Below are 72,089 nucleotides of genomic sequence, written 5' to 3'. Positions count from 1 at the left end.
GTCATGAGAATCCGCCTGAAGCCCAAAGCCAAATGTAACTCCTGGTATGATTCGGATCTCGTCACCCTAAAACGCAAGTGCAGGGTGGCAGAGAGGAAATGGCGTGCTTCTTGTTCATCCTCTGACAAACTGGCCTGCCGCCTGCTCCAAAGGCAATACCGTCTCTCCGTTCTCACCAAGAAGAGAGCCCTTATCCAAGCCCGCATCTCTGCGGCATCTAACAATTCGGCCGAACTCTTTAAAATGTGCAAGGAGCTTTCCACCCCTGCTGCAGTCTCTACCTCTCCTGTCCCCTCCCAGACCCTCTGTACTGCACTGGCCTCTCACTTCATCTCTAAAACTCAGGACATCCTGTCCTCACTCTCCTCCTATCACCTCCCTCCCTGGCTTCCCTGCTCTTCCTCCGGCCCTTCTGCAGCCACCCCTCCTCCCTCTTTCTCTGCCTTTCCCCTTTTCTCTGCTGACGAAGTTTCCAGACAAGTCCGATCTATGAAAGTCTCGTCTAAACAGGTTCACCCCTGTTCCTCCAAAACTATCAAGGACCACATCGACTCCCTGGCTCCTGCCCTGGCTGACTTTTGCAACCTCTCCTTCGCCTCTGGAGTCTTCCCATCCCCCCTCAAGCACTCCCTTGTGCACCCTCTTCTTAAGAAACCCTCTGCCGACCCCTCCTGCCCGGCTAACTATCGCCCAATCTCCATCACTCCCTTCCTGGGCAAGCTCCTGGAGAAACTGGCCATCTCCCAGCTTAACCTCCATGCTGAAGCTGTTGGTAGTCTTCATGACCACCAATCCGGCTTCAGAGCGGCCAGAAGCACGGAAACTGCTCTCCTGAACATCCGTGATGACCTGCTCTTGAACCTCGACTCCAACACTCCGTGTGTTCTCATTCTGCTCGATCTCTCTTCTGCCTTTGACACTGTCAACCATGCCATCCTGCACAACCGTCTCCGCGATAACCTGGGTATCACTGGTCAGGCTCTGGCGTGGCTGACCTCTTTCCTTTCCAATCGACCCTCCCAGGTCCAACTTGGGTCCTTCCTCTCTGACATCTTTTTCTCCACCTGTGGTGTTCCCCAGGGATCTAATCTCTCTCCCTGGCTTTTCAACCAGTATCTGGCACTTCTTGCCCACCGCATCGCCGCCCTCTGCCCCAACTTTCAGTGCTATGTGGACGATACCCAGCTCATTTTCAGGCTACCCTCGGCCTCCTCTTCTCCTGCCCTCATCTCTGACTGTCTGTCTGCTATCCCGGAATGGTGTGCTGCCAACGACCTCCGCCTTAATGCTAGTAAGACTGAGATTCTACTCATCGGCACACCCACTCCCTCCTTCCCTGCAGCTCTCTGGCCAGCCTCTCTTGGGCCTCTTCCTGCTCCTACCTGCAAGGCAAAAAACCTCGGGGTCACCTTTGACTCCACACTCTCCTTCTCTCCTCATATATCTGACGTCTCTAAGAAGTCACACTACCAGCTGCACCTCCTTAGAGGTATTCTTCCCTTCCTCTCCTACCCCCAGAAGCTCACTGTCTCCCGAGCCCTGGTTCTCTCGAAGCTGGAATACTGTAACAGTCTCTATCTTAATCTGCCTGCCTCCACTCTCCGCCCTCTGCAACTCATCCAGAACAGAACTGCGAGACTTGTCCTTGGCCTCAAGCCCAGGGACCGTATCTCTCCAGGACTGAAATCTCTACACTGGCTCCCAGTGGCTGCGAGGATTAAGTTCAAAACCCTCTGCATTGTCCACAAGGCCTTCTGGGGCCTGGGGCCTAAATACCTGCAACTCTCTCTTCTTAAATATCTTCCTTCCCGAGCCCTTCGCTCATCCGTCTCCAACTCCCTCAGGGTCAGCCGCTTCTCGAAGCAACGAGCTGGGGGTAGATCTCTCTCCGCGGCAGGAGCCTCCCTCTGGAACAGCCTTCCTGCCTCCCTGAAACTTGAGGAGAACCATCTCTGGTTCCGGGAGCACCTCAAAACCTTCCTCTTTGCTTCTGCTTTCTCTCTCCCTCTCCCCAGCTAAATTCTTCACTTAATTCTGCACTGAATCTGAAACTTGGCCACTCTCACCGACCTCGGTCCTGGGCCCAGCCACTCTCCACTTGCACTGCCTCCCTGGCAACCCCTGCACTGCGGGACTGTCTCTGTATCCCTACAGCCCCCCCCTTCCCAGCACTTGTCTGCACTTACCTTGCACTTGCCACCAGCTGGCCCTATTTATTTATTTATCTATTTATTTCTATTCTACTTACCTTGTACTGCACTTTTCCCTTCCCCCTACCCCTGCACTTGCGCGGTCTGAATGACACCTGGCCTAGTAGGATCGTTGTCTGTCCTCCCCCCGTTCCCCCCTCCCAGCCTCGTCGCGCCTTGAAACACTTGTGTATAGGCGCGTTACAAATGCCATATCATATCATATCATATCATAAAGCAGGCCCTGACTTGCTCCGAAACGAAACTCAAGACTCTAGAACAAGAGCATGCCTCCGCGCCAGCTCCAGCAACCCTAGCGAAAATCAGGACAGAACTAGAACTCTTTGAATCCCACGCCCTGAGCGAGGTGCGGTACCTTGCTCGCCCCGTGGCCGCCCGAAGGTATGGGGAGGGAGACAGACCTGGTAGAACCCTGGCCAAACTAATACGCGTAGAGGGGGTAGATCCCGGATAGATAGCATTCTAGATGAACAAGGCCTACGACACTGGTCTGATCAAGCCATCATTGACACCTTTGCTAGCTTTTATGCCAGCCTGTACGGCCCCCAGCTGGAACACAATGCCCATGACCTGGATGACCTGTTAGAACGCATCCCTTTGACTCTTATCTCCCAGAACACTAGGGAACAACTCAATGCCCCGTTCACCCTAGAGGAGATAGTCCAGGTGATTTCCGACCTTCCGAAGAACAAAGCCCCGGGCCCCGATGGGCTCACATCTGAGTTCTACATCCTAGCTCCCGTATTGTACGAGGTTTGGACCGAATCGCTCCGGTTAGCCACCCTCCCCCCCTCCCTACGGGAAGCCCTAATCACTGTCCTCCCCAAACCAGGGAAACCTCCAGATGAATGTGGCTCCTACAGGCCCTTATCACTCATCAACACGGACACGAAAATATTTGCTAAAATAATTGCGAACAGGTTCCTTCCATTTATGCCCCACTTGGTCCATGCAGACCAAAGTGGATTTGTCCCTGGACGCTCTACGGCACTTAATATCCGCTGATTGTTCAATGTAATGTCCAGAATCGACCCGAAGGCGGACGCAGTGGCGGTCACGTTAGACGCCCAAAAGGCATTTGACATGGTTTCATGGCAATACTTATGGGCTGTGTTGGGGAAAATGGGAGTGGGACCAAACATGATCTCCTATATAAAACTGCTGTACACAGGTCCGATGGCCAGAGTACTAGTCAACTCCATCGCCTCCTCTCCCTTTGAGTTACACAGGGGTACCCGCCAGGGATGTCCGTTCTCCCCCATCCTCTTTGCGCTAGCCATTGAACCCATGGCAGACCACGTCAGGGATCGTCACACCTACCTGCAGGAAACACCAGAGATCATCTCCCTGTACGCCGACGATGTACTCCTTTATGTCAGGAACCCTTCCACACACTTGGACCCGATCATTCGAGACATAACTAAAATAGGCACATACTCTGGCTTTACCATCAACTACTCTAAATCTGAAATATTCCCCCTGACTGTGGCAACCCAACAACCATCATGCGAATACCCCCTACGCTGGTCCGGGGTGGCATTAAGTACTTGGGGGTAGAGGTGTTTCTTTCAAAAGCCTCTTTACTGGCCGACAACTACGAGATAACGGTGCGGCTCATTGAATCCAAGATACTTAGATGGCGCAACCTCCCTCTGTCCCTGGCGGGCAGACTGTCCCTAGTAAAGATGATCGCGGTCCCCAAGCTTCTCTACATTTTTGCCAATGTACCACTGTGGCCCGGGAAGCAATATTTCAAAAAGCTCCACTTGGCGTGTGCCCAATTCCTCTGGCATTCCGGAGCCGTCCGTAAGAAGTGGCAACACATGACCCCTCCCTACGATAAAGGGGGCTTTGCGGCCTCAGATCGGACCCTGTATTGGATAGCGGCACAGGCTCAAAGTTCTACTACAATTGAGAATTATTGTTGTGATTGGAATGCCAAATACTCCCTTCCCTTTCTCTGAAGAGTAGATCACCCTTCCTTTAAGCTTCCCTCCTGTCACTGTAGGCTAGCGGAGCAGTAGAGAGGGCTGTCTGAGATTTGGCAATCCTTTGGGTGGAAAAGCACAAAACGACAATGACTAACAAAGTCACTTTGCCCAGCTCTGTAAATCTATTTGTAAAGCCCTCACAGGACAAACATAGTATTATCCTCTTCCTTTGAAAATCCTGACGTGTTGGTTTTGCCAATGCTTGTTTTTAATGTGATAGCTGACAAGCGTCGTTCTCTAGCTGACAGTAGGCCTCATTATGAGTTTGGCGATAATTCCAATGAAATTACTGCCAAACTCGTTCACCATTTCCTCCACTCGGTTTCAGAGATTTACTGTGGTGTTATAAGTGGGAAACAGCGGGGGTAATCCCCATTTTTGGTGTCCACAGAACTCCAAGGGAATTTGTGGGGATTGACTGTGAGTGGTAATTTGTTTTAGAGTAAATCCGATGATATTTGGAGGTAAAGTGGAAGATTCACCTTCAGCTTTTTGGTCAGAGTTGGTCTCCTGTTTACTGACACTGTTGCAAACTTGAAATCACATTTGTAAACCAACAACATTACATAGAAATACCGAGACGCATGCAAATGACCACAGTGATGCAAGCAGGTTGTTGCTCCACTTCCCACTGCCATCAACATTGGGCCCTGAGTCTTGCATCGGTTAAACAGCCGTACAAGTGAACTTTCAGTTTGAGGAACAAACCGTACTTGGAGGTATTTTAGGGGGACTACACTACTTTTCAAACCTGGATCTGATGTCAGGTTATACTTACAGGGTGAAACTTAACCAACCAATTTCATGTTTAGGAATTAAAAGATCATTAGGCACATGTTGATGAGGCAGTCTTTCTCTCGGGGCATTACAAATGCTCAGGCATCACATTAACAGGATATTTGCAACATAATGTACCAGCAATCTAAGCAAAACAGCTGCAGCAAATAGTTAAACCGGCATTTGCTATTTAGGTGAGAAAATAAAAAGAAGTATTGCAATGCCAATTGTTTGGGCTTTTTTTGTAGGCATGAGGAAGACACTTGCCAGTCACTACTGTAGTAGTATTAACTGGCAATTGATGGTAGCAGGTGCACAATTGTGCGAGTACCTGTGCATCTAATAGCAGTGCCTGGTAAATGCCTAATACTTATACACAAGCCAACACTTTTGGCTTTGCCAATACTCCTTTTTTGTAATTGTCATTGTTTATTTGTAAAGAGTTTATACGCAAGTGAAGTGCTTCAAAACGCTTCCATGCGGGAAGGGAACAAGGGAATACATTTGTCATTCTTAGGCCTTAAAGATTCCAAATGATCTAACAACAATAACTAGCATAATAGGCCAGTGGCATTTATACTAGTGGCATTTCTACTAGTGTAAGTGAGTGACAAAAGAGTGGGGACAGAGATGGTGGGGTCGGTGTGGGGGGGGACATACAGAACAATGAACTACCGTACTAGGCCTTGCGACATTTCAGATTTTTTTTAACAGGACTTCAGTGAAGGACACGCATAGTGCTTATACATCGAGTGGCTGAAGGCAGACCTGTTTAAGACATTGTTATAACACCAGTAGTGGGTTGCAAGCTCCAATTAAGTCATTCACTCTCAGAAGACTGCTTTGAAAAAGCACTGGCAAGCACTTAGAGTGCAATATTTGATGGTCGGGCTTGATTAAAGTGAGTCAAAGAGTTCCCATGAGCCAGTGTTTTGGGCTGGGTGGGGCAGGAACCGGGTGGCAATGGCCATTGGGATTAGCATGGCCACGGGCAGTAAATGGGTGGGCAAATAACCAAACAGCACCTACCAACTGCGTGTCCCTCCTAATATGCTATTTCTCCTTAGCTGCACTCTAATGCAATAGTTTCAGGGGATAGGTGTAGCAAGATAACTAGTAGTGCAACAAAGAAAGGATTTTGATAGACCAGATACGTCACATGTGCTTTAGTAGGCCTCTTCTCGTCTGCTCTCTGCAGGTGCTGCCAGGTCTCTGCAAGTCATCATGGCTGGTCAGTTACAGGGTGCATGGCTAACATTTGGGATTTTACAATGTTGAAAGCTTCTCTATCTGATACAGTTGCTAACGTCAGAGCAGACACACATCATATAATCTAAAGGTGTGGATTAAAGCTACAATTTAAAAGTCAATGACATATTTTATTTTTGTATAAAACTACAAATTGAATTAGATTTTTTGAAAGATCTCAAAGTATGATATGATATGGCATTTGTAACGCGCCTATACACAAGTGTTTCAAGGCGCGAAAAATATGATCCCATGCCGAAACCCGGGACCTTTAGATCTTCAGTCTAACGCTCTCCCAACTGAGCTATTTCGGCTGCTGGTTAAAGTACAGTAAGTAGTTGATTCATTGATTCATTGATTTGTTTATTTATAGAGCGCTTTATACCAAGGCGCTGTACAATGGAACAACTCGTACAGTGAACAACAATAAACAATAAACAATGTGAGCAAAATTACATGATGAATCATTCGACAGCAAAAACAGTGCAAAAAGCAATTAACTGTGGAGAAGGGGAAGTGGAGAGGAAGTAGGATTGGTTTGGGGGAACAGAGAAGGATAGAACAAGTGAAGAATAGGAAGGTGGGAGAATGAGAAGGGAGTGGGGATTAAGGAGTTAGAAGAGGGAGAGGGGGGGATGAGAGAATAATCAGATCTTCAAGGAGGAGAGTGGAGGAGAAGGGATTTAAGGGACGTGCGAAATGAGGGAAGGGTATTGGAAGAGCGGATTGAGAGAGGGAGTGCGTTCCAGTGAAGAGCAGCGAGGAGTTGGAAGGAGCGGAACCTGGAAGAAGAACAAATGGAAGGAGGTACAGTGAGGAGGAAACGGTCAGCAGAACGAAGAGAGCGTGAGGGGGAGTAAAAGGAGAGAAGGGAGGAGAGATAAGGAGGAGCTAGACCATGTAAGGATTTAAAAACAAGGCAGAGAAAACAGAATTTTAACTGAAAGTGGAAAGGTAGCCAACGAAGATGAGAGAGCGAGGAGGAGATGGAATCACTAGAGGTAAGGAGACAAAGAGTACGAACAGCAGAGTGGTAAATGGATTTAAGGGGGGTAAGCTGGGATGCAGAAAGTCCAAAGAATAAAGGGGAGCAGTAGAATAGCCGGGAAAAGATGAGAGAGGAGATAAGGAGTTTGGTCGCATGGAATGTGAGGGAAGGATGGATTTTGCAAATGTTGTATAGATGGTAGCGGCAGGAGCGAGAGGTAAGTGAAATGTGTTGTGAGAAGGAGAGAGCGGAGTCAAATATAACGCCTAGATTACAAGCATGGGAGGAGATAGGGAGGTTGGAGGGGGGAAAGTGGATGAATGGGGGAGGAGAGGGAGGAGGAAGTGAGTTAGAAGGGAAGAAAAGGACTTCTGTCTTATCGGTGTTAAGAGAGAGGAAGCGTGAGGACATCCAGTTCTTGATAGCTGTGAGACAGGAGGAGAGTTTGAGATGGAGGTCAGGTGTGAAGGAGGAGAAAGAGAGAAAGAGTTGAGTATCATCAGCATAAAAGTGATGGGAGACGTCAAAGGAAGAGATAACAGGGGCGATGAGTGAGGTATAAAGAGAGAAGAGGAAAGGACCAAGTACAGAGCCTTGTGGAACACTGTATGTTAGAGGGAAGGAAGAAGAGGTCTGACCTCCCCATGACACGGTAAAGGAACGAGAAGAAAGGTAGGGAGATAGCCAATTCAGAACAGGGCCCTTGAAACCAAAGGAGGAGAGAGTGTGTAGGAGGAGTGGGTGATCAACAGTGTCAAAGGCGGCAGAGAGGTCAAGGAGAATAAGGATGGATGATTGCTTGGCATGCCGAGCAGAGAGGAGAGAGTTGAGGATGGAAGTGAGAGCTGTTTCAGTGGAATGTTTAGGTCGGAAGCCAGATTGAAAGTGAGGAAGGAGAGAGGAGGAGGAGACAAAAGAAGAGAGTTGAGAATAAGCGAGATGCTCAAGGAGTTTAGAAAGGAAAGGTAGAAGGGAGATAGGTCTGGAGGTAAGGAGTGGGTCAGCCAAGGGTTTTTTTAGGATAGAAATAATCGTTGCATGTTTGAAGGCTGAGGGCAATGTAGAAGAGGAGAGGCAGGAGTTAAAGAAAGTGGTAAGGTATGGGATAAGAAGAGGGTAGATTTTTGGGGATGAGAACAGAGGGGAGAGGGTCAGAGGGAGCGGATGTGGTGTGAGCTTTGGACAGGAGGGAGGAGACATCCGACGTAGAGACGGGTGAGAAAACAGACAAATCGGAAGAGGGAGGAGAGGGGGGAGGAGAAGAGAGGGGGTTAGAGAGGGAGTTAATTTTTTGGCGAAGTGAGATGATTTTGGAGGAGAAGAAGTTCGCAAAATCAGAGGGAGAGAGCGTGGAATTGGATGAAGGATCAGGAGTAGGAGGAGTGAAAAGACGGGTAAGAGTTTGAAAGATTTGCAGAGGATGAGATGCTTGAGACTGGAGGAGGTTAGAGTAGTAAGAGGACTTAGTGGTTGCAAGACAGGAGTTGTAAAGAGCGTGATAAGAAAAGTAAGAGGTTCGATTAGAAAGCGAGGGAGTTTTGAGCCAGAGTCTCTCTAACCGCCTAAGGAGGCGTCGCATAGAGCGGAGATGGGGGGTAAACCATGGTTGAGAAGGCTTGCGTGTAGGGCGAAAGAGAGAAAGGGGGTAAAGTTGGTCAAGGGTAGTGGAGATAGAGGATGAGAGGGAAGAGAGAGCATCATCGGCAGACATTAATGCAAAGTCTTGGTGAGATGGAAGAGAAGAAGAGCAGGTGTCAAAGAAGAGGGGAGCGTCGAAGTCTCGGAGGTCACGACGCGAGTATATAGGGGGAGAAGGATTAGTGGTAGTAGGTGTAGATAGAGGAGAAAGGGAGAAAGAGAGTAGAGCATGATCAGAGAGATAGATAGGGAGAGAGGAGACAGGGGAGGAGGAGTGGGAGGAGGAGAAGATGAGATCAATAGTAGAGCCAGAGGAGTGAGTAGAGGGCGAAGGGAGGAGGGAGAGGAGGTAGGAGTCAAGAATGGAGAGGAAAGGAGAAGATTGTGGGGGAGAAGGCAGATGGATGTTAAAGTCACCAAGTACCACTAAAGGAGAGGTAGGTGGAGAAATAAGTGAGAGGAGGTGATCTAGATCATCCAGGAAAGAGGAGAGAGGACCAGGGGGTCGATAGATGATCAGGAAGGAAATAGAGTAGGGAGAAGAGAAGGACTTGTAGAGGAATTCAAAAGTAGACAAAGAGGGGAGAGTTGGAGAAGAAGAGGAGGAAGTGAATTTCGGGTGGAATAAGAGACCTACGCCGCCACCTCGTCCGGAGGCACGAGGGGTATGGATGAAAGAGGAAGACGAGGTTGTTAAGGAAGCAGGGACAGAGGTGTTTTGAGGTGGAATCCATGTCTCAGTTAGACAGAGGAAATGAAGATTGAGGCGGAAGAAAAGATCAAGGGTAGCAGCGGTCTTGTTACAGATGTATCTGGCGTTCCAGAGAGCAGTGTTTATGAGGGCAGATTGGTTGGCAGTGGGGGGGTAAAGAAGGTTAGGGCGATGAAAAAAGGAAGGAGGATGAGTAGAAGAATGTGGGGGAAAATAGTGAAGAGGACTAGGCATGAGGAGGAGCGAGTAGAGCAGGAGGGAGAGGAGGAGATGGAATGGGGGGTGAGGGGGGAGAGAGTGGGGTAAGAAGGAGAAAAGGGGGATCGCATACAAGGGCTTAGGTGCAGATGGGTAGGTAGGGGCAGAATAGTAGTAATGGGAATGTAGAGGGTGAAGATCAGAAAGGGTGAGGATAGGAGGAGTCAAGTTGAAAGCCCAACTGGAGTCAAAATGAGTCGGAGGTTCAGGAACTCAATACTGTGGAAAGAAGGGACCAGAGGTGCTAGAGACAGGATGATATAGGAGGGGTCAAGTGGTGCTTGATATAAGACAGAGTAGGAGTCTAGAGTTAGATCTGCACCGCCGAAGGTGGTGACAGGGTAGAACTGAGAAGGTGTGGGAGGAAACAATGGAGAGGGGGGAGAAGAAGCATATAACTCAAGGTCAGATTAGGGCAAGCCAGGAACTGAGGGAGGAGAGTTGGAGCACAGGCAGTGGAGTGACAATTAAACAAGTGCAACTAGTATGGTAAAGCGACTCCCGATGGCAGAAATATCGATCAGCCGGAACCAAATAGTGCAGACAGAGTTCCGAGGTTGAGTGAAGCACAGGGACCCAGGAAGCAGTGAGGCAAATCCGTCAGGGTAGTTCGTTGGAGGTGGGGACTCAAGCCCTGTGGGAAGAAGAGGGGGCACAGAGAGCTGAGTGGAAGCAGCTGAGTGGAGGGAGCTGCAGGATTCAAGTAAAGTGAGTCCATCAGGAATGCACCCCAGACCGTATGAAGTGATGGGAGAGTTCAGAGAAAAATGTAGAGACAGCCGTGTGGGGGAGGCCCTAGGCCGCTGCGGTTTAGGACAAGGTTATGGAGAGCTGTGAGGCGGCTGCAGCGTGGAGGGGGCCTCAGGAATCAATGAAAGAAGGAGTGGACTCCGAAGACCACAGGGTGCTCAACAGTCGGATGAATCCAAAGGGGGACCGGAGCTAGCTCAGTAGATAGTGATAGTCTGATCTGTTGTTGTGCTCTATTTAATGTCAGTAGGTTCCGGCGATAAGGGTTCTGGCACCTGACCTGTGCGGGATCCGTTGGTGTCGATCGCAGCAAGGAGGAAGAGGCGACCGCTGTTCAGGGTGACTGGAAGGCAGGGGGGCTCAGCAGGTCGGCTACCGCAGCAGGTAGCGGCAGGGAGGAAGAGGCCACCGCTGCTCTGGACCACCAGAAGGCGGGAGGACTGAGAAGGTCGGCCGGCCAAGCAGAGATCAGAAGGAGGAAAAGGCGACCGCCGCCCTGGATGATTGAAAGGCGGGTGGTTCTAGCATCTGGTCCACGCGGGATCCGCTGGCGTTGACCGCAGCAAAGAAGGCAATCAATGAGGGCTCCGGCAGCCGATCTGTGCGGGATTCGCTGGTATCGGCCGCAGTAAGGAGGGGGAGGCGACCGCTGCCCAGGGTGACAGGAAGGCAGGAGGGCTCCGTAGGTCAGCTAACACAGCAGGCAGAGGCAGGGAGAAAGAGGCCACCGCCGCTCCGGGCCACCGGAAGGCGAGAGGACTGTACAGGTCGGCTGGCCCAGCAGAGAAAAGCGTCCGCCGTCGCTCGAACCACTGGAAGGCGCCGCCCAGGATGACTAAAATGCAGGAGGCTCCCGCAGGTTGGCTGGAACTGCGGAAGGAAGCGTCCGCTGTCGTTTGAACCACTGGAATGCGGGAGGATCCCGCAGGCCGGCAGGCTCGGCAAAAAATAGAATGATGGAGGTGGCAAGCGCCGCCCCAGATGACTGGAAGGTGGAGGGCCTCGCAGGCCGACCCGGTGACGAAGCGGGAGTAGGTTGCTCAGCGGCTTGCTCCCGGAGCCTCACAAGGTAGGTCAGATTTAGGTGACCGTCGTCCTGAGTGTCTGCGCGGAGGAGTATTGCTCCAAGGCTCTACATGAGTCCGATCATGTCAGCTGCCGCCATGGATGTCTGAAGGCGGGAAGGACTCTCCGGGTCCGTCCGAGGACAGAGCGGGAGGAAGGCCGCTCCGAGGATCGATCCTGAAGCCGTACCAGGCGGATCCGATTTTCGTCAAAAAAGCAGACAGTGGAGCCTGAGCAGGTAAGTAATAGAAACGGAAGACGAGTTTGGCAGAAATTGCAGTTTAAACTGCCTTAATTTGCAAATGATTCAGCCTGATATAAGGAGACGCAGACTCAGGCAGCCATGCTCATGCGCCCCCTGGTGTTCTATAACACCAGGGGGCGCATTCTATAGTTAAGTACAAGTAAGACTCTACTTGAAACCCATGTATAAACCTACTTTTAATTGAAGGCAAACATGCTCCATGAGCAATTCTTTTGCCAATAAAAGCTGTCCCTTCTGAAAGGTAACACTCACCTGTGCACTTCTGTGGGATCGACATTTTGCACTCAGCCAGATGACTGAGTACTGGCTCGGGATGGGAGGAATGCTAAGGAGCAAAGTGTGTGTCTTAGAAGCAAAACAACACAGACCGCTTACAGGCTGGTCCCCAGTATTAAACGTGTTATAAAAAAGAAATATTACGACTCAAGTACACTTTTCAGTGGCCACAAAGAAAATCTATCCATGCATGACGTGTCTGAGCACTACATTAAGAATTACAATCTAGACAGTGGGAACCCTGGCTGGCTCCTGAGCTGAGGGTGAAGTGCCCACGCGAGTCACAAGAGCAGATCACATTTGTCTATAATTCACTTCAGTAAATTGTTTTCTTTGGACAAGAAAAACAGGCCTGAAATGTGGGAATCTTACATTCTTGCACAGTTTACTTGTAACTCTAAAACCCTCATTTTTATTAGGTTGCAAAATCATGAAAAGTCATTGAAACGTTGTTTCCTTTGGTTTTGCCACATCCATACAATTTTGGTTCGCATTCACAACGGTGGGAAATCCGCTCTGTGAGTTTCCCTACTGCGCCACAACATATGCTAATCTGAGCAGAGAGGCAGGCATCCACACAGACCCTGCATGTTTTGGAACGGGTGCTAGCATCTTGCAGACTACATAGCTATCCACTATAGTCGAGCCACCATGTTTTTTATTGCAACTGCCATTATGGATCTGTGTCGAATACACGCAGAGTGGACGTTTAGACGGATAATCTGGCAGATAGGTCCAGCACTGTGGAGGCGGTAGCAGCAGGGTTTTGGAAGGTGCACAGGGGCAGCCTGGCTAGGCGTGGGAAGTGCTAGGCTAATGTAAAGGAACAGGCAAGTGAGTAGAGCAGGAGGGTAAAAAAGGAAAACAGGGTAGGTAAATAAGAACAGCAGGAGGAAAAGGCAGACTGCAATGGTGAACAAAAAGGGATAGGAAACATGTACCGGACAAACAATGTTGAATCCCCGTAGGAATGTACACAGGTCGGACTTGAAACTGCCCACACAAATAAGGGAAGCTCAATGCCTCTGTGCAGGGTACTCTCACCGATACTGCATGCCCGTGGACGGGGGGAAGCACGAGTGGCTTCTATGTCTGCACCCTAAGGCACAAACAAGGAGTGTGGGTACACTAGACAGACCTATACGGTCCTTCCCAAACATATAGTTGATTCCTTTGTGCAGGAACAGCAATTGCCCACTGTTACATGAAATACACTACAGGTAAGATGAGATAAAGGAAGGGGCTGAGATTGCCTCTTAAAAAAAGCACGTGAGCCAATCAATATCTGTACAAAGGAATGCACAGAGGCACATGTGAGGACATTGTAGACCACTTACCAGGCACTATCAGCCCAAAAAGGAAACAATAATTCAGAACAGGAAACCGGAACTAGGAATGCAGAAATCTGTAGCAGGGCCCTGGAGCAAGGTAACTCTAGCATGGGACTGGAACAAGGCAATGGAAGAACAGGATGGGAACAAGGCAACTCTAGCACATGACTGGAACAAGGTATCTCTTGCATGGGACTGGAACAAGGTAACTCTAGAAAAGGACTGACAGAAGGTACTGGAAGAAGGCTATACAACCGGACTGGAAATACATAAGCTTTACAAAGCAGGAGCATGAACATCTGGACTAGAACTAAATGGAAAGGTACAAACAGAAGGGGGAAACACAGATACAGGGTAATGTTTGAGTCTATAAAGACCTGAGAGAGCAGGATAAGGCTGCTGCAGGGATCAGAGAAGAAGGCTGAACAGTGGAGCAGAGGCTGGACGTTGCAGGGACACCTCACATTAAGCAGTGGCAGGGACTGGGAGCCACACGAAATCGGCAGAAGCCACATGGGTGAAATACCCAGCACAAAGGAAATGGGAAAATACACCCACAACAGGCAGAAGGGGAGTGAGTCTGCATACTATTTTCCAGCACAAACAAAAGGAGCATCTCAGTGTACTAAACATTGTGGGTATTCCAGGGGTAATTCCATAGGAGAATTCAAAGTCTTTAAAATTGCCTTGTTAGATGTTGGGATTTACTTTTCATAATACCATCAATCCAGTGACCCACTAAATGTGAACATCTTTAGCTAAGTGTCTATTTACTTGGGGGAGTTCCTGTTGGACTGGATACTGCTTGCATGAAGCCTGGAACTGAAAGACCTTCTGCTTTATCGTGGGAGTGTGAGGCTCACAGGCTGGGGGAAGGCCTGAAAGCAGTGCCTGGTATCATTGAAGTTCAAGCCCCTCATGTTGAGATGGAATAATTCTCCATCTCGAGCTTGAGATAGAGAGTAACAGAAAAGTTCCTTGAAGCCAAGGGTCATTGTATCAAACCTCAGTTCTGACAAAACAGTCGAAGATAGAAATTGCCACTGATGCTTGGATAAGTATTGTGCAGGACCTTTTCATTTGGAAACACTGTTGTGGGCCCGATTCATGGAATAATCTGCGCTTAAAAAGCAAAGTCCCTGATCGTTGATTCATTGAACACAATGCGCAGGGCTTACCCGGGACTTGCGAGGAATCCTTCGCCGGTCCAACACGTCACTGCGAGCTGACAAAAGCCTTGCGCGAGACTATGAGGGAAGGGCCTGCCAGGCCAGGGGGTGGAACACGTGGAATGAGGAAGAACAAGTGAACATGTGGGTGTTATGAGGGATGTTCCAGCATCAAACAATCGCACCGCCCATATGCGTGCAAAACAACCGTATTCATGGAATTGAACAGGGAACGCCGGCGTGCGAAAAACCATGCAAATCTAGAAATGCCCGCGCCACGCGATAGCAGGCGTAAATGTCAACGCGCACACTAACAAATGCATAAAAAGCATGCACAATCAAAATGTGCATGTGTACAGCCACAATGAATGCACCATTTTTTGCAGCAGTCATCCTGGGACATCGCAGGAGGAGGAGGATGGCCAGGGCCCGGATCTTCCACCCAAGGACCAGCCTTTTTGGGATGCCAGATGACCAAGTCTATTGCATGTATAGGTTCCCCCATATCATCCTAGACCTGGTCAGAGAGTGGGAAGATGACCTCACATTACCCACCATGTACTCCCAAGCACTGAGCCCCTTGCAAAAGATGCTCACTGTTCTGCATTTTTTGGCCACTCGGTCATTCCAGCGCACCAACGCCATAGTCGGTGGCATCTCCCAGGCCACACAGTCACGCTGCTCACACCAGGTGTTGGCTATCATGACTGCATCTCCTTTTGTCCGCCAGCATATCTATATGCCCAGAACACCAGCAGAAAGCAAAGCAGTGGTCCAGGATTTTTATGGGGTTGTGCACTTCCCAAAAGTGCTAGGTGCCATTGATTGCACACATGTTGCTCTACGTCCACCTCAAGCAAAAGATCACATATACTGCAATGATAAACATTGGTACTCCATCAATGTTCAGGTTGTGTGTGATGCCAAGGGCATCATTACTGAAGTGTATGCAACTATCCTGGCAGCACCCATGATAATTATATCTTCAGGATGTCCCCGTTACACCGGGCCCTGGAAGGTTGGAAGCATGGCAATACATGGCTCATTGGTGAGTATGAATGGACATGCACATGCATGTTGCACACAGACCAATAGATACTGTCAACAAATAACAATGACAACCATTTTCACCTGTACAGGGGACGGCGCCTACTCTCTGAGCACATGCATGATGGATGACGCCCATACGCAACCCGAAAACACCTGCCCAGGTAAGGTACAACACTGCCCATATTGCAACTCAGAGCATAGTTGAGTGCACATTCGGAGTGCTCAAGTCACGTTTCTGCTCGCTTGACCACTCTGGTGGTGTGTTGCTATATGCACCACCAGTAGTCTGCAGGATCATTGTGGCATGTGTCCTGCACAATGTTGCCACACAGCGTGGCGTCCCGGTGGACATGGTGGTGGCACTCCATACACACCCACATGCACACTGCTTGCGTATGGCTGTGCAAAGGGCACGTGGAGAGGCAGCACGTTCCCAGCTGGTGCAATCTTATTTCACATAAAATCCTTCCACTGTGGAGTGCACACAATCCTGCCAAATCCCAGGTGCCATTCAATGATGACAATGGGCCAATCCACTGTGCCCACAAAACCACCCTGAAAAAGGTGCCTTTGTGAGTGAAAATGTGTGTGCATCCCGTAGAACTAAAAATACATTTCTTTTAGTGTTTCCAAAAGAAACACATTGAAGAATGATGACACCACTACCACCATGACAACTATTTAATTAAATCACCTCTTTGCACCAAAACCTTCCCATGTGTAAAGTTAAAGGATATTGATACTGCACACTAGCCCCCCTGCAGTGGTCCCCTGGCGCTCTGGCGGATCTCTAAGCATCAATAAATCCCGAAACATCATGTCTGAGCTGCAAGCCATACATGTCCTCAACAATTTACATGGACACAAAATACAACAAGCACAATTTCAAATCGCTGCACACATGTCCTACAATGTGCATGATGCGCACAAACAAGTCCCTATTGTGGGGTGTAGTAAAGCAGTGCAGTATTGACACACAAGTTACTCACCATGCCAACATGACCACAATAAACCCCTATCCACAAAATAAATATTAACAAGAGGTAGTAGACAATTGTGACAAAGAGTGCGACCCACCAGAATGACCACATCCAGACAAGCAGCAACAAAAGTAGCCATTCCATAACGATCAAGATAAATGCACATCTTATCTGTCCCCTTGGCATGCAGTCGCCAATCAAATTTCATCCCATGAAATAGCCATCATTCCCTGACAGAAGGATCTGCAAACAATGAACAAAATGAAACGTAGTGCAGCTAACACATTCATGCACCCAACAATTTGAGAGCCACAGGCACCCCTCAGTGACATGCAACACATACAAACAACAACTCACAAGACAACCATCAACATGTTTCCCAGCACACATGCAGCAACACCTGCCCACTGCATGCAAATCAAAGACACAAAACACACACGCTGACAAACAACATCCCCCACACTGCCTGTCCCCCTTAATGACATGCAGCAAATGTGCATGTCACACATCCCCATTCACTAGCCGATGGCACATACACAGAGCACGCATCAGTCAACATGCTGCATGAAAATGAGAAAACATCACATATCACAACTCCCCAAAAATTCAAATCATTCAGAACAATGCCCTAAGAGCAGCAGTGAATATCCCCAAAAACTAAAATATCTCTGACGCTAGACGCACTGCCCATTGGCTACCCGTCATAAACCACATCAAATTTAAGACCCTCTCCATCACACACAAGTGCATCGCTAATACAGCCCCGAAATAACTTGCCAACAAAATTACCAACCCCCAATTTGAGAGACCAACCCAAGCCATCACCTCCCACCTCCTCGCCACCCCTAAATTCAGATGAGCTAAAGCAGGCAGCCGCAGCTTCCCAGTAGTGGCGGCCAAACAATGGAATGCCTCACCCCTCTCAGTGAGATCTGACCGTTAGCTATACTCCTGCAAAAAACTGAAAACCTGGCTCTTTACACAAGACATGTAGCTTCACTCCAACAAGCTGCGCCATCTCGGTCATTGTTATATTGAATTATGCCTAGTCATCCATATCATGCAATATGCCAGTTGACTGTTTCACCTATGTACTGTAACAAGTGCCCACATACCTCCGGGTTAGGCGCGCTCTACAAATGGAAATAAATCCAATAAAATGTATAAAATAAATATGCAGATAATTGCATACACAAAAAACATGGGACACGCCTGAAAGACTAACAATGACATGACAAGGCATGCCATCACCTGTGTAGTATTGTGGCAGTGCACTGAACACAGTCATGGGAGCACATTTATTTTTTTCATTTATGTATTGTTCACTTGTTAGGTGCTTATACAATTATCAAAACTGTTTCAAAGCGCCCACAGGGCAACAGGGTGGGGACAGGTGAAGTTAGACAATTAATTACAACAGAGAAAAAACATTGAATTAATAGTACAAACAAATCATGAGAATAACTGCGATGGGAGACGAACATACCATGCCTTCTGAGTGTTCAGAACGTGCAAGTGTAGAGGGGAGGGGTTAAGGGAAAAGGTGCTGAGGTGCAAATGGAGAAGTGCACTGGGTGAAGTGCTAAGAAGATAAATGAAAAACGTAAGTCATACCTCCCGTGGTGAGGCTGAGTCTGAGCAAGTGCAGCATTTAGACAGTGGCTTGGATAATAGATGTTGGGATAAGGGCACTGGTGATACATAAGGGCCCTACACATCAGCCACGCTACTGTATGATTAGCAGGGAAGAGAGGAGGAGAAGACAAATGTCTTGAGGGTTTTTGGGAACGTAAGGAGGTCCTATTCAAGACGCAGAGAGAGAGGGAGGCCATTACACAGAAGGCAACCCGCCGGGGAAACTGAGCGACCACTAGCTCTGTTTAGCAAACTGCTTCACACACAGGGAGTTGGTTACAGAGCAAGGCAGGAGTCTAGAAGGGGAGTATTTGATCAGGATGCATTGAAGATGGAGTGGTCCCTGAATTTGAATTTAAATCATGCAGAGACGGTGCGCCAGTGAAGGCTTTATTGGGCAGGAGAGATGTGGTCCCTGGGCCTGAGGCCAGGGATAAGTCTTGCTGCCCTATTCTGGGTAAGCTGGAGGGGATGTAGGGTGGACAAAGGAAGATTAAGGAGGAGGCTGTTGTAGTAGTCTAGCCTGGAGAGAACCAGAGCATGAGTAACATTGAGTCTCTGGGGGAAGGTGTGGAAGGTTACAGTTACTTTGAGAAAGAAGAGCTGAAAGTGGGACTTAGTGACAATATGAATATGAGGGATGAAGGAAAGGGTGGAGTCAGAGATGACTCCAAGAATCCTGGCTTCAGAGGGAGCAGGGTGGGAGCCCATGGAGGAAGGCCAGAGTTAAGGGAAGTAGGTTGAGGAGATCCAATAGGGAGACTCTAGGTTTTGCTGACGTCGAAGCAGAGGTAATTTGCAATGAACCACGCCTGGATGGCAGAGAGACAGTCAGGGATGAAGGAAGGTGCAAGGACGTCAGTAGGAATTTTGAAGAAGAGTTGTGTGTCATCAGCATAGCATTGGAATTCGGGGGAGAAGGAGGCAATGATATGATATGATATGATATGATATGACATTTATAATATCAATGACGCGTTGCAGCAGGGAAATGTATATGTTAAAGAGTCAGGGCAAAAGAATGGAGCCCTGGTGTACGCCACAGGTGGAGGTGGAAGTAGGGGAGGTGAAAGGGCCCGGAATTCTTTTGGAGGAATCGTTGGTTAGGAATGAGCTAAGCCAGTCCAGTGCCCGCTCCGAGATACCAAGTGTATCATGGACACATTTTATGGGGTTGGAATGGTCACAGAGTGGGAAGATGACCTCACGTCACCCACCATGTGCTCCCAAGCACTGAGCCCCTTGCAAAAGATGCTCACTGTTCTGCATTTTCTGGCCACTGGCTCATTCCAGCGCACTACTGCCATAGTCGGTGGCATCTCCCCGGCCACGCAGTCATGCTGCTCACACCAGGTGTTGGCTATCATGACTGCATGTCCTTTTGTCCGCCAGCATATCTATATGCCCAGAACACCAGCAGAAAGCAAAGCAGTGGTCCAGGATTTTTATAGGGTTGTGCACTTCCCAAAAGTGCTAGGTGCCACTGATTGCACACATGTTGCTCTATGTTCACCTCGAGCAACAGATTACATCTACCGCAACGGTAAACATTGGCACTCCATCAATGTTCAGGTTGTGTGTGATGCCAGGGGCATCATTACTGAAGTGTATGCCAACTATCCTGGCAGCACCCATGATAGTTACATCTTCAGGATGTCCCTGTTACACCGGGCCCAAGGAGGATGAGGACAGCAGTGGATTTTGAATTGAGGGATGCAATCAGTTCTTCACTGGTGTTCAATAGAGCAGTGTCCGTCGGTCAGGAAGCTTGGAATCCACACTGGTGATCATTTAGACCGCCAACCAGTTCGGTATGGGCGTTGAGTTGGGGGAGGTCCAACTTCTCAAGCAGTTTTCCAAGGAAGTAGGTGATGGAAATGGGGTGCTAGTTGGCTGGGCTGGAAGGGTCTTCCAATGGTATTGTAAGGATGTGCCACACAACGGAGTGCTTGAGGGAGGATAGAAAAAAACAGTAGCAAAGTAGTGGTTGCAGAGATCAGCAAGAGCAGGGGCGAGAGAGGAGATGGTGCCTGTGATTGTTCGCAATGAGCATAGAATAACCTGTTTGGAAAGAGACCTTCATGGAGTTGCCAACTCTGATGACTTCATCAGGGGAGACAGGAGCGAAGGAGGAGAAGGAGGAAGGAGGAGGGTTAGTGGAAGTGGGGGTAGAGGGGGTAGGGTTGTGCTGGAAGAGTGCATGACAATGATGTTCAGTATATCCATTGTTTTTTAAAAGAAGTGAGATGAACGTGCATTACAAAGGGACTGTGAAGGAGTAGGAGCAGAAGATACAGCAGATGTGTTTGCACCTTCCCTGCACATTTTGTAGAGTTCAGCCATGATGCAAAGCACAAAAATACAAGTACACAAATACTCACCTCTTGCACTCCTGACAGGATCATACTTGCCACATCAATTCACAGAGGCCGATGTCTAATGGAAGGCTGGCCACCGAGGTAACTGCCATGGAATATATAAGCAGATAAGACAACACAATGTGGTACAGCAAGCATGGATGAATGCATGCTAAATGTAGGATGCAAACAAAAAGTGTATGGGCAATGCAGACTTCATTGTGACAGCATACAATTGGTCACATACTGCATTTAGTTTAATGTAGCAGTTTGCACCCAGCTACGGTCAATTTGATGCTGCAAACACCATGGTGCAGCATGCATGGTACATGCATGTGAAAACACCAACACCACTAAACGTAATGTGCTGGTACACAACATAGCAACCCAAAAATGTGCATCAATGTTCACATGGTTGTGGCTTGTAACTGGTGCTGCACACCAATATTGATGAATCCTAAGCAAGAGAGGCCACATGTGCCATCGTTCCATAACCCCACAAACATTGCAAGGGATGTGAAGTGTCACTCAGTACACATGGTCAAAGTGCAATGAGACACATACCAGCACAACCATCAACATCTGTCACAGGCCACAAACAGCCAGCCCTGCAACCCACTCTCAAACACCCAAGAAATGCCCACACAGTTGGAACTCCCACCATTTAGAATATGAAAACAGTGGCCTCACCAATCCATAGAAACAACACCATGCCCAGACCTATCACCAGAACCACACCTTGTGAAACATGCACCCATTAAGAAGTACTGGTGACCAACAAGACAAGTGAATCTCAATTGATCACACACAGTGCAAGACTCCCAGGCAAACACCACACAAGTATCTGAAAATGCCCTTCACTTACCTGCACAGGGTACCCACCTGCCTTGCATACGATGCACACCATTGGGTTCCATGTAATAATGTCGCCACAAAAATATCGCCATGCAAAAATATCGCCGAAAAATGGTCGTTTTTTGTGGCGAAATTATTATAAATGTTTTTCTTTTTTGCCCCTGTCACAATATATATGGTCACCCAAATAATATCGCCACTACATTTTCCCGGCGATATTATTTACGGCGACCATATATGTGGCGATATTATTACCTGATACCCACCATTGGGAGATGCTTCCCCTAAATCTAATGACATGCATAGTAACAACAGAAAGAACATGCACATACATGACAACACATGAATTGATACTAAAAATATGCAGAGAGCACCCACTACAGAAGCACCACAGGGAGCAAGAGGGTGACAGGGCATAGATTGTGAATTGCCGCGTACCACAACAGAGAGAGGGAGAGAGAGTGACACTGAGAGGAAAGACCAAGCAAATGCCACATCAAGGAGTACACTGCCTGGATTGGAGATGGCCAATTACATGCACTTCACATAGTAGGTGCGACCATAGATGAATTGACCAGGGTAGGTAACACAGTGACATGAGTACCACTTAAATAACCATACCAGCATGTTAGCATGCAAAGCACATATAGGTTAAGTTACACATGCAGCAAACATGGTGACCAATGACGCATGCTCAACATGCAAGACAGTGCTAATGGTTACCCGCTGACTGCATCTGCATGGTTCAAATCCCGCATCACCTACACCTGGAACTGTGTCTCCAAATTAGGTACAGGAGGGACAGTGTCTGGTGGAGGGCATGGGGAGCTTGGCGTCAAAGCGTGCAGGGTGTGTCCCCCGGGACAGCAGTTACCGCCAGATCACGGATTACTGAAATAACATGGGAGAAGACATTACAACAGGCATAGTGAAGTACCATTCACACAGCACACATGTGCGCGGGAACACTGAACCCATAGTTACCTGCACATGCCATCCTGTGCACCACCATGCAAACATGCAAGTGGACCTCACTATGCATGCCTGCATGTCCACCACTGCAAATGTCATGGCCTTGAGAGGTTAACAGCACAACTCAAGGAAATAATAAGTAACATAATAAAAGTTTTACCTGGAAAGGGCAACTCAAAAATGAAATGCCAACATCCTAGCCTGGGGTTAGCTAAAGTATTAAAAATGTCCATCGAGGTAGGGGGGAGGTATCCACTCAGGAGGGGCAAGGGGGCAGGGTGCATGTCAACTTGCACCCATGGGTGGAAGTAAAAAAAAAATCAAAAATTAAATCCCCTCCATTGGCTTACTGACGGCATGCCTATGGTGGACCACGAGGCATGTCTTTGCTGGCACCACCATCCAGCGTTGAATCAGAAGGTGGAAGTGGTGCTGGAGGCTCACCATGCAGTGCCCTGGCCTGGTCCTCAGTGGCAGCATCCATGCGTGACACCGATGAATGCACCACCACCCTGAGGGCTTGGAGGTAACCATTCACCTTTGCGATAGTCTGCCTAAATTATAGCATCTCCTGGCGGAACAGTCTTCTAGTGGTTGCCTCTTCCTCATGGATTGCAGCTCTGTGGGCCAGCAACTCATGCCTCGGGGTGTCCCTGTGTGCCGACCCTCTTCAAGCAGCGATGACTGCAGAGACCTCAGATCTGCCCGTCGGCCCCGATGTTGGCCTCAATGTGCAGCCTGTGGGAGCGGCATGTGGACCGCATGACCTGCAGCTGTTGCTTTCCCTGTATTGCTGGGGGATCAGGGAACTGGCCACCCTAGCCATGCCCTCAGCCAAACTCTCATAGGCAGCACCCTGTCGGTGTGTGGAACGCAACACCTGCTGCTCCCACTCTGTCTGCCCAGGCTGCACATGTCTCCCAAGTGTGCAGGGCCCACGCCTGCCTGACCCAAGGGAGCATGGCCCCTGCTGTGATGCCACTGTATCTGGCTGCAGGACTGCAACCCTCCCTTGGACATCTGCCCCAGGACCAGAAACCAATACATGGGACTGTGGCCTTGCAGCTGTAACCACCACAGATAGGCGTGACACCACTGACTGGCCTTGTGAAGGCAACTGACCCCCTGCAGACTCAGGGGCCCCAACTGCTCCACCCATTGGTGCACTCATCTCCGCCAGCATTGAGGACTGCACATCCAGTTCATCATCAGAGCTACTGGAGTGCAGAGAGTCTGAATTGTCTGCATCAAAGCTCAGGATGGTCTGTAGCACCAGTGGATTCTCACAGCCTGCCACACCACATCCTCCACTGGTGGTCTGAAGTGCCACAGACTCTTCTTCCTCCTCTTCCTCCTCCTCCTCCTCTGCATCTGGTGTCTCCTCACCTGTACATGGACAGAAAAACACATGTGGAGTCATGTGCATTGTGTGTACAGTAAACATGTGTATCACATTGCTGTCATGCAACATGGCATGTCAGCATAAGAGAAACAGCATCCACACACTATGTACAAGAAGCTATCTGATCATGCCATATGCAGACTGGCAACAACATTTCCTGCTCAGGGCCATGCTGTCAGTGGACACATTGCCACAAACAGGGCCGTTAACAAGGACACTATGGCACATGGCACAGCTAACTGTTGATTAATACCAGTGAAATGGGCCATGTGGCTCTGTGATGTGCAATTATATGACATGTCAACAGGTGGACACACATATCCACATCCAAGTCTGCATCCATCACATGCCACACCATTGTTGACCTGGCAGAGGGACTGTACACAATGGGAACATGCCGTAAGTGTGGGAAAAAGGAAACAGTCCCAGTTGATGTATGACTGTAAGAGTACCAAGCTCTGTGAAGTGGAGAGAGTTAGTAAATGGAGTTGGAGATAGGAACAAGGTACAGTGACCCACAAGAGGGACAGGAGCATGGACCCATGGAGTGTGTGCCGAGTGTGGGAGGGTAACAGGGATCAGACTTCACAACTATTTGACTCCAGAGTCATTGCCATAGTGGCAGTGGGCATGTGCACAGTCTAGACATATGCACACTCACTCAGTGTCATGATCTCTGCTTCCAAAAGGTCAGGGTTTTCCCAACTCCCTTGGAAGCAGATCCATAACCCAGGTTCCGAGTGCCAACCAGTCCCAATTGGGACCTTTTGGACCCAGTCCTGGCGCCAGTGGCACCAGGCTCATAAATATGCCCAGTCCCAGCGCTGGAAGTGCCGGGCTCATAATGCTTGGGTGGACTTACCTGCAGCAGACCATGCTGCTTACTTGCCTGCCAGTTGAGCCTCTGATCCTCTTCTGTTTGGAACTACTTTTCCTGTTGGGTGGGGCAGGAGCCACTCCCTAGATTCAGAACACTGGAACTCTTCTGGAAAGCAGGAACTCTTTTCTTACCTAGGCGTGGCTGTGGAAGGAGACACCTAAGCACTACAGGAGGCTATTTAAACCACACCCGATGGATGAATCTTGCTTTGTGTTATTCTGCATCTTCTGCAGCAGAACGCTCATCGTGTCTTCTGCATCTGATCCTGGGCCTAAGGAAAAAGGCTTACCATCCTGAATCCAGTCTTCAGCAACACCTATAAAGACAAGAAAGAACAGGTTAGCATTACGGTCTTCAGTGACAGCTCTTCACTTTCCTGGTCCATCGGCTGTCACCAACGCCTCGCGCTGCATTCCGGCATCTGAAAGACAAAGGCTTACCTACTCTTCGTGCGCTCCGGAGGTCTTCACACTGCATTCCGGCATCTGAAAGACAAAAGCTTACCAACTCTTTGCACGCTCCGGAGGCCTTCAGCGCTGCATCCCGCATCTGAAAGACAAAACAAGGTGCGTTTAAAGACATTGGGGAACTTTAATACTCACGTGCCATTACTCCTTTCCACATCTAACCCAGTGGGTATTCCGGCACCCTGCAGCCGCTCCGAACTTGTACCTGCAAAATAAAAGACAGTTAGAGCGCATCGTGAAGCAGGCAACAAGCGCTTACTTACGTGCTTCCAGGCGCTTCTATTCATCACACGGGCTCCATCTTCAACTCACTTCAGCCCGTCATCCGCCATCGCCGGAACCCTGCAAAACAAGAGACATCATTACTAAAGACTTTAAAGACATTAGAATTACTCGAAACTTACCGTTCGTGCAGTAAACGACGGACAGCAGTTCCCTGAAGTCAAGAGGCCTGCTCCCCTTATCCAGTGAAGAAACTGGTTACAGCACCCTGCCCCGAGGCAGATGGAGAGCACGACGTTCACTTACCTAAGGTGAGAGCGTTAACCTTTGGGGTTCTACAGGAGAAGAGAAAGGGAAGAAGAGAGAGACATTCAATAACCCAGTTCCTTAATCCCATATTTTCTATCTGCAGACATCTTACCCTTCGAGTCAGACATACAGTGCACAGAGGTCCAGCCCAAAGAGCCAGCCGTGTGTTACACATCACCTTTGAAGATACGGTATACGCCCAGTCAAGACCGGCGCCTCTACGGGAATCAGGTGAGCGTTACAGAACACAAAGCCTACCACAAAACTCCCGTCCAGGTGCTATGGAAACCTCGGATACCGACCAGCTAGCCCAGTTACTTGGGGAACTAAGGGCAGAAGTGCATGCAGCCCGTCAGGAAACGAACGCTCTAAGAAGGGAACTGATTATTTCCAAGGAGCGAACAGATGATCTCGCTAGACAATTGCTACAGTCACAAGCCGGACAGGCCCTGTTACCCGCATCTGGGGGAAATCTTCCTTCTACATCCTCTATGAATCCAGTGCAGATCAACCTACCTGGGAATGTACCTCTGGCTCCGCCCGAACGATTTTCTGGTGACCCAAAGAGGTTTGCAGTATTTATCAATCAGTGCCGGTTGCATTTCTTATGCCGGCCAGCAGCCTTTCCAACTGATCAAGCTAAAGTAGCTTTCGTGCTTTCGTACCTTAGTGGCAATGCGGCAGACTGGTCGATCCCTCTAGTAAATCAAGATGATCCGGTCCTCCATGATTTTCAAGCTTTTCAGCTCAGTATGGAAAAACTGTTTGCAAGACATTCACAGGGGCAGGCCTTGGACAATGAGCTTCTTTCGTTGCGACAAGGTAATCAAGACCTTTTGGCTTATATTGCGTCTTTCAACAGACTGATAGTGGAAACTCTATGGCCTGAGGACAAAAGGATTACGCTGTTTTAGAGAGGTCTACGTGGAGAGCTCAAAGATGTGTTAGCCCAAGTAGTGAATCCCCCACAAGATTGTTCGGACTATATAGACTTAGTGGTTCAAATAGATCACAGACAGCAGAACAGGAAGGCCGATCGTTCCAAGTTTGATGCTCGAGTATTTTCCAAACCGCCAATTCCTTCCAAAGGAGTAGACTCTGGGGAACCCATGCAAATAGAGGGTCTGAAAGGTCCTCTAACACAAAAGGAGCGGGAAAGGAGAAAACAGTTGCAATTATGCCTCTATTGCGGAAATTCAGGGCACTTTCTTCGAGACTGTCCGGTGAAACCTGCCAAGAAGGCAGTAGGAGCTGCAGTTACCAAAGTTACAAACTCTGAGCAGGGAAACGACCTCGCCCAACAAGAATAGAGGTCCTCTTGCCGAGCGTGAAAACCAGTTCCGTGACCTCGCATTTCGTGATACCTATGGTCCTCATTAGCCCTGATAATCCGGATCGATTACATGCAATTGAAGCTTACGTCGACAGCGGTACCATCGGCAATTATGTGGATCATGAAATGGTTTTGAGGATGAATCTAACTCTTTGTCCCAAGGCTGTAAAGGACGTCATTACTACGGTGGATGGTACGGAGATAGCCTCCGGGCCAGTAACGCATACCACTCAAGAGGTGACGCTAGTAAGTCAAGATGGACACCATGAGAAGATCGTGTTCGATGTGATCAAGCCCCTCAGTTTCAGATTATTCTAGGAATACCTTGGTTAGAGAAACACAATCCTCTGATCGATTGGCGAGCAAGAACGGTCCAGTTTCCAGAATGTGTCTCTACTTGTCACCCTCCACCTGGTGTTGCACTGGCAGCAATTTCTTCAGAGACTCCCCAGTTACCTCCCGAATACCTAGAATACCAAGATGTTTTCCGGAAGGATCAGGCTAACTCTCTACCTCCTCATAGGTCTTATGACTGCCAGATAGACCTGATACCTGGATCTACTCCTCCTTGTAGTAGAATTTATGCCCTCACCGAGCCTGAGAACCTTCACCTTCGACAATACCTGGATCAATACCTGGCAAATGGGTTTATTCGTCCTTCCAAGTCCCCTGCTTCTTCAGCTTTGTTCTTCGTTCCAAAAAAGGAAGGAGACCTTAGAACTTGTATAGATTATCGCTCCCTGAACCAGATCACCGTTAAGAATAGATATCCGTTACCTTTGATCCCTGAACTCCTGGACCAAGTCAGAAAAGCATGCATATATACAAAGCTGGATCTTAGAGGAGCTTACCACTTGGTACGAGTAAAAGAGGGCGATGAATGGAAGACGGCCTTCCGCACCAAGTATGGGCTATTTGAATATCAGGTCATGCCCTTCGGACTTTGCAATGCCCCGGCCGCCTTTCAATATTTTATGAACGATGTCCTCAGAGAGCTCATAGATGTGTGTGTTGTTGTTTACATTGACGACATCCTCGTTTATTCTTCATCGGAATCTGAACATCGGAAACACGTGAAAATGGTCCTCGAAAGATTGCGTCAACACAAACTTTTCGCTAAGTTGGAAAAATGTGTTTTCAACGTGACTGAAGTTGAATTCTTAGGATTCATATTATCACCTGGCAGAGTGCGTATGGATTCAAAGAAGGTCGATGCAGTTCTCAAATGGCCATCACCATCCTCCGTAAAAGGTGTGCAAAGCATGTTAGGCTTCGCTAACTTTTACCGCAGGTTTATCCCCGAATTCTCTCGAATAGTCTAGCCCATCACTGCCTTGTTAAAGAAAAACAAACGTTTTGAATGGTCTACCGAGGCGGAACAAGCTTTCCAGGATTTGAAGACTAAATTTATCTCTGCACCATTCTTAAAACACCCTCGCCCCGAACTCCCCTACATCGTGGAAACTGATGCTTCAAGCCTTGCCATGGGGGCAGTTCTATCACAAAAGGACCCGGTAACCAATCAGTTGCATCCCGTGGCATTTTGGTCCCGCAAATTCTCACCTCCTGAAATCAATTACACGATTACTGACAAGGAACTTCTGGCTATCAAGTCTGCCTTTAAGGCTTGGCGGCATTATCTGCTGGGGGCCCGACACACCGTTACTGTGATTACGGATCACCGAAACCTGCAATATTTGAAAACCGCAAAAGCCCAATCCTCTAGACAACTCCGTTGGGCATTATTCTTTGCCGAGTTTGACTTCATAATTACCTATCGACCTGGTACAAAGAACGGTAAAGCTGATGCCCTTTCTCGGATGGGAGTGGAAGAACACTTGATCAACTCTAAACCTGTACCAATCATTCCCGAACAAAGAATTCTGGGTGTAATCGCCACAGAATCCATAGAGGAAGTTAAGGATAAAGCCAGGCAACTTGTAACTCCAGCAGACATACAGAATTGGCATCTGCAGGGAAAGGACTTTGCAGTAAAGGACAACTTATTGTATTTCCAAGAACGATTATACCTACCCAGCACAGATTTACAGAAAAAAGTAATCTCTTGTTATCACGATTCTTTAATGGAAGGACATCCCGGTATGGCCAAGACCTCAGAAAAGATCAAGCGCTACTTCTGGTGGCCGTCTTGGAAAAAAGATATCAGAGACTTTATAATGTCCTGTGGAGTATGCGCCCAAAACAAGAGTCAAAAGGAAAGACCAGCAGGCCTCTTACGCCCTATTGACATCCCACCTCGCCCTTGGCATACGCTTTCTATGGACTTCATCACCGATCTACCACCATGCTCCGGATACAATACGATTCTAGTAATCGTGGACTTATTCTCCAAGATGGCGCATTTCATTCTGCTCAAAGGCTTGCCAACAGCAGCAACTCTGGCCCGAGAATTTCTCGAAAACATCGTCCGACTGCACGGTTTTCCTTCGGTTCTAATTTCGGATCGAGGTAGTCAATTTATTTCTCATTTTTGGCGAAGTTGCTGTCGGTCGGCTCAAATTGATGTGAGACTATCGACCAGTCACCACCCTCAGACCGACGGACAAACCGAGAGGACCAATCAAACTCTGGAACAGTATTTACGCTGCATGCTGCAACAAACTGAAAAAAACTTGGAAAGACATCCTTTGGATAGCCGAATATACCTACAATAACTCTGTCCATTCGGGAACTGGGAAAACCCCGTTTTTTCTTTTGTACGGCAGTCACCCTCGAACCTCGGAGTTGGATCCCCTCCAAGATCTTGAAACACCAGCAGTAGACTACCTGCATTCTACAATCACCCAAGCCTTTAAGGAAGCTGTTTCTCACCTTCAAATGGCTAAAGAACAATACAAGAAAGGAGCAGATCAACATCGGAAGGAAGCCCCTCAATATCAAGTAGGGGATCAAGTCTGGTTATCCACCAAATATCTACCTCTAAAAGGGCCACGCACATTCAACCCAAGATACCTTGGCCCCTATTCCATCACTACCATAGTAAACCCAGTAGCGGTCAAGTTGGACTTGCCCCCGCACATGAAGATACATCCGGTCTTCCACGTCTCTCTATTAAAACCAGTGCAACCTCAAACCCGACTAACTAAATCTGCAAAACCTATCCTTGTTGATGGAGAACTCGAGTTTGAAGTCAAAAGCATTCTGGACTCCAAGATCTCCAAATCTAAACTATTTTACCTAATTGACTGGAAAGGCTATGGCCCCCAAGAGAGATCCTGGGAACCTGCTGAATATGTCCACGCTCCTCGCCTAATCAAAAGATTTCACCGAACATTTCCTGACAAGCCAAAACCCTCGGAGAAGCCCGGTTTGGGAGGGGCCTTGAGGGGGGGGTACTGTCATGATCTCTGCTTCCAAAAGGTCAGGGTTTTCCCAACTCCCTTGGAAGCAGATCCATAACCCAGGTTCCGAGTGCCAACCAGTCCCAATTGGGACCTTTTGGACCCAGTCCTGGCGCCAGTGGCACCAGGCTCATAAATATGCCCAGTCCCAGCGCTGGAAGCGCCTGGCTCATAATGCTTGGGTGGACTTACCTGCAGCAGACCATGCTGCTTACTTGCCTGCCAGTTGAGCCTCTGATCCTCTTCTGTTTGGAACTACTTTTCCTGTTGGGTGGTGCAGGAGCCACTCCCTAGATTCAGAACACTGGAACTCTTCTGGAAAGCAGGAACTCTTTTCTTACCTAGGCGTGGCTGTGGAAGGAGACACCTAAGCACTACAGGAGGCTATTTAAACCACACCCGATGGATGAATCTTGCTTTGTGTTATTCTGCATCCTCTGCAGCAGAACGCTCATCGTGTCTTCTGCATCTGATCCTGGGCCTAAGGAAAAAGGCTTACCATCCTGAATCCAGTCTTCAGCAACACCTATAAAGACAAGAAAGAACAGGTTAGCATTACGGTCTTCAGTGACAGCTCTTCACTTTCCTGGTCCATCGGCTGTCACCAACGCCTCGTGCTGCATTCCGGCATCTGAAAGACAAAAGCTTACCTACTCTTCGTGCGCTCCGGAGGTCTTCACACTGCATTCCGGCATCTGAAAGACAAAAGCTTACCAACTCTTCGCACGCTCTGGAGGCCTTCGGCGCTGCATCCCGCATCTGAAAGACAAAACAAGGTGCGTTTAAAGACATTGGGGAACTTTAATACTCACGTGCCATTACTCCTTTCCACATCTAACCCAGTGGGTATTCCGGCACCCTGCAGCCGCTCCGAACTTGTACCTGCAAAATAAAAGACAGTTAGAGCGCATCGTGAAGCAGGCAACAAGCGCTTACTTACGTGCTTCCAGGCGCTTCTATTCATCACACGGGCTCCATCTTCAACTCACTTCAGCCCGTCATCCGCCATCGCCGGAACCCTGCAAAACAAGAGACATCATTACTAAAGACTTTAAAGACATTAGAATTACTCGAAACTTACCGTTCGTGCAGTAAACGACGGACAGCAGTCCTCTGAAGTCAAGAGGCCTGCTCCCCTTATCCAGTGAAGAAACTGGTTACAGCACCCTGCCCCGAGGCAGATGGAGAGCACGACGTTCACTTACCTAAGGTGAGAGCGTTAACCTTTGGGGTTCTACAGGAGAAGAGAAAGGGAAGAAGAGCGAGACATTCAATAACACAGTTCCTTAATCCCATATTTTCTATCTGCAGACATCTTACCCTTCGAGTCAGACATACAGTGCACAGAGGTCCAGCCCAAAGAGCCAGCCGTGTGTTACACATCACCTTTGAAGATACGGTATACGCCCAGTCAAGAACGGCGCCTCTACGGGAATCAGGTGAGCGTTACACTCAGGGCATGCCATAAGGCGTGTTAGAGGTCACCTTAGATGTTCTATCTAGCATGGAAGGACCTATGTACATGTGTGAATAGAGAATCTATACCCTGCAGGGTATGACGTGTAACTCGTTTTTCTGACACAAGCGCATGTCTAGCAGAGCAGAGTCACTGACATCAAGGATGCAACTAACAAGAGGGCACACTGTGGTATCATGTTGCAGATGTTGGGTGGGTATGCTAGTGGGGGATGAGTACTGTCACACAGCCATGTTCAACTGATGTACAACACATGGGTTGTATGCACTCTTGTGTGCATTTGACAGGAGTCAGTATACCACAACATGGTTCACCTGGGGCAGTCTTTCAAATGCAGCCAGATGTGCACCACAATCATACATCTTGGTGATGCTTCACTACACGTACCCAGGATGCATATTCTTGGTCACTCACCGGACGTGTCCTCATAATTTCCCAGGCCTCCCACGCCTTGCACCTGCTCCATTAGAGGGAATTGGCTCATAGCCTCTTCATGCTCAGTCAGCTCCTCCTCTGGTGACCCCCCTCCAGTTGCCAGAGCAGTGGCGAGGTTGGCACCCAGCTTGGACTTGGTCCGACAGGTGAGGTCATTCCAGCGCTTCACTACCTGATCAGCAGTGCACTTCTCAAACCCTAAGACGTTGATCTCATCCATGACATGCTGCCAATGCACCATACGATGAGCAAGTGTATGTGTGCAACCCTGTTGCTGGCACATGTCACGGTGGTGCATGGTCATGTAGCCCATGAGGATCTTGAGTTCTTCATCATGGAAGTTCCTCTTCCTCAATGTGCCAGTGTCCTGTGCTGTGCCATGGGGTTGAGCCTGTTCCTGCTGTGCAGGCTTTTCCTTCTTGCCATGTGGTATTGGTGTAGACCCTGTGTGGCTGGGACCACACTGGGCTGCAGATGCTGGACCACTAGTGGCCTGGGGCGGATCTGTGTGATCCGACCGCGGCTTCTTTTACCGCGACGGAAAAGTTTGCATGGGAAATGCACAAACACAAAATGTTTGTACATTTCCCATGCAAACATATTATTAAAAATACCACAAAACCCACATCCCCACTCACACCCACAACACACCCCCACCCCCAACACACCCCCACCCACATGCATACCATACTTATCTTGCACCAGTTCCCTTTCACTTTTGTGAAAGGGAACCGGCGCCGCAGGGTCCTTTTGTTTATTTTTTTGTTTTTTGTTTGTTTTTTTCAGGCAGTTGCAGGGGTTTCCTCGCAACCCCCTCCATTCCCCACTCACTATACTTTCTAGTATAGTGACCAGGGTGTTTCCTTTTTTCGGGAGTGTTGCGGGGCATGTCCCTCGCAACACCCCACTCACTGTGAGCGCGGTGTTGGGGGGACACCCTCGCTGCCCCCGCTTTTCTTTTTTTTTGGGGTGTATAGTATGGTGAGCGGGGTCATGCAGGGGACACCCCCGCAGTCCCCACAATGTTTTTTTTTTTAAATGCATGTCACCAAAGGTTTGAACTTCTGGTGTTCGAACCTTTGGTGTCATGCATTTACGACCATTTGTAATCTTTTTGGTAATTTCTACCGATACCACCTGGGGCATGGCATTACCCCCTGGGGCTGGGGCAGCTGCTTCCGCTGCACGTCCCTTACCCTTTTGAGCTGCGACAGCTGCTTCCGCTGCATGTCCCTTACCCTTCTGGGCTGGGACAGCTGCTTCCACTACACACCCCATACCCTTCTGGTCTGGGACAGCTGCTTCAGCTGCATGTCCCTTACCCTTCTTGGCTGGGACAGCTGCTTCAGCTGCATGTCCCTGGACCCTTGGGGCTGGGACAGCTGCTTCCACAGGAGGTTCCTGGAACCTTGGGGCTGGGACAGCTGCTTTCACAGGAGGCCCCTGACCCCGGCCACTTCTGCCCCCTTTCCCTCTTGGGACCTTTCCACTCATGTTCCAGGTGTAAGTGAAAAATGGAAGGCACACCAAGCAATTGTCCTGGGCAAGTACCCCAGGTGTCAAAAATATGGTATGCATTATGCACATGCACAACACAAAATGAAAGAAATGCGTACACGAGATCAGGATAGCTTCCGTGAAAAGAAAAAAGCGGTATGCTATGCACAGCTGCACCCAGAAACACAGAAAATGCATACGAGAACTCCGTAAAGCTACCCTAAAGGTAAGAATAGAGTTATGCTATACACAGGGGCACACAGAATTACGCAACTCACTGTTATTCTAAAAAAATACAAAAGTAGACACGCGTATGCAAATCCACCATCAACATAAGAAATTTGCACGGTCCCTGAAATGAACAGATTGCGCAGCACCCCCAAAATATGCAGTACTCGTCCGTCTCCTTCCCTTTGCACGCATGTTCGAAGTTGCTTCTACACATACTCATGTATCCCCGAATATGGTGTGCTCAACACCAGCGCGCATCGCGTGTGACACGCAAGTTATGCGCTCAGGACCTTTCCTCGGATTTCACATGTCCACGCTAATTTCTTACGTGCAAGGTCCTGTCACTCTGTTTCCGGCTGCCATCCGAGATATACACAGAAGACCTATGTTCCTGCCTCTGTGCCTTTTTACCTGCCTCCTACTGCCCTGTGCTGCCTCCTACTTAGCCATCTGCTGCTGCTTGTCCAGTGTGTGTGCCTGCTGCCCACCTGCACTGCGTTTGGAGTGCCTGCTGTCCAGCCTTTGTCAGAGCTCCTGTCCTTGGCCCTGTGATCACCTCAGCTGCTTCATTGGACTCCCACCATGCCATACCACCAGCACCACTGCTCCACAGCCCAGCTCCAGGACGAACTTACCCACCCACACCTGCCTCGGGGGTTGCCATGTCTGCACCATCATCTTCAGACTAGAGCGGCAACCCCATGACAGCGAGGCAGAGGGCTGTCAACTTCACTGCCAGGGAAGTTGACATCCTGGTGAAGATCCTGGAGCATTATGATGCCCTCTTCAACCATGTTACGCAACGCGGCAAGGAAGGACGTCAGCAGATCTGGGACGGGATAACAGATGACATCAACGCTGGGGGTGGCATCCCGCACCTTCAAGACCATGCACAAGCGCTTGTAGGACCTGAAATCCAGGACCCACAGCAATGCCCTGCACTACGTCCAGACCGGTGCGACCGCGGAGGTGCACCATGCACGCAGGTGCTGGATCTCAACTACCAACATGCAGGTCCTGGAGAAGTTCTATCTGGCGCTGCACACCCAGGTCTGCGAGTTACTTGAATGTCTGGAGTCGACTGGTGAGTATCCATGTGGTGCAATGCTCTACGGTGCATGTTGCTGCATGTTGGCAGTGAGCCCCTTAGGCTTGTAGCAAGTATGCCTCTGAGACAGATGTCTGTGTGCATTCCCCAGACATTGCTCTCCATGTGTGCATTCAGACGATAGGTATTTTGAATGAGCTATCATTTGCATTTTGTGTTGTAGTGCTGCCTTTCAGACCATGCACATGCAATGTTACTTGTGTCTGAGATGTGCCAGTGTGACAAGTGTGATAGTTGAGGTAGTGTTGCCCATGTCATGTGCATGCATGATGTTCATGTGTATGTGCCAAAGATGGGAATGTGTGACAGGGCATCACTCCTGCCTGGATGCAACACATGCATTTGGATGTCTGGTTTAGTCACTTAGAGGGATTACAGTTCACCGGACTCTGATGTGATTAGTCATCACACTGCTTGGGGCCTCTCAGTTGATGTGTGTGCATGACATGTGTATGTGCTTGTTGCTGTGGCATGCTGACATGTGCATGGGCAAATGATGCATGTGTGTGGAGCATACACAATTGATTGGTTGTGACTGTGGTGTCTGCATGAATGTGGATTGCATTTCCATGTGTGTTGGTGTGGAGGTTGTTGGTTGTTCCCTTGACTAGTCATGTTCATGTGAATGTTGGTGTTGCCACGCACAAATTGGTGCAGTACACTGATGTTTCTGTTCTGTGTCTCCTTTTCTACAGTTGCATCTGATGAAAAGGGCGGAAGCAGTGCTGTGGAGCATGGCAGCAGGGATGCTTTTACCAGGCAGAGGCGCAGAGCCCAGCCATGCCCCCATGAAAGCACATCTTTGGAGAGCGATGCGGCTGTGGTTGCGCTGGTGACATCAGGCATGGCTGTTGGGGGGTAAGTTCAAGAAGGTGAAGGTGGGAGTGGACTCCTCAGCAGAGGTGGGGACAGGTGATGGGTGGGGCCAGGTGAGGCCACATAGGGGTCATCCATTGCGGAAGACACCCTGAAGTGATCCAAGTTGATGGAGAGGGAGGGGGAGGAGGTGGCCGTTGCAGCCCAGCCTGTGGGATCGGGTGAGGGTGTTGAGGTGGGCCTGCCCACTGCAGTCCTGTCCCAGGGGCATGAGGCTGTGCAGCCCACCGTGGAGGTACCTCTGCAAAATCTATTGCCTGGGCCATCAGATGCAGCAGTATGCACCTGCCGGAATGCCTCCACCCAGACCCACCACCCGGTGTTGGTTCCATGTCATTTCATTGCGGGATGTTTTTTCGCAGGGTTTTTTACTGCACATTTTTTATTGAAAAAACCCATTGAAATGTTTCTAATTTATTTTTGGGGGTTACCCCCAATCTCCATTCCCTTTCAGTTTATATATATATATATTTTTTTTAAAACAATTTTATTGGTTTTATTTCAACAAACAATAAACAACCAAACTTGCAGTACATATTACAGTTGTTTTATATGTGCAACTCAAACAATGTCTACTGCGTCTCCCGTTCCCTCCCCCCCATCCGAGCCTACACTACTTCACAATCTGCATCTACATCTTGCAGAGGGGTTCCCTCTCCTGTATCCTCTGCTGGGTCCTGGTCGCTCGACCAGTCCTGATTGGACCCAAACAGTGTGGTTATTAGATGTTTCCAGGCTGTCAGGGTTTCTGCTTCTTCATCCCCTCCAGTGTTGCTAGCTTCCTGCCATACTGCAGTTTCAGCTCCTGCCCATTTCTGAAGGTCTTTCCACCGTATTTCTATCCTTGGTCTGTGGCATGTCTTCCATCCCATAGCAATTTTACGCTTCGCAAGTATATATGCCAAATTCTTTAATTTGCTTACATGTTTGAGTTTACGTGGTCTGGGAAACCCTCCTAACAAACATGCCCATGCTATTTCAACAGTTATCTTAATCCCTTTTTCATCTAATCTAGGTGCTACTTCTCCCCAAAATTTTTCAATTTCTGGGCATGCCCAGAACATATGCGTCATCCCGGCGTTTTCCTCGCCGCATTTGGGGCATGTTTGTCATTCTGCATTTTTAAATTTAGCTATCCTCTGGGGTGTCATATAAGCCCATATTATATACAATTGTATTTGCTGCAGCCTCGCATTCCTTGACACTTTCTTGTGGTACCCTTGGGCCCACTCCCACATCCCATCACTCATAGGGGCACCCACTTCCTCCTCCCAGTCCTGTCTCAGTTGTACCACTGCTTTCCCCACTTTGGACATCACCAGCTCATATATCCTGGATATCTCATGCCCTCCTTCTGCTATATCGTACATTATTTCTATGGCGGCGTCCGGTTGTTCCTCTAGTGCTATTTCGGACCATGTCTCTTTGATTCGCCGCACCATCCTATGATATGTAATATATTGTCCCACATGCAACCCTGTTTCCTTCCCCAACATCCCAAATTCTTTTATCCTTCCCTCTTGCCATATGACGGTCATTGTTGCTATCCCTACCGGTTCCCAGTGCTTCCTGATCATCTTCATTAATTGGCCTTCTTTTCCCGTCAGTGCGACAAGTGGCACTTGCGGGGAACATGGAGATGGGTTCCCCATTACCTGACAGGCCCTATGCCATATTTTCCATCCCAAAATGATCATTTCTGGGTGCTCTTTCATATCTGATTTGGGCAGCCATATAATTTCTTTCAGGAAGAATGGGGCACATTCCAGTCTAAACAACCTAGATTCTGCAGTTGGGTCCTCCACTTATTATACAAATTTTGTAGCTTCCAAAGGGCAATTCTGTTCCTCGTCCCATGCCAGAGAAATTCCCTACAAATGCTATGCATCCTAGCAAAAAATCACCTTGGTATCAGATATGGTATGATCCCGAAACAATGCAACAATCTCGGCAGAACCACTATTTTCAGCATTGCCCCTCTTCGCAACGTCGCCAAGGGAAGCTTTGCCCAGAACTTCATGCTATTTTCGATGCTCTTGACCGCTTTCTCAGTATTGTGTTGGTGCTCTGCCTCCACCGTATGGTAAATGTTTATCCCCATATATATGACCGTGCTGACCTCCCATGGAATTTGTAAAACTGGAAATTGATCTTGCAGTATCCCTACATACCTACCCATCGGAAATATACATGATTTTCTGGGGTTCACCGCTATACCTGACAGCGACGCAAATCACTCCATCACTTCTAAAACATACTGGAGGTTTTCTTCAGGGTATCGTAAATACAACAACATATCGTCTGCGTACAAGGAGATTAAGTGCGGCTCCCCTTTTATGTTAATCCCTATCATGTCATACTGCTGCCTTAGGTATATCGCCAGGGGCTCTAGTGCTAGGATATACAGTATAGGGGACCACGGGCATCCCTGTCTAGTACCTCTACTAAATTGCCACCTCTCCGATATTATTGCTCCCATTTGACCCTGACCAGCGGTGTGCAATATAACAGTTTGACCCATTAAAGATACCCAGGCCCTATCACATAACTGGACAGGGCTGCAATCAGCCAAGGCCATTTGACTGAATCAAAGGCTTTTATTGCGTCCAACGATACGATTGCCATTTCGCCCGCGTCCCCTTTCGTGTGCTCTATTACTCGGTGAAGTCACCTAAGGTTATTGGATATATTCCTATGTGGAACATATCCAGTCTGATCGGGGTGTATTAATTTGGTAATGATCCGTCTCATTCTGTTCACCAGAACCGCCGTGAGCATTTTTCTATCTTGATTAAGCATTGACAGCGGTCTGAATGATCCGCAATCTTTGCCAGGCTTATTGGGTTTTGGGAGCGGTATGATAATCGCTTCTCTCAGGGACTCTGGCAACCTTCCTGTTTCGTCCCTTTCAGTTTATATATATTACAAAAAAAACACATCCTATATATATAATTTTTTAACCCCCCCCCCAAAAACATTTGATGGGTTTCTTACAATAAAATATTTGCGGTAAAAAACCTTGCGAAAAAACGTCCCGCAATGAAAGGACATTGTACCCCGGTGTTGGCTGATGGGTCCCCACAGACCAACACCTCTTTACCATCTGGCATTGCCAAACCAGGACTATGTACTACCCCTGCAGGCCGGGTTGGCGAGGCGGACAGCCGTCATTCGTGATGATGTGCAGGCTACACCTAGTCTGCTTGCACATCATAACGGTGAGGTATCCCGCCTCGTCAGCTGGCTTGCAACATGCCTGTTCCGTGTTGTGCTCCATAGGATGTTAACTGCTGTGACCCCCTCCTCGTCTTCCTCCTCTGTGCGCCAGTTGTCCTCCAAGGTGCCTTCCGGCCCAGATACCACCATGGCCTCCTGTACACCAGTCCCACCCACATCTCCCAGTCTGGTGCAGCCAACATCCCTGCCTGAGTTGGGAGTCCAAGGCAAATCAGCTGAGGCAGTCACTGTCCCTACCCAGGCACAGACAGGGTCAGAGCCAATGGAGGGACGGCAGGCACCCAGATGCAGGGCATGTGCGGTAGGCCCCCGGGTAGAGTCATCAGCTCGGAAGGCGTACACACATAGCAGGCACCGGGAACTGTGGCAGCAGGTGGCAACAAGGAGGAGGCTATCTTTTTCAGGGCAGACCATCCAAAGTGGGCAGGTGTGCGGTGTGAGGCAGGAGGCACACGTGAGCCTGAGGGACAGGATAACTTCCGTGTTCAGAAGATATGGGCAGCAGATCAGAGCAGAGAGGCAGCGGGCTCAGGAAGCGAGGGTTGTGTTGGCCAGGGCTGAGATTGTGCTGCGTCGGGTGAGGAGGCGGGCTGCCATCCACTTGCCGGGAAGCCGAGCTGATAGAGACACAAATGCTGGAGACCCTGCAAGCCCACCAGGCAAGAACGAGGCCTGCATGAGGAGTGAGGACGTGAGGCTGCACTCAGCTCTGGTGGAAAGACTAAGTGAGATTGGAGAGGAGGAGTTGGACTAGCCCGCTGCTTGTGTACATAGTCCTTTAGGTGTAGGTTTCCTTTCTTTATTCATTATTTTCCCTAGACTCTGAAGACATTCCTTCCCTGTCTTTATTGTACATACTTGTTTAGGCGTAAGATATTAATTTGATTACATATGTACCATGGACTACTTGCGCTTCATTCCAAGTTTATTTGTGTACATGTTTTTTCCAAATACATTGTTCTGTTTGTTACATTCCACGCTTTGTGCAGTTCATTTTCAGGCCTGCCTCTTAGATAGTTCTATTTTCATCCTGTGCATCTCTCCATTAAAAGTCACGTGTCTTGTGGCGTGCATGCTTGTGTTTTGTTAGTGCTGTGATGGTTGCGGATGACAGTATGCATATGCGCCTGACATGTGGGGGTGGGTCCATCAGACGACTGCGTCTGCACTGTATTTTTTCATTAACATTTTCTGGTGCAGCATCACTGTGTGTTTGGCATCCGTGTGGTTGGGTTGGAGGGAGGTGGCTCACTGTGGGAGTGTTCCATGGTCACGTTTATAGCACATTAGTTTGTCATTGCTGTGTAAAACCCATGTCGTGCAGACACATCACCAGCATGTGCAGTCCCACAATGCCTTCTCTTATGTGTTGCTCAACCTCTACCATGGAATGCTGTACTGGGCCTTATTTGCTCTTCCAGAGTGGCAGCACAATTCTCCAGTCTCTGTGAGCCATGCTTTCTCTGATTGCCCTACCATCACCAATGTATGGCCCTGTCACGTGTTCCCTGACAGGTATTTTGCCACCCAGGTCACTCATGGTCAGGCTTTGACATGCCTGGCCATTGCTTGTGAATCTTGCAAAAACCTTTGGTAGGTTTGCTTCTGTCGTGGGCACACATTCTGTCACTGTGCTTTGATGCCTTGGCAATGTGCTGCCTGTGGGGGGTCTCCAGTCTGGAGGGGGCTGCCTGTGGGAGTTGTCACAGGTGCGGGGGGCTAGGGGGTGGTGTCCAGTCTGGAGGGGGCTGCCTGTGGGGGGCGTCCTGTCTGGATCGGGCTGCCTGTGGGGGTTGTTACAGGTGAGGGGGCTGGGGGTGGTGTCCAGTCTAGAGAGGGCTGCCTGTGGGGGGGGGGTGCCACAGGTGAGGGGGGCTGGGGTGGTGTCCAGTGGGAGGGGGCTGCCTGTGGGGGGTGTCCAGTCTGGAGGGCGCTGCCTATGGGTGGTGTCCAGTCTGGAGGGGGCTACCTGTGGGGGGGTACAGTCTGGAGGGGGCTGCCTCTGAGGGTGTGCCCAGTCTGGAGGGGGCTGCCTTTGGGGGGTGTCACAGGTGAGCGGGGCTGGGGGTGCTGTCCAGTCTGGAGGGGGGTGCCTGTGGGGGTTGTTACAGGTGGGGGCTGCAGGGGGTGTCCAGTCTGAAGGGGGCTGCCTGTGGGGGGTCTCCAGTCTGGAGGGGGCTGCCTGTGGGGGTTGTCACAGGTGCTGGGGGCTGGGGGGCGGTTTCCAGTTTGGAGGGGGATGCCTGTGGGGGTTGTTACAGGTGAGGGGGGCTGGGGGTGGTGTTCAGTCTGGAGGGGGCTGACTATGGGGGGGTGTCACAGGTGAGGGGACCTGGGGGGTGTCCAGTCTGGAGGGGGCTGCCTGTGGGGGGGTCCAGTCTGGAGGGGGCTTCTTGTGGGGGTTTTCACAGGTGAGGGGGTTGGGGGGTGGTGTCCTGTCTGGAGGGGGCTGCATGTGGGGGGTGTCCAGTCTGGAGGGGGATGCCTGTGGGGGGTTTCCAGTCTGGAGGGGCTGCCTGTGGGCGTTGTCACAGGTGAGGGCGGCTGGGGGTGGTGTCCAGTCTGGAGGGGGCTGCCTGTGGGGTTTGTCACAGATGGGGGGGCTGGGGTGGTGTCCAGTCTGAAGGGGGCTGCCTGTGGGGGGTGTCCAGTCTAGAGGGGGCTGCCTGTGGGTGGTGTCCAGTCTGGAGGGGGGCTGCCTGTGGAGGTGTCCAGTCTGGAGGGAGCTGCCTGTGGGGGTTGTCACAGGTGAGGAGGCTGGGGGGTGGTCACCAAACTGGAGGGGGCTGCCTGTGGGGTGTGTACAGTCTGGAGGGGGCTGCCTGCGGGGCTTGACACAGGTGAGGGGGCTGGGGGGTGGTGTCCAGTCTGGAGGGGGCTGCCTGTGGGGGTTGTCACAGGTGAGGGGCTGTGGGGGATTTCCAGTCTGGAGGGGGCTGCCTGTGGGGGGTGTCCAGTGTCGAGGGGGCTGCCTGTGGGGGTTGTCACAGGTGAGGGGGCTGGGGGTGGTGTCCAGTGTGGAAGGGGCTGCCTGTGGGGGGTGTCTAGTCTGGAGGGGGCGCTTTGTGGGGGTTGTTAAAGGTGAGGGGGGCTGGGGGGTGGTGTCCAGTCTGGAGGGGGCTGCCTTTGGGGGGTGTCACATGTGAGGGGGCTGGGGTTGGTGTCCAGTCTGGAGGGGGCCTGGGGGGTGATGTCCAGTCTGGAGGGGGCTGCCTGTGGAGGTTGTCCAGTCTGGGGGAGAGCTGCCTGTGGGTGGTGTCCAGTCTGGATGGGGCTGCCTGTGGGTGGTGTCCAGTTGGGAGGGGGCTGCTTGTGGGGGTTGTCACAGGTGAAGGGGGCTGGGGGGGTGGTTTCCAGTCTGGAGGAGGCTGCCTGTGGGGGTGTCCAGTCTGGAGAGGCTGCCTGTGGGGGTTGTCAGAGGTGAGGGGGGCTGGGATGTGTCGTCCAGTCTGGAGGGGGCTGCCTGTGGGGGGTGTCTAGTCTGGAGGGGGCTGCATATGAGGGGTGCCCAGTGTGGAGGGGGCTGCCTGTGGGGGTTGGGAAAGTTGAGAGGTCCTGGGGGGTGGTGTCCAGTTTGGAGGGGGCTGCCTGTGGGGGGTTTCAAGTCTGGAGGGGCTGCCTGTGGAGGTTGTCACAGGTAAGGGGGGTTGTGAGGGGTGTCCAGTCTGAAGGGGGCTTCCTATGGAGGGTGTCCGGTCTGTAGGGGGGCTGCCTTTGGGTGGTGTCCAGTCTGGAGGGGGCTGCCTGTGGGGGTGTCCAGTCTGAGGGGGCTGCCTTTGGGGGTTGTCACAGGTGAGGGGGGCTGGGGGTGATGTCCGATCTGGAGGGGGCTGCCTGTGGGGGTTGTCACAGGTGAGGGGGCTGCGGGGTGGTCACCAAACTGTAGGGGGCTGCCTGTGGGGTGTGTGCAGTCTGGAGGGGGCTGCCTGTGAGGGGGTGTCCATTCTGGAGGGGGCTGCCTGTGGGGGTTGTAACAGGTGAGGGGGGCTGTGGGGGCTTTCCACTCTGGAGGGGGCTGCCTGTTGGGGGTGTCCAGTCTGGAGGGGGATGCCTGTGTGGGTTGTCACAGGTGAGGGGGGCTGGAGTGTGGTATCCAGTCTGGAGGGGGCTGCCTGTGGGGGGTGTCCAGTCTGGAGGGGGCGGCTTGTGGGGGTTGTTAAAGGTGAGGGGTCTGGGGGTGGTGTCCAGTCTGGAGGGGGCTGTCTGTGGGGGGGTGTCACATGTGAGAGGGCTGGGGGTGGTGTCCAGTGTGGAGGGGGCTGCGGGTAGTGTCCTGTCTGGAGGGGACTGCCTGTGGAGGTTGTCCAGTCTGAGGAGGGCTGCCTGTGGGGGGTGTCCAGTCTGGAGGGGGCTGCCTGTGGGTGGTGTCCAGTTGGGAGGGGGCTGCTTGTGGGGGTTGTCACAGGTGAAGGGGGCTGGGGGTGGTTTCCAGTCTGGAGTAGGCTGCCTGTGGAGGATGTGAAGTCTGGAGGGGGCCGACTAGTCTGTAGGGTGCTGCCTGTGGGGGTTATCAGAGGTGAGGGGTGCTTGGGTGTGGTGTCCAGTCTGGAGGGGGCTGCCTGTGGGGGGGTGTCTAGTCTGGAGGGGGCTGCCTATGAGGGGTGTCCAATGTGGAGGGAGCTACCTGTGGGGGTTGGCAAAGTTGAGGGGGCCTGTGGGGTGGTGTCCAGTTTGGAGGGGCTGCCTGTGGGAGGGTGTCAAGTCTGGAGTGGCTGCCTGTGGGGGTTGTCACAGGTAAGGGGGGATGAGGGGGGTGTCCAGTCTGAAGGGGGCTGCCTGTGGGGGATGTCACAGGTGAGGGGGGCTGGGGTGGTGTCAAGTCTGGAGGGGGCTGCCTGTGGAGGGTGTCCGGTCTGGAGGGGGGGCTGCCTGTGGGTGGTGTCCAGTCTGGAGGGGGCTGCCTTTGGGGGTTGTCACAGGTGAGGGGGGCTGGAGGTGGTGTCCGGTCTGGAGGGGTCTGCCTGTGGGGGTTGTCACAGTTGAAGGGGGCTCGGGTGGTGTCCAGTCTGAAGGGGGCTGCCTGTGGGGGTTCTCACAGTTGATGGGAGCTAGGGAGTGGTGTCCAGTCTGGCGGGGGCTGCCTGTGGTGGTCAATAGGACACAAGACCCTCCTCCACTGATAACCAAATCAGGGAGAGACGCATGTCTCTGTGGTACCAACCTTGACTCGAAGGAGAAGAAAGCCAGCAGTTCATCACCGCCGGTGAGTCGAGAGGGAGTCGATAAGAAACCGGGCTGTGTGGAACGAAAAGTAGCAAACCGATAATTTGAACTTTGGTAAACTTAAAGGAACAATTCAGAAAATGGGGGGAAAGCCTGCAGCAGAGGTGTCCGGCACCACGTGGGTGCTCATGCAGAAAACTCTGGGCGAGTACCCGAAGTTAGAGACTACCATAATCAGCAGGCCTTAGGAAGAGAGGTCAAAGTGGTCATACAGGGGTCTTGTAAAATCCTCTCTACCATCGAAAGTCTTTGACCGACAGATGATTGTGAAGAAGGGAAATGAATCCCGCATGATGAAATTAGTGATTAACTGTGTTTTGTAAAATTGGCTAGAGTGAACCCGGAGGAGGGATGCTAATGCGAAGGGGCGAAGTCTAAAGTCCCATATTGAACAGTTTGGTAAAAGCTGGTGAGAGTGAACACGGCAGAGGGAAGCCGACCACCAAGGGCAGAGCCTGATGAACTGTTTAAAATGACATTGAAGATTTGTGAATGCAAGACCAGGGGAGGTGAATTGTCCCCCTTGTCAGTTGGTTCCGAGCCCGGCCGAGGGAGATCCAGGGGTGAAAAGTGATCACCCAAAGTTCATTGAGAAAAGGAAATGTTTTGTTGTTTTGTGGAATACGACTGGTGAGAGGTCTGCGCCCGGAAGAGGGGGACCTAGGGGTGAAGTCATCACCCAAAGTATTTGTGGAACAGAACTTTGGGCCTCATTCTGAGTCCGGCGGTAATCCTGCCGGTGCTACCGAGTCGGAATGATTTACCAGTGCCTGACCTCCAGGTGCCACCGGCTCATTCCGAGTTTGGCGGCTGGGAACTTGTGTCTGTCTTTAATGTTGCTACCATGAGTCCCTTACAGAGCACACAAAATGCCAAACACATTTCGTGGTCACAGGTGCTTTATCAAGGTGGCCAAAACGTCTCACTCAAAAACCTACATACACAAAATACCCCTATATCTTACTGAAAAATACAGAAAATAGAGAACATAGCCAACACACCAATGTGAAAGTGAATACATTAAAAAGAAAGACAAGCATGTCAGTACACTGGAGAAGTGAAAGAGGCAAACAAGCTAAACATTTGAACATGGCTTTTGGAAATATGTTAGCCGTTATTGGGCACGGTCCCGAGGGCGAGGCTATGGACGACCCTGATGGAATTGGTTATCCCAAAGGAGGTATTGAATGCCATTGGTTCGCTACACGTGGGCAATGGCGCTACGATATGTTGGAGTATTCACAGGGCAATGTTGAGAATGGTAAAAATTAAGATGAGGGCGCACCAGGGCTGCATCCTGCTGCCCTACCCTTTTGTCTATTCATAAATGGAGTACTCACCTACCTCCTGAAAACCCCCACAGAAGCCCCATCATTAGCATCAGACAGAATCTCGGTCCTAATATTTACGGATGACGCAGTCCTACTATAGTTGACTCCCATGGGGATGTGCCATCAGCTGGACATTTTTACAAATTTATGCCAGGAATATGGTTAATTAATACCCTGAAGACTAAGGCAGTGGTCCTCAGGGGAAGGAGGGCAACGAAGCGGCCTAGCATTAACCTCACCTTGGGGGAAGCTCTGATTGAGCAGGTTGGCTCATTTGATTACTTAGGATAAAGAATAAAACAGTGCTGTACCTGGAGGGAACAGACTGAGAAAGCTGGATTGACCCGGGACATGGTCAGTGAAGCCATATCCAAATTTGCTAGAAACATGGGGTTGGGACTGTGACTGTGGCCCTAGAGGTATACAAGGCCCAGGCGCGGCAGGCAGCCCTTTAAGATGCTGAGCTGTGGGGCTGGACCAACAGTGCCCACATATCAGCTATAGAAAACACATATTTTTAAGAGCCTTCTGGGTCTACCTATGTCTGCTCCGAATTTCCAGATTGGCCTTGAACTGGATTTGCAGCCTATTGAAAAATTGTGCAGGGCAAAACTGACTCCAAGGCTAATGTTCGATGTGTCCTTATGGCTGCAAGGGAAGTCGAAATTGAGATGAGATTGTTAACCTCGACCCTTTTTCGATGATATTGGTCCCTGAAGCAGAACAAGGGTTACAAAGACTTCCTGGACCAAATGCATCCAAAACAGATGAGAAGCCTTTTTATTAAAGCTTGTTTGGCATGCTCCATCTGGCTGCCTTGAGGTCGTGGTGGAACCCTAACACTAGCCCGTTCTGTTCTTTTTGTCCGGACACAATAGAAGATATGGTCCACTTTTTATTTTTTTGCCCTAAATACAGCGATCTGAGGAAATGATCTCTAAAGCCCCTTTATATCTTGTGCTCAGTTAATACCACCACTGAGGCCATAACATTGTGATTAGCAGCTAAAGATCAACTTGCAACTTTTGCAATGAGGTGGTATTTGCTCAGGACATGGCAAAGAAGATCCAAACATGTGAAATAGTTGCTGTATATTAGGGTGGGCCCTAGGATTCGTATAGTGTATGTGCAAATTATTTCTTCATTTTGGGTGAAACCGAGGGGCATGCTGACCAAAAATGAATCCCGTTTCTATTCTATGATTTTTTTCATCATATAGGTCTGGTCTCTACTGGAAACTGTAGCAAAGAAAGCACTTTTTGCACATTTGACACTGTAAATTCTATTGATAGTTTGTCTATCTGTTATAAGCAGAGTGTTAGGGAGAATTCTCATTGATGGCCAATTTCCCTCATCTAGTTAGTCCCCCAGCAGCTTTGCTGGACTTATGGAGTTTATTTGTTTCCACTTGGTAAAAGTGTGAGCTTTTGCCCCCACTCTTACCTGTGTTTTGCCATGTGTATTTCCTCTGTTTTTGTGATTGTGGACTCTGTGCCTTCAGTGCAGTGGCACAGGGTTGTCTTTGAGACTTCCCACCGACTCAATTTCTGAGGCTGACTACCATCGCCCAGAAAAGGGTAAAGTTGCCATTAACTTTACTTAGTCAATCTACCACAGATCCAGTACACCCCATCTTCCACGGAGTACTGGAAAGGGTTACTTCGTATCCCTTTTTATCTGTACCTCCTAGAGCATTGTTTCGCTCTTTTAACATTTAGACTTGGCTGGTGGCAGTGGTATCTACCCTAACTTTTCTACCGCGATTATATTAGTTAAACGTTGTATCGTTTTAGGCTAATATATTAGCCTCGAACATAGACCCGCTTGACCAAATTGTCTTTCTCTTGGCTCCGGTCGGGTTTATTCGCCATTTCTTTTTGTTAAAGTCCTTCTTGTGTTTTAATTTGCGTGGCAAACCAGGTTCGCCTTCTTTGTTCACTGTCTTTTGGCGGGCTTCTGCAGAGAAGCCCTTCTCTTGGCGTCTAGGTGGGCTGAATGTGAGGGAGGGGTGTAGTCACCCCCTGCACAGGGTATCCTAGGAAACCCAAGTCGCACTTTGTCATGATTGGCTGAGGTGGTTGCCCAGGCTGGACAACCCCTCTGCTGGGTGATTGACAGCCAGGCTGTGTGAATGGGGTTTTGTGCATAAAAGGCAGGTCTCTTGGGCTAGAAGTCAGAGTCGCCACTGGAACTACAAGGAACCGAAGAGAAGCAGAGAGAACGACGACTGCTGCAACTATCCCGTCCCGGTGAAGCCCTGCTGCAGTCCTGAGCTATCTACCCTTCGTCGACCAGAGAAGATCCAGTCCGGAGTCTTCTTCCCTTGAGCTTGGTGGGGATAACCAGCTCATCTTCCACAGCCAGAGGATCCTCTTCCTTGGTCGAAATCGCTGTACACTGCTTTAGTGGTCCAGATAGCCATCTGAAGAGCATCTCCTGTTTTTAAGGAGCGCACCTTTTATTAATCGTCGCTGCTGCCGGCCTCATCCCTGGGTGGTGCAGACCCCTTCAGACGTCCTTCTTCACCTCAAAGCTGCACCATTGGAATAAGGTACTGTGTTCTGCTTGAGGAAACAGGGTGAACCCCTTTTCTTCATCTCCAAGGCTTGCCCTTGTCTTCCCTCCTTCTTATAACTTTTGCTTCTGAACATTGACAATATCAAAGTACTCTTGGCTACGTTGAATCGTGAACTGTCTGACTGTGTGATCCTCGACAACAGGCCCCGGTGACACTTGACCCTGGCTCCGGCCCTCTGACTCTTGAACTCCTGTCAACAAGTGATTCTCGATTCTGTCTGCCTAACTATAATATTGCCTGTGATTTTTACCTCCAACTCCCTCTGGGTATCTCAGGTGCTAAGTCTGTGTTTGCCCCGGTACCATTTCATGTTACGGATGCGTGTTTATTCAGTAGACCGAACTGTCAAAAAGTGATCGCAATTGTATTCACGGTAACGTGTTTTGTTGATAACACCGGTCCATTCAAACACAGGGTACTTACCTTGAGACATACTGTACAAAGGGATTGGTTAGTTGTAGTATATTTTTCGTGTGGTTTTAAATTTAATAGAAGTGTCGTGTTTATAACAAATGGTTTAAAAATAAATGTACTTATATTTTTCTACCTGAAACCTTGAGTCAGTGTTTGCTTGAGTCACAGTAATTGTGGTCTATTTGTGTAATCTCTGCTAATGCTCATATACTCTTGAGATAAGCCTGGCTGCTCCGCCACTGCTACCACTCTAACATAGCAGTTTGTACCAAAGGTAAAACTTGTATTGCCACCTGTAGTCTTAATTGTGTGTAGTGGTCCCTAAGGGCACTGCACAGGATTCTGCCTAACACAGAGTGACACAACCTATTTGCACACTAGTGCGTCTAAGCATTTTTGTACATTTCTGTGATTTTCTCTGATTTTATAATGATCCTAATGTTGTGTTTTGATGTATTTTTATCTGTTGGCTTTTATGTAAATTACCGAAATAAAGCAAGAATGAGCAAAAAAAAAAGAAAATGGAAAATGAATAGGTCATCCCTTAGTGTAAAAAAGAAAAAAGAAAAAAGACATTAATAGATTGTTTACAGTGCGGTGACAATAAAAAATTGTCAGAAAGTTGAAGTTATCACTGGATGATTTTCCAGAAGAAGCTAACAATAGGGAAACCGATTGACGGAAGAAGTTGCTTTGAAGACGACCCCAGTTCGAAACACGTGTCGGCTGTGACAGATACTGTTATTAAAACTGGATTGCACACTTACAGTGTTTGAAGACATATAATTTGGAAAGATATTCAAGGGCATTAATGATCATTGTGCTGTCGCTGTTTGTCAGCATTTAACCTTACCTTTTCTTGAGAACCTCTGGGAGGGTTAGGGTACCTCCTAATGCTGATACTGTGGCAAATGCCACACATGTAGATCAGGAGATGTACACCCCAACCCTAACTCATTTCCATTGTATTATGATTTGCTTTCTCCACTGTTCTGATGTAGTTGTGTCGTTTTATTTAAGTGAAACAGCTACCGGTCCTTTCTTTTCCGGTCTGGGATCTTTATTTGAGTTCTAGCAAGGAATTCTGATGGCCTGCTCCTTGGTTTACTTGTTACTCGAGTCTTCAGCATTCTTTATATACTGTGATGATATGATAATACTAACTTGACATAATTAGGGATAACCGATGACTTAGTTTAATTATAAACCAGATTAGAGAGATATTCCCTGCACCCACACTCACAGACTTGTGATTTGCTCCCCATTCACAAATGAGGACAAGCTTAGTGACTCTTGGGTCCTTCCTTAGAGCTGTATCCTAGTCAAGCTTCTCTGATAACTATACACACTATATACACCACTGTGCAGGCTTTCTTGTGATATAACGACAGGTCTATTTTCTGCAACATCAGATGCAGGTGAACTATTTTAGCCATTACATCTATCAGTCTTTGCTCTGAAGACGAGATTTCAAAAATGTATCTTTGTATGATAAAAAATGCATTGTTGCAAATTGCATCAATTTGTATTGTTTTCTTACAGCGGGGATTCCACGAGCAACGGTGTTTTGTTCAAAAGACCTAACTTTAAGTAAACCACTTATCCTGAACTGTGAGACAACGCTTACAATTCTTTTGGAAGAGGTAAACTATCGTCTATGCATTTTCCCCTTCTAGACAGAACTGTTAAATGATTTACATACATTAGAATTAAAAAATTGTAATAGTATTATTAATTTAAATATTTGATGTTCTTATAGCAACAACAATAATAAAACCAAGGTATATAGGACTCCTTGCTTGACACTAACCATTAACTACATTTTCTATTTATATAGCACACACCAAAAAAACGGTATGTAGCCTTTTTGAGTGATGATTGCCCATCTCGCTAGTGATCATTTTATCGACCTAAGCAGGGGTGTTGAAGACATTCTAGGGTTCACAGCGTGGGTGGGGCGGGTCAAAACGCATAGCCCAATGTAGGGAAGTTGCACACTCGTTTTCAGAGATTTTCCTGATAAACTAAAATTGTTTCAGTGTTTTGGGCAACGTCGTTAACTTTTATTTTCCAATCTGGGAACCTTGATTCGTCTCGGAAGGCTTACACATATGTACTTTGTCCTTTTTAGATGGGGGATGTATGGAGGTGTCCTTTTGGCTTGCTCTGCTTGTCCAATCCCCCTAATTTCTATCAAAGGACCCTCGCTGGGGTAGTTTGAATGTGGCTGAGACCAATACCTGAATCCAGGGCTGTGCATGTCCGTTTCTCCTTTTCCGCATCGTTATTTCTGAAATTGTCATAGCTGGCACAACACGAGCCCCGGTTGCCCATTTCAGCAGAGGCATATTGAAGTAGTGCATGTGCTTGAAGAGTGAACCCACTGTTTCTGCAGCAGCGCAGCACTGCTGTGGGCTGATGAAAAGTGCTACACTTCACAAAGTATAACTAAAAGACACACACTAGACAAGGCATCAGTGAATTTCAAGACGCCAGACCAGGCTGCAGCAGGGCTTAGCTTTATCATTTCTTCACATTACATAGTTTTGTTGATGGGATTGTAATCGCAAAGGAACCCTTTTTAGGCTGTTTTTTTTCTCACTTTACAGCTTTTACTTTTGCAAAGGCAGCACCATCTGCCAGGGTATCTGACTGCTGAGAAATTAACAGCATTTTAGTATGTGTCTGCAGGTGTATGCAAGAGACCCTGGAGTACTCCCACCATTGGCCGGGCTGCTCACGCCCCAGTGCACTGAGCCAGCCCACCTCACTAGGGTCAGGACTAGATGTTAAACCTCACTGCAGGCAGCTGGGTTGGAACACTCATCACTGCACAAGGTCAAGCACCCCAACACAGGGTTGATCCGGTGCCCAGGCCAGTCTCGCAACCTTCTGGGGTCTTGTGCACACCGCACCACCACTGAGATGCCTCCACTAGAGAGATGCCTCTCCTCCAAGGTTGCCCAGCACCAAGATTGCTGTTGCCCTATATGGGCTTCTGTTAGCGATGGCTGCCTCTGACTTTCTCATCATCCAGGTGTGTCATTAATGTCTATCGCAATGGCACTATCATGGCTCAGAGTCCTCAACCCAACTGCCTCCTCTTTGACCGGTGCTTGCCGTCCCTTATTAACTTCCTTCCCACACCTCCTCCAACTCCTACCTCTCTCTCTGTCCCTCTTCCTCCGACAGGTATACCACACCCCAGTGCCCCTCCACGGAAAAACCTTCAAAGGCAGTGACCTGCTGCATCTAGCCACGCTTAATGCTCGCTCTGCTGTCAAACACATTGCCGACATCTGCCTTCTCCTTGAAGACCTTGACCTCGATATCCTCGCTCTTACAGAGACCTTGTTCAATGCCAGCTCAGTCACTACTTTTGACTCCCTTCTCCCTGATGGCTAGAAGATATTTCCAAGCCCCACCCTAACCGTGCTGGCGTTGGTTTTGCCCTGATCTTCCCTGAGTGGGTCTCTTCTTCCCTCATACCCACCCAGCCTTACTCTTTCTTAGAGAGCCTTTTTTGCAAGCTGGTCCTCTCTCCCACTTCCTCCCTGGCCATTGCCACTATCTACAGGCCACCTGGCTCTACCACCCGGTTCCTCTCTGAATGGGCTAATTTCTCCTCCTCTTGCCTCACATCCACCTCCTTCTCCTGGGTGACTTCAACATCCACCTGGACTCCTCGATCACCGCATCCACTCTCGTCCGTGACCTCTACACCTTGCTCTCCCTCTCCATTGTCCCCTCTGGTCCTACACATTCAGCTGGACACACTCTCGATGCCATCCACACTCATCTTCTGCTCTCCTCCCCACCCCACTCTCCTGGTCAGACCATTCTCTCCTCTCCTCTCACCTGGGTCCTCTATGTCATCTGACGCACCTCTCCCACCCCTGCCAACCTCGTTCACGAACATCTGTCCAATGAAACGGGTGTCAGCTGCTGCTCCTGCCTCAATCTTCATTCCCCCCTCTCCCCCACTGCAGACTCTACTTCCGACTCCGCTCTCAGCAACCTCCATCTTGCCATCACTAATACTCTTGACATTCTTGCCTCAGTCATGAGGATCAACCTGAAACATTCCTCAAGCATAACAACTGGTACGTGTCTGAACTTGCAGCCCTGAAATGCAAATGCAAAGTTGCGGAACGTAAGTGGCAGACCTCAGGCTCACCCTCTGACAAACTGGCCTGTCGCCTTCTCCCTAGTCAATACTAACTCTCTATTCACTCCAAGAAAAGGGCCCACATACAGGCTTGTGTCTCATGTGCATCCAACAACAAGGCTGAACTCTTTAAAATCTGCAAGGAACTTGCCAACCCTTCTGCAGTCTCCACCTCGCCTCTTCCCTCCCAGGTCTCTGCAGTGCTCTGGCCACACACTTCACTGCAAAAGCTCAGGACACAGGACATCCTGGGCAACCTTGCTTCCTTTGCCCCCTCCCCTTCCCCGGTCCCCTGCCACCTATAGCGTCCCACCCCCCTCTGCCTTTCTCTCCTCCTCTCCTATCACATCTGATGAGGTCACTAGAGTTGTCCGATCTATGAAGGTCTCCTTCAACAGATCTACCCCTGTTCTTCCAGAACTATTAAGGACAAAATCGTCTCCCTTGCCCCTGCACTTGCTGATTTCTGCAATCACTCTTTTGCGACTGGTTCTTTCCCCTCTTCCCTCAAGCACTCTCTTGTGCGCCCCGTTCTGAAAAAATCTTATGCAGGCCTGTCTTGTCCTGCTAACTACCACCCCATCTCTATCACCCCCTTCCTTGGGAAACTCTTGGAGAAGCTGGTCTTTGTCCAACTTTCACCCAGCATACTGAGCGTGTTGGTTTCCTACACCACCATCAATCTGGATTCCGAGCATCCAGAGGCACAGAGAGTGCTCTTCTGACCCGTGAGGAACTGTTTGCATCTCTTGATTTTAACTCGCCTGCTGTTCTCATTCTACTTGATCTCTCCTCCGCATTTGTCACAGTCAACCACTCCATCCTCATAAAACTCTCCACATCACCCTAGGTATCTCGGAGCGGGCACTGGACTGGCTGAACGCCTTCCTCAATGACTGTCCTTCCCAGATTATCCAGGGTTCTTTCTCCTCTGCCGCCTCGATCTCCACCTGTGGCATCTCCCAGGGCTCCAACCTTTCTCTGTGGCTCTTTACCATCTATCTTGCACCGCGTGCCCACCGAACTTCCACCTTCTCCCCTTACTTCCAGTGCTATGCAGATGACACACAACGCTTCTTCAAACATCCCTCTGATCATCTCCTTATTGCCACCATCATTCCTGACTGCCCATCTGCCATCCAGCCCTGGTGCACCTCCAATGATCCCTGCCTCAATGCCAGCAAGACTGGTATCCTTCCCATTGGGACTCTTGTTCACTCTTTCTCTCCCTCACTCTGGTCGCCCTCTATGGGCTCTCCCCCTTCTCCTTCATCTGCAGCCAAAAACATGTGCATCATTTTAGACTCCTCTCTTTCCTTCCCTTCTCACATCCAGGACATTAGGACCTTGCCAAGAAGGCCCACTTTAAACTCCACCTCCTCAAAGAAATCCTCCCTTTCCCCCAGAAGCTCACAGTCTCTAGAGCTCTGGTGCTCTCTAGGCTAGACTACTGCAGTAGCCTCAACCTTAATCTACCCTCTTCCTCACTAGGCCCCCTCCAGCTAATCCAGAATAGGGCCACAAGACTTATTCTTGGCCTCAAGATCAGGGACCCTATCTCTCCAACCCTAAAATCTCTCCACTGACTCCCCGTTGCTGCAAGGATTAAATTCAAATCCCTCTGCATCAGCCATTAAAATCTATTGAGCCAGGATACCACGCTTTCTTCCACTGGCTCTCACTACTCTCCCTCCAGATCTTTAAATTCCTCTGTCATCAACTCTCTGCATGTCAAACGATTTTCTAAACAGCTAGCTGGTGGCATATCTCTTTCCTTAGCTGGCTCCCTCCTATGGAACAGCCTCCCCCTTCCTCTTCGTCTTGAGCCGGATCGCCTCAAATTCCGGAAGCTTCTCAAGACTTTGCTTCCCCCTCTCCCTCCTTTGCTAAACTCCACAGTCGCTGAGATTGGTGAACAGGGCCCTTATCTGTCCACCCGGGTCATGGCCTCTCACCCCAAATCGCATTCAGCCTCTGCCCACTCCCGGCACTTGCCTTGGTGCCCACTGACCTGTGCTATCACAGGGCTGCACTTATTTGTTAGCAGATGACCACTCTCACCAAGTGATGTCTACCACTCACTTAACAGCTGTATGGTAACTTACACTCTAGCAATCTAGTGGTACTCCTAGCACTTACCCCCCACAAACCATCCCTCATCCCTTCTCTCTCTCTGCACTTGCACGTTCTGAATGCTCACAAGGCCTAGTAGGACTGCTTCTCTTTCATTGTTATATTTGCCTTTCATTCCCTTGTTCCCTCCCTATTGCACTGTGGGTGCTTTGAAACACAATTTACTTGATGTATAAGCGCCTTACAAACGCCCAAAAAATATAATAAATACTAGCAGGGGAGAGCCCACCACAAGGCAGCCTAGCCTTGTCTGTCAGGCTGAATCCTCCTTTGATCAACAGGCCAGCAAAGCACAGCACATCGAGAGCTTCCTCTCAATGCTTTGCAAGGCCAATCGGCAAAACTGCTGTGTAGGGAGCCCTTCGGGGCACCCCAATCACCACCTCTCCACACGTGGCCCAAGCGAGCAGCACAGGGGCACCCGGAGCCAGAGAAAGGACTTATGGCGCACCAGCTAGGCTCTGCTTCCATACGTGGCCTAGGCAAGCAGTGCAGAGTCACCGGAGACGGGATGCACGGTGTACCAGCTAGGCTCTGCTGTTCGGCCGCCATGTTACGCCGCCGAGGCTACCAGCAGCCCCGCGCCTCACGTCACTTCTGACGCCGGGACACCACGACCCACTCCTCGGGATTATGGAAGCACTAGCCCGGGGCTCGGGGCACTCAGCGCCAGGCACACCGAATTTCTACGGAGCGTGCCTCGTCAGAGGAGATCGCTCAGCGTGCGGCCATCTTGGTCGCTGCCGAGACTCTTGGTCACTGCCAAGCCCGAAGTCTCGACACATGTTTTTCTACACAGAATCATCATTAACATTTTGCTGTGGCTCTTTAGTTGGAACTAATTGACTGGCTAGCCACAGAAAACTGCAAACATGCTTACCACCTATGATACATTGATGGGCATATGCAGGCAAACACATTACTAAACAGATTAACTTTTACTGCCAAACACTGCAGCAATATCTTCTTGTGAAGGTTGGCACTCAAGAAAAGCACTCTTCTTCGGCCGTGGTCTTTTCACTGGCATTGCCTCACTGTTGGTTCTACTGGCTGTCCTGTTGTCAACCCACCCTGCTGTGGCAGTACTTCTGGTTATTGCAGCCGCAGAACTGAAGCAGTGTACGGGTATGACTGGCATGGGCCCCTGGCATTGTCACCTTTCAACTCATTGTTGTTCATGAAAATGGATACCTACACTATCACATTGGTGAGGGTCATCTGGCTCATGAAATACAACGAGCCAGCCCAGGATGCAGAGAGGCATGGTCAGTGAACACTGTTGTTGCTTGTTGTGTGGTAGCTACTGACAGACAGATAAGATAATAAAGTTGCGAAAACACCACATCATAATCAAATTGAGCCTGAGCCAATAATTCCCAGGGCTAAAAAAGAAGTACCCTTTTGTCTCTATGTACTAATTTGTCTGTGCACTCATCTGTGGCCCTGAAGCCCTAAACAGTGCCCAGCGAAAAGCGTAGCCCTAATTATCTTGAGTGGAAAAAGGAACACAGAAAGACTAGCAGGAAGAGGAGACCTGGATTCTCTTCATCACTAGAGCACACAAGCTCTTTTCGCCAAAGGCACCATTAGAAATGCAAGAGGGTAAGTAAGTCAACCACTTGCCTAACTGAAGAGCAAATTGTACAGTTAGTGCAAAGTTCTGAATCAGAGGCTTTAAAAGGTGCACAATCGGATGCTGTGGTAAACCCCCAGACATCCATGGAAGGTTTATGGAGGCAGACGCCACTGACTAAATGTGGGAGGATCAGAAACAGTGGAGGAGAAGGCTCAGGAAGGAGGGGTAGTCGACTGAGTGGTATTCACTGACTAATATATCAGACAGTATGACTTTTTAAAGCAATCCTAAAGCTTTATATGCCAGGAATTGTAATTCCTGCCCTCTACCAAAAAGACGTTGAAACAATTTAAAGCCCTTCCCTCGACAAGCTTCTCTTTTCATGAGGTCATGGGAAAGGTCCTCATTCAGCAATGGAAGGATAGTCAGAAAACATGCTTTCTAGATCTTTCCAAAGTTGGTCTTTGACACAAACCGGGGAAATCTCAAAGTGGATGGCCAATTTAGTGATGTCACTGGCCGCAGGCAACATCAGCTGATCCGCTTGGTAAGAAAGTGTATGTGACCCTAAAAAGAACCTATTCCGCTTCATTATCCAGTCAGGGGCCCGATCAGGGTCTGCAGCACAGTCCCTCATGCTGAATTTTCACACTCTGCAGTTGCACTTCCTGTTGGGAAGGGATGAGCATAGGGCCACACCTGGAAGTCACATAGCACGTCCAGCGTCTTTTCAATATAAATGATGAGATCCTGAGGGTTGTAGCATCTGTCAGAAGACCATTCGTGGCTTCGTCACTGAAAGACTAATCTGACAAAACCTCAGTTTCTGGGACAAAATCTATTTGGCCCACTGCTTGAAACCTTTGTGAAGAAATCTTTGAAGGACAGGAAACATGCCTGGTCTTACAGAGGTTATTTTCAATGGCTTGTCTACTAGAAGCTATTCAGTTCTAGATTCAAGGATTATATCTACTCCTCTTTCAAGATCACAAGACAGGAGCTCTGCCATTTTTCAACGATGGCAGACACTGCTCCAAAAGAATGGCATCAGAAAATTGATCAAATAAGAGTTCGCCAAAGGGTTTTGCTCTATCCTATTGGCCAGGAAACTATCAGGAGCATTCTTTCCGTTCCTAGACCTGAACAAAAGGGATAAAATGCCCCCCTTTCTTTATATAGTAACTCAACAATGGGTAATAACCGCTCTTTAACATGGAGACTGGTTATTGTCAAGAGCACAATTACCTGCACATCGCCAACCTAGTGAGCTCTTCACGGGTTATTGAGATTCATAGTGGAGGAAAACATTTATCAGTTTAAAGTCTTTTCATTTGCATTGGGCTCACCTCACAGATTTTCTACAAAGATCCTGGCGCTGATTGTGAGAATTTCACAAGGAGAGGTTTCCAAGGTACCATCTGGACAAGTGACTCTGTCAGATGCCAGCTATGGTGGTAGCCAGCTGTATATGGCCAGAACTTCCAGTTGGCTCTATCTACTGGGTTCAGGATCAACTGCAAAGAATCATTCTCACTCTTCACAGGACTTACAATTCATAGGTATCCATTTCAACGGTTTAATATGATAATATCGCCTGGAAAATGTCACCTTGTAGGCAACTTGTTTTTCCTGACATCTAAAATACTTTCCCCAAATATTGTAGGAGGGGTATATGTTTATATTCTATACTCGAATCCTAGAATATTTAGGGAAAGTGTCTGATTTTTGGAGGGTGCATTTTTGTTGCTCCGCCTGGCTCCCATTTCCCAAGTGCCTCCAGACACCCATTTCAACACACGCTTGTGTGGCGAGCTTCGATCCTTCCCATCTAGATGGCCCAGAAATTATAACTGCTTATGGAAGAGATCATTGGACTTACAGAAGCCCTGACTAGAACATGGTTAAGCCTACAAGGCAAGGGGACATGTTACCTTGCACAGCTGTGTCCTGAGCCAGATTACAACTAAATAGCCTCGTGAACTGTCTGCTGAGCCCCTGGTACTCTCACAACGCTCCACTCTAGACTTGGATTCTATGTGCGGGGTATGTCTCAGGCATGAACGTTTCAGTATGCCAAACACTTGGTGTGTCTGATCGTCTGATTTTGTTGCAGGGCCTGTGGCTAGGAGGCTGTCTGAAGTAAGAGGGTTTGCTTCTGACATGGGTCAATTCTCAGCAGTGCGAATTCAGCCATTCATCCAGTGGGGTGTTGAGAGGGGAAGGGGGAGTGGTTCTTCTCCCTACCCTCTGATGGTACTTGAACCCAGGCTGGTATGGAAGGGTTGCGTCGTAGTGCAAAGTATGTGATGTACATACGCTTGAGTACCATAATGTGCAGTACAGGTCTTCTCCAGTGTAACTCCTCTACAATAGCAGCCACATTGGGAGTGCAAAGGGCAGAAAATCTGGTAAAATCCTCAGCCTCTTTACCCATTCCTTCACTTTCTGAGTCGCACCTTCACCATTTTTCCTTCTGCATCCCTTTCATCTCTTTTCTCGCTCTCTATCTCTGTCACTGTTTTTATAGAAGTCTTCCTTTCATGCCAGCATCACTTTTTGTGTGCTTTCTTTGGGTATCCAGAGCACTTAAAAAAGAAATTGACATCCATCGAATTATACAAAGCATACCGGTCAAACCCAAACACACAACTAATTCCGCCAAATGAGGAACCACAGCATAAATTCCAAAGCTTACCACAAATATCAGTAGAAATATTTGCCAAGCTGGTAATACATTGCAACAAACTATAGAGATAAGCTGTTTATAGGTGCACACCTTGGATATAGAAAGAATGCTGTAAGTAAAATCTTAAGGGAGTAGGAGGGTTCAGAGGAGGCTGGCACTGTGCTGCGTATTCACAAGAAGAGAGAAACGGGTGTCCACTAGCTGTGGAACACTTGTGTCCCCTGCTCACCAGGCGTGTTTGTATAAAAAAACAATCGTTATGATTACATTGAAACATGAACTTTAGGAAAGAAATTCAATCAAGCAGTTTTGATAGCAAAAACAATGTTGTTATAAATATAGGCATAGCATACAATTGGTCCATATGTATTTAAATCAAATTACAATTAATTCATCGCATTTTTTCACATGCATATATTATCATTTCTGATGCTTGTGGATCTGCTTAGAATCACATGCTGTGCATATAGTCCGACATCTAGTGGAAAGTATTGCATCTTTCTTTCGAAGATTGAAAGGGACGTTAACATGGGCATGACTGTAACACTATCCCTAGCGTAATGTGTAGTGTACCCAAAATCCCTCATGCGTCGAGGTCCGACCAGATAGATTTTTTCCGCCAACCTAGTTGATCGCTTATGCAGAGCTCGTAAGAGTTTATATTGCTAAGTTCATTTCCACGACCTAGGGTCGTCTAGTGAATTCGACAACCTTCGACGACTGCTTTGTTGGTTTCCTGCCACCGCCGACATCTACAACTGCTAGGTGACTGTTCAACTGCTCGACGACTGTCGACCGCATGGCCTTGGCCCTCCAGCCATGTCCTCAGAGTAGGGAGAGTGTGGCCCTGGATTTTATTCCTCTCTCTGAGAATGTATTTCCTTCACTCCTCTCTTTCTCTTCTTGGTCCGGCTGCCGATAACCTTTTCTATGGAGAGGACTCCTTTTTAAATTCAGCCTGTCATGTAACAGCAAATTTCCCTAGAAAGACACCCATCGCTGATGTAATCAGTGTCTTCCTTGTGACCACAAGCACTCATGCAAAGCCTGTAAGCTCTTTCCACCGAAAACGTTGAAAGACAAGCAGTCTAAGCGGTGGGTGGCCTACACTATGCAGGCCGAAAGCCTCTCCCAAGTCGGTGCTGTCGCTTCAGACGATGAGGAATCTGTCAGCAGCCATCGCTTCGGACGACGAGGAATCTGTAGGCAGCCATGGCTCGGAATTCGAAGCCATCGACCTCTCAGCAGAGCCTGCAGGCTTCCAGATGCCTGTGCCCCGCCCCGCAAGACTGACCACTGGCACTGTTATAGGGAAATCACACCCTGGCGACAAGGGTACCCACACACCACGTGTACACAAGCACACAACCCCTAAGGCCATTTCGCCAAAGTCGTTGAAGAAGCGATCAACGCCTACAGGACCACCGAAAAGTTCGATAGCACCTGCCGTACCTCGCAGTTCGTCGCCCTCCACGCAACCACATTCACGGCATGCGACTGGGCGTCCTTCTGGAATGGGCGTTCCCCCTAAAAAATCCTCTGTCATTGACCCACCATCTAAGGGCGCACAAGCACTGAAGGGCACAGTGGAGTCACCAATCACGACTGCACCTTCAGGCACATCTAGACCCTCTATACAGCCCGCCAAAGCTTGCGAAAGCCTTTCGGAAATCATTTAGGTGCGCAAGGAGTACAAGGGCACCCCCTCTCGATGAGAGGACTATTCTGAAGCCCCCCAGCCTCTCTCTAAGGGCTTATTAGGAACATCTTCCTCTTCTGGGCAGCCCTTCCCTCCTAGGGAAGTGGACTCTTGCCCCATCCCCTCCAAATTGCAGGAACTCCCCACCTCTTCACATGAACACCAAGAAGACATCTTGCAGGTCCCAGATGACCCAACCCAGGAGGATGCTTATGAAGAGCTTAACCCTTTTGATCAAGACCGAGCTGATCAGGACCCAGAATGGGACCAGGTGGAGGCACAGGGTCCTTGGCTTACACCGACATATACCGCCGACAAAGACGCCATCTGTCTAAATTCACCTTCTACTCCACCGCAAAGAGAGTCATCACCTGTTGATGACCAGATGTTGTTCAACTCCATTCTAAAAAGAGCAGCTGATCATTTTAAAATTGCAAAGCACGAAGCCGCTACAGATTCAGACTTTGTGGAGGATATCCTCAAGGAGAAGGCTCCAACTAGCCAAGCCATCCCTTTACAGAATTCTATAAAGAAGCACCTGGTCCCTTCTTTGCTGTCCCCGTCTCTCATACGGGCAGTTAACACCCGAGTTCAGAAATAGTTTTTCGCCCATCGCCCTCCGACCCCCTCTACATCAGGGGTCACGCCACACCAGACTCCTTAGCCATTACGACCACTCAGAAAAGGGTGGGGGTACCTCTGTCCTCAGCAGAATACCCTCCGGACAAAGACTGCAAGAAGCTTTATTCCCTGGGTAAGCGGGTCACCGCCTCTGCGCCCTACTCCACAAGGATCGCAAATAACACCATGTCCTGCCAAGTTAAAGTGATGTCCAGTAGGGTCTAGTGCACGATGGTCTTCAGGACATTATAGAGCCCACCGATCATGCCTGCTGACAGTCGTGGCTGAAGGCAGACAAGTAACACAAAACATACTGAAAAACACACTGGACTCCACTGAGACCGCTGGATGCATCCTCGCTCAGGGTACCCTGCTTAAAAGACATGCCTGGTTAAAAAACTCTGAATTCAAACCTGTAACTCAGGCCCCTCTAATTAACAAGCCAATGGAGGATTCAAACCTTTTGGGGAAAGCGGTTGACGGCACCCTAAAGACGGCAAAGAAAGAATGCGAGAATCTAAAGTCATGTAGCCGGATCACGGCTAAACCATTTCACCAGCGTGGAGGCTCTAACGCACATCGGTCCTTTCGTGGCCAATCCTTCTCACACTCGCCTCACAGCCAATACTTCTGAGGAAATAATTCCATGTCCTCCGGTCAAAGCTCCTCTGGTAACTTCTAATACCAGGAAAGAGGCTCTCGTAGGGGCAAGGGAAGAGACAGGAACTCTACTCCCAGGGGCTCCCCTGGCCTCCACCTCAAAGTGACTTGCCGGTTCAGGTCCCCTCCCACGCTTCCCAGTCGGGGGTCGCTTGTCTTCATTCATCTACGCCTGGGTGGGGTTCACTTCAGATCAGTTGCTACTAAAGACGGCTGCGCACGGGTATTGTATCAAGTTTCTCCAACCACCTTGCTACCACCCACCGAGAAGCAGACGCCTGTCACCAGCACATCCTGCTGGGAGAGGTTCAGGTCCTGCTGGAGAAGGGCGCATCAAAGTCGTCCCCCTTCTCCAGGTAAACAAGGGTATTTATTCAGTGTGCTTCCTTGTTCCCAAAAAGGAGCTCACCACACGCCCTGTTCTAGACCTGCGAACAAGTATGTCAAACCTCAAACATTCAGGATGACAACACTTCAGGAGGTAATCCCACTGCTGCAGCAGGGGCATTACATGGTCACATTGGACGTGAAAGATGCATACTTTCATATTTCAATGATGCCAGTGCACAGAAAGTACCTCAGGTTCATGATAGAGGACACCCATTATCAGTTCAAGGTTCTCCCCTTCGGCATTGCCTCAGCCCCAAGGGTGTTCACAAGGGTACTGGCGGTAGTAGCGGCTCACCTGCGCAGGCAGTCCATCCCAGTCTAGCCTTACCTCAATGACTGGCTCATAAAAGGGGATTCGTATGGAACATGCCAGACAAATACCAAGAGAACCGTGGATCTCCTCTTCAACCTATGATTCTCTATCAACGAGAAAAAATCCATTCTAACCCCCAGCCAAGTCAATCAATTTCTGGGCTCTAATTCGGACAGAAGACGGGCTTGTCTTTCCCTCCAAAGAGTGGGTCCAAAACATGCTGTTCCAGATCCCTCACTATGTAGCCAATCACCAAGTGACCATACGCAAAGCCATGCAACTGATGGGGATGATGGCTTCCTGCTTCTACCTAGTTCCTCACACTCGTCTGCGCATGCGCTCCATGCAACAGTGGCTGTCGAGCCAATAGTCTCAGGCCAGTGGCCAGTGGGACGATCTAGTGGTTGTCTCAGCACCCCTCATTCAGTCTCTGCAGTGGTGGTCAAGGGAAAACCTTCTGCAGGGGAAAACCGTCACCACTCCCGCAGTAGAAACAAGTCTCACCACAGACACATCTCTGACGGGGTGGGGAGCTCGCCTCCTTCAACAAACAATGCACAGCGTGTGGTCTCCAGTAGTAGCATCCAATCACATCAACCTGTTGGAACTGCTAGCAGTGTGCAAGGCCCTGAAGGCCTTCCAAACACACCTCCTGGGGGAAAACAGTTCTAGTCCTCATGGACAGTACTACGGCCATGTACTACTTAAACAAACAAGGGGGCACTGACTCTCTTGGGCTATCCAAACTGTCCCAAAATATTTGGAAGTGGGCACTTAAACAATACATGTTTCTCCTTTCACAACATGTTCCAGGGGAACTCAATCTTCTGGCAGACGTACGCAGCAGAGACTTCCCCCTACCCATAGAGCACAAATGGCGGCTACAGGAGGACATTTTACTCAGCGTCTTTGCAGAATGGGGCTTCTCAGAGATCCACTTGTTCGCCACTGTGGAGAACGCCCAATGCCCAGATTACGACTCAAGGTACCAATAAAACCACTCCAAGGGGAATGGTCTTTAGATAACATGGTCTGGGAGATTTGTCTAGGCTTTCCACCCAATTCCCCTGCTCAACAGAATGCCCTAAAACTCTCAGCTTAGCAGCCTGGCTCCTGAGGTCATAGAGTTCGGGCACCTTCAGCTCCCTCAGAGATGCATGGACATACCCCCTGCATCCCCTCGTGGAGTAGAAGGAACAGACTTCATATACCTTCTCTCTTCTGTACCCGCTCACGCAGACTATAAGGCTCTCTCATGGCAGAAAAAAACAACCAGCGGGACCTCGGCGCGTGAGGGATTTTGGGTACAGTACACTACACGTCACATTAGACATTAGGGATAGTGTTGCAGTCACACCCATGTCGACGTCCCTTTCGATCTTCGAAAGAAAGATGCAATACTTCTCGATTTCCACTAGATGTCAGACTGTATGCACAGCATGTGAATCTAAGCAGATACAATCATCAGAAATGCTATTACGGTGAGTAATGCATGTCATATAGCCAACAATGAACATACATAATCGCTAATATATTTTACCCTTTATATCACATTATAGATTACTGTGAAGTTTGGCTTAAGAAGTACGGTGGAACTTGTGCTCCTGATGAAGGGACAGCTGTCCCGAAACGCTTTAAGCAATTATCTGAATATCATAATATATGTATTTGAAAAAAATGTGATGAATTAATTGTAATGTGATTTAAATACATATGTACCAATTGTATGTTATGCTTATATTTATAACTAGCTGTCCCTGCCATGCGTTGCTGTGGCTCAGTCTGGCTCAGGCGGTTTTCCAAGTTGAGGCAGTTTAATTTTCCTGGCGGCGCAACACATTCCTTTAATTTCTCCATTAAATTTAAGAGCCTTGCAATAAGGACACACTTCAGTCATGGTGCAGATGAGAACATGCCGGTTCAAACTATAATCATCAGCTTGGTTGGGGGGCGTGGCATGGCAGCCATGGAATAGGCTGCTCTTCTTGGGTGCTCCCGTGAATCCGTGATTGATCCTGGCACTTACGAACTACAAAAGGCCTCAAACTGAATAGGTCTGATTCTCAGGTGCGACAAGCGGTGCTAAGACATCTCTTTGCTACTGTTGCTTTACACATCCCACCACCATCTCTGGGTACTGCCTGCTAGTCTATGCATAGCATTCCTCTCAGCAAAAAAAAAACTTGGCTGTCTCTCATTTTTTAATGAAGTTTCCAGATAAGTCAGTAAGAGATAACTTCCTTAGGATAAGGTTAAACCTGGTTCATTGTGGCGAGGTGCTGGCAAGGCGGCATCAAGGTGACAGAGTGATACAATTATGTAGAATCTGTGAAATTCCATCAAATCAAACATTAAGGCATCTTCTGATGAAATGTGAGGGAACCTGAAAGGTATGCTTGGCGCTATTAGGAGATTTGTGTTGTGTGAGGAAGGGATCTCTGCAGAATATTTCTGGGATAGGTTAATCTCTGGGTATGACATCTCTGTAACGTCAGCGGTGGTTTGAGTCTTAAAACTCTGTAAAATAATGGTAGTAACATTTAAGGAGTAGGGGTGAAATAAGGTTAGAAAATCAGCTTACTAAAAGATTGAGTTATTATGGTTGTAAATAACATGTTTTTATATTTGTTACTATGTGATTGATTATTATTTTTTATGATTGTATTCGGTATCATTTGTAAAGGTTCAAGGTGGAACCAAACAGAAAGAAATAAAAAAAGAAATAAAAAAAACTATGCACAGCATGCGATTCTAAGCAGATCCACAAGCATCAGAAGACATGCATTACTCAACGTAACAGCATTTCTGATGGTTGTATCTGCTTAGATTCACATGCGCCCACCCATCCTCCCCTCGTGGAGCAGAAGGAACATAGACTTCTTACACCTTCTCTCTTCTGTACTTGCTCACGCAGACTATAAGGCTCCCTCGTTGCAGAAAAAAACAACCAGTGGGACCTCGACGCTTGAGGGATTTTAGGTACACTACACATCACGTTAAGGATAGTGTTACAGTCACGCCCATGTAGACGTCCCTTTCGATCTTCGAAAGAAACATGCAATACTCTGCGATTTCCACGAGATGTCGGACTATATGCATGTGAATCTAAGCAGATGCAATCATCAGAAATGCTACTACAGTGAGTAATGCATGTCATTCAGATAATTGCTCAAAGCGTTTCGGGGCAGTTGTCCTTTCATCAGGAGCACAAGTTTCACTGTACTTCTTAAGACAAACTTCATAGTAATCTACAGTGTGATATAAAGGGTAAAATATATCAGCTGTTATGTATGTTCATTGTTGGCTGGATACCATATTTCTATGTCCACATTGGCTCTCATGAAACCCCATTAGATATTCTCCTGGTAAGAATCTAGTATGGTTTTTCGGGGAGGCTAACCTCTGTTCAAGTTATATCTGGACCGCGATGATGCGACCTGAGTAGTCGGTAAGAGATAAATTAGGAATTTTCCATGTCAGAAGGGTAGTGGGAACTGAACGTGGGAGGGGGGGTCATTTTTCTGGCATTGTACGGCTATAGGAAGAGGTGATCTGCTTCTTGTTGTTCTTGATAATGAGATGCATTCAGAAATGGGTCCCTGTTATAAGAAGGTACATCATCATCAGAGTGAAATAGATTGGGTGTTAGCGTACCTTATGTTCAAGGTGTGAAGAGCCTGTTTCTTCTAGATTATAGATGACAGGGATAGGGTTCGCTATGCGGAGGGTAGGTCCTGTAGCGAGAAATCGTGCACAGCTATTAATATGCAGCTTACTCCATTATTTCATTAACAAGGAATTAATTTAGTCTTGTCCCGCTGCATGCAGTTCGAGCACGTGGCTCTTCAACTTGTGGGAATGTGGGTAAGTAGATACCAGTATAGACCCCTAAAACAAAGGGACACGATGGTATTAATAGATCAATGGGTCCATCTTGTGTATTAGTTACAGAGTCTGCTGATGCGAGCCATACCTCATTTGGATCTGGCTGCCGTGGTCATCTCTTCGAGCTGTGGCGAGGTGGCGCATCCTCCTGTAAGGGCAGACTGGGGCTGAATGGATGTTTAAATCTGCTACACGGCTCAAAGTTCCGGCGCAATGACGTCACATGCAAACAAGACGTAATTGCACAGGGATGTCAGGATACAGTATGATTTTTTATGGAATCTGAGAGCTTTAAAAAATGTAGACGAAGTATAGACATGTCTACTTGAGATTTACTAAAGATGACGAAAGCTTAAATTAAGACATGAATGTACCAAAAACCATTATCACATTTACGGTAGGAGAACCCTGCTTTCTCCAGTATGGGTATGGCATGGGTTCACATGCTCATGAATATTCCCTGTTGTCAGGCCAGTTTTACTTTCACTTACAAACTGTCTTTCTCCTATAAACCAATCACTGAGCTCTGGGTCATACTGCCCCCAGCCATACACTGCCCTCTACCTAAGCCCCTCCTCTGGCAGCCATCTTCAGATTTTTACCACACATTCAAGTGTTGTGAGTCCTTGGGCCTCATTACGAGAATGGAGGTAGCTCCATTACCGGGTTCCTGCAATGGGGACTTACTGGGTTACTCCGACATAGGAGGACCTGGTAATTCCTCCTTGCAGGCACCCATCCCCATTCCCATTCCCATTTGAGCCCCCATAGGGCTCAATGGGAATGGGGAGGAGGGTAATAACAGGGTAATAACAGGCAGATTACATCTGGCCCAATATTGCCTCCCTCTTCCCCTCGCGGGACCCGTAAAGCACGCCTGGTTTTACCAGGCGTGCGATCCGGGTCCTGCGATGGGAAGCTCGCAATCACGCTCCCGTAATGAAGGGGGCCGGTACGGGACTGGCCTCCTTCATTCCGGCAGCGCCGATTGCCAGCCTTATAATGAGGCCCCTTGTGCTTTCTACAAACCCGCGCTTTTCATTAAAAAGTTCATATTTTTGTCAAATGGAGCTGTGTGCTCTTTCATTCCAGAAGCCCATCGGGCTTACACCGCACGCCGGACCATGTCAGAGGAGAAGACGGGCAGAGGTTCTCTCTTCAAGCTGTGCTCCATCTGCGGATTGAGGAATGTGTTTGTGGAGGACAAACACTCCCAGTGCCTCTACTGTCTCCATCTTGTGAAATTTGCCTGGGTTTCACCAAACGCACAGTCAAGGATCAGCACAGTAGATTGGTGGCGTGGCTCAACGGCAAGGCCTCTACCCCATTTGGCAAGCATGGGCATGCCTCGCCCAGGACCGGCTGTTCCAAGGAGCGGGCTTCTAAGTTCATTTGAGGGTGCTCCATCCACGGGGGCCCACGACAAGGCCAAGCAGCGCATGTCTGTTTCCTTCCATGTCGCCGCGCACGGAAACAGACTCTCCTTCTCTGCACGCATCTCTGAAAAATCTAACTTCTTAGTACACCTCCTCAGAGGTACTCTGCCTTTCCTCTCCTTCCCTCAAAAGCTTATTGTCTCCCAAGCTCTGGTTCTCTCTAGGTTGGACTATTGTAACAGCCTCTTTCTAAATCTTCCTGCCTCCACTCTCCGCCCTCTTCAACTAATCCAGAACAGGACTGTGAGTCTTGTCCTTGGCTTCAAGCCCTGGGATCATATCTCTCCAGCTCTGAATTCCCTTCATTGGCTCCCAGTGGACGCAAGGATTAAATTTAAAACACTCTGTATTGTCCACAATGCTTTCTGGGGCCTGGGTCCAAAATACCTTCAACTATCCCTCCGTAAATACCTCCCCTCTCGAGCCCTTCGCTCCGCTACCTCTAACTCCCTCAGGGTCAGTCGTTTCTCAAAGAAACGCGCTGGGTGTAGATCTCCATCTTGGGCTGGGGCCTCCCTTTGGAACGGCCTCCTTGCCACCTTGAAACTTGAGGAGAACCACCTCTGGTTCCAGAAACACCTCAAGACCTTCCTTTTCTCTTCTGCCTTTTCCCCTCCTCTCCCATGCTGATCTGTTTTCTCTCTCTGCACCATTCACCTGGCCACCCTCTGCACCGTTCACCTGGACACTCTCTGTCCTTTGGGCACAGGTACCTGCTCACCCTGCCACCCCCCTGCACTGCCTCCTGTCCACCCCCTGCACTGCGGTCTGTATCTGTACCCATACAGTCCCCCACCCACTTCACTTCTGCACTATCAGATATATACCCTATCTGCTTAACCTAGCACGTGTTACTTGCTGGCTGCACTACCACCTTTAATTATTTATTTATTTTAATGTATTTTCTTCTGCTCTCTCCTCTGTTCCGCACTTTCCACTTTCCCTTCCATGCACTTACCCCTTTTCCCTTTCCCATGCACTTGCGTGTTCTCAATGTCACTGGGCTTATTAAGATCGTTGTTTTTGTTCTCGCCTGCTTCCCTCCCTTTTGCCTGGTCGCGCTCTGAAACGTGTACAAGCGCGATATAAATAAAATATCACTATCACTATCACCTGAGTTCCGCGATGAGCAGGGCGCGCTCATCTTTGCCGTCTGCCTCCATTTCAAGCCATTTATCCAGCTCCTCCTCGAAGAGAAAATCGTCTAACCCCAGTAAACTGCGGGAGAAGCCGGAGAAGACCAAGGCGCAGGGTAAGGTGTCCGACCTATCCCTGCAGGCCCAATCAGTCCAGGAGAAGTCATCCTTGATGATCGAGCTGGTGGCGACTTCCCTCTCGAAGGCGAAAGGGGTTCTCCCGGGGATCCCTGTGGTGCCCAGAGTGGCCCTTTCTCCCAGGCAGGAGGCTTTGGCCAAGCCGGTGGAGAAAACACCAGAGAAAAGGATGCCGGCAATGAGCCCGGCTCCGACCCCTCAGGATGCAAAAAGGGCGGGAGCAATAGAGGCCTCAACCGTGCTCCAGGGCACGGATATTTCTTCTTCGGAAGAAGAGGACATGGTGTTGGTTCACACGGTCCCGGAGGACGTTGCGAACGGTGACAATGACGGCGGAAACGCTGAAAACGACGACGATGTTGAAATCTTTGAGAGGGATGACGACGGTGGAGCTGTTGACGACGACGTGGGAGGTGGACCCATCAAGCCTTCCTGCCCATCACCTCCCAGGGACGTATCGCTGGACATCCTGTCAACTCTCCACACGCTGGTGTCGGAGATCCAGAGGAGGATGCCGTGTGCACCCACAGCGCCGGCCCCGGTGGTACCGGGCCACCAGCTGGCAAAGAAGAGGAGATGACATCCCACACTGCCTCATCAACCGCCTCACATGCCCTCCCCATAGGGATGCGAGGACGGACACATCGACGATGGACACAGATGATGACGACAGTGTTTCGCTGCCGCTGAGAGCTTCTCCACCGGACGAAGTGGGATCGTTCCACTCCATGGTTGCCCGCATGTCTGAGCTTTTGCAGCTGACGCCAGAAGAGACCAAAAAGGAAGGTTTCCTTTACCAGCGCTGACAGGTGAAGAGGATGACCATTCTGGCAGTGCCTCTCCTGGACAACATTTGAGATGATGGCCTGGCCCTGATGAGGAATACCGCCTCAGCCCCAGCGAAAAGAGACAGGCTAGAAAAGAAATACCGGGTGCTGGAGTCTGCACCCTAGTGCCTGCGGTCGTAGCCCTCTCCGGACTCGGTGGTCTCGGCAGCTGCGAGGAAGAAGTTCTCAAATCCATCGTCTTCAGCCTCAGTTCCCCCGGACAGTGAGGGGAAGAAGTTGGACGCCATGAGTAGGAAGGTGATATACTCTGTGGCAAAGACGGTCAAGGCGGTGAATGCTCTTGCGATCCTGGCCACATACGACCGGGAGCTGGCCCCGCTGCTGGAATTTCTCCCTGATTACAAGCAGGTCGAGGCGCTGGAGATCCTCCAGGTGGGCAATGTGGCATCGGACCATGCCATCACTGTGGCCCTGGATGTCGCAGGCACAGGGTTCCGACAGATGGGGAACGGTGTCTGCCTCTGTTGTCGTGGCTGGTTGAAAGTCACCAACTTTTGGCAGGAATTTCAGACGAGGGTCCTGGACATGCCGTTCGACTGGGACAATTGCTTTGGGAAGGCCGTTGACAAATCGTAGCAACCCATCAAGACCGACAGAGACGGCCCGTGCCCTGGGCACGCTTCAGCAACATCGTCGTTCCTTTCGTGCCTCAGGAGGCAAATCCGGAAATCGTCATAGGGTTTCAGCAGGGGGTCATCCTTGTACCGCCAACCTTCCTGTTCCACGACTCAGGAGGCCTACAGGAGTCGTTGCAAGGCTTTCGGAGGTAGGCGTCATCACTCCTAAGGCGGCACGCAGGCCCGAAGCAGGATTGAACCGGCCAGGACGTCAGGCTCCCACCCATGCACCCCGGTGGGAGGCCGGCTGGCAGGCTTCGTCAGCGAGTGGGAAAAGATCTCCACCGACTGATCGGTGCTGGATGCTCTTACCCACGGACACACTCTAGAATTCCAGCAGAAGTGTCCGCGAATACCACTGGTGGCCCCAAGGAGCAGCACATGCCTCATCTCCTGCAGAAAGTATGGGCCATGCTAAGAAAAGGGGCGATAGAGCTGGTTCCAAAGCGACTCTGTGCTCCGGTGTCTGCTCCAGATACTTCCTGATAAAGAAGAAGACTAGGGGATGGAGGCCCATTCTCGACCTGCAGCATCTGAACAAGTTCCTCAAGTCCCAAAAATGTAGGATGGTCACGTTGCAGCACGTGGTCGGCTAACTGGAGGAAGGGGACTTCCTGATGTCATTGGATGTAGAGGATGCTTACTTCCACGTCCCCATTCACGCGAAGCATCGGAAGTTCCTGTACTTCATCGTACAGGGAAAGCACTACCAATTCAAAGCCCTGCCCTTCAGACTGAAGTCAGCACCCAGGGTGTTTACAAAGTGCCTGGCACCAGTGGCGGCCCATCTACGTCTGCAAGGGATACATGTGTACCCGTACATCAATGACTGGCTCATCCGGGCCAACTCAAGGGAAATCACTGTTGATCACAC

This window comes from Ambystoma mexicanum, chromosome 7p, assembly GCF_040938575.1.
Source record: "Ambystoma mexicanum isolate Mex_15411 chromosome 7p, UKY_AmexF1_1, whole genome shotgun sequence".
NCBI classification, from domain to species: Eukaryota; Metazoa; Chordata; class Amphibia; order Caudata; family Ambystomatidae; genus Ambystoma; species Ambystoma mexicanum.
Note: the sequence above shows the minus strand (reverse complement) of the source record.